Source organism: Neopsephotus bourkii, unplaced genomic scaffold, assembly GCF_033783945.1.
Source record: "Neopsephotus bourkii isolate Nb327-2 ecotype Australia unplaced genomic scaffold, CSIRO-AGI_Nbou_v1 NB_68, whole genome shotgun sequence".
In the NCBI taxonomy this organism is placed as follows: Eukaryota; Metazoa; Chordata; class Aves; order Psittaciformes; family Psittacidae; genus Neopsephotus; species Neopsephotus bourkii.
In genome coordinates this window covers 540,445-612,533 of record NW_026900585.1, presented here as the reverse complement: position 1 = coordinate 612,533, position 72,089 = coordinate 540,445, and the positions used below count along the sequence as shown (strand labels likewise).

The window sequence follows — 72,089 nt, the reverse complement described above, 5'->3', positions numbered from 1 at the left end:
TAGCTTATTAAAATGAATAATTCTCCAAGGACCTATAGTTATTCCAGAAAATTTCATTTGCAAAGTTTAATCAGATGCCTGGTTCTGTTCTTTACATTTATAGCTTTAGAATTTAATTGTCAGAATCTTGAGTGACTGGAAAAAAAACCCACCAGCATTCAGATATTCAAGAAATACCATTACATTTTCAGTTACTTTCTGCTTAAAAAAAAACACCCAACAACCTCAGGTAAAAAGAATTACTTTTTTTAATTAATCTGTGTATAAAGCACATATGTAATAGACTTAAGCATAACAGCATTGTAACTCAGGGTCTGATCCAGTGAGCCCTATTCAGACATATATAAATGATAAATGTTTCTGTTCAAAGAAATCTTCAGAATACTTTTCTAATTTCAGTTATTTCCTGTAAAGTGTGGCTATTTGAAAAAGTTAACTGTGTCTGTGTTTTTTTAATGAGATTTACTAAAAAGGTGAAACAAGGAAATATAGCATTCAAGTATGTGAAAATAGCTGAAATTGCTTTTACTGCACTAAGCTCATTAAATTCACTTGCTTGAATGCTGGCTATTAGAATTATCAGACCAGAGAATTAATAGGTCTAATGCATCTGTTTGGTGAGGTTCACACATCTCCCTACCTGAACAGTATTGAGTAGGCGCAGTCTATTTCTTTTAGAAGTGTCAGCTGTGGTGCTGGCATGTACACTATTGATGTAGTGAAAGAAAGTGCTGTACTAGTGTACAATCTGCCTAGTGCAAAGAAAGCAATTAAGGACAACCTGTATGGACATAATCTTTGGTAAAATTCTGGTGGAGACACATGCCATGGTTCCCAATAGAAAAAACACTCACAGATCAGAATTTCAACTTAAATTCAGTGACTGGTTAAATGGATTTAATGGTCTAGTTCACAAATGTGTCACATAGTTGAGTTTGTGCTACGTTCTCCTTCAACAGTTAAGCCAATTATTTCATTTTAGAACTTGATAAGGAGATTGATTGAGCAGGTGAACTTCACATTCTGATAAGATGATAAAAAAATTCAATGTCTTCTACTGTTTCAGTGCTGCAGGAGTTTCTCCTTCAACCTGGGAGATAGTACTGATTTCTGTTTACCTACAGAGCATATAAGCTTTGCCATGCAATTTTAGAGTGAATGTTGTTATCCAACAGACTTAAAAATTCCAAAAACACTTTCTGCAACCAGAAAAGTTTAGCAATGTTATAGCTTAGAATGATCTGAAAAGGTAATTCCTAGAGACTTACATGTTTATTGAGTTTCAACCTTCTGGGTGCCAAACAGGCCAAACCAGCGCAATGTGTCAGTGTTCAAGCTTGCAGGAATTTCAGGTACACTCTCTTTGTCTGATACCACTCTCGCAGGTTTACAGTGTCTGCAAGAGGCTGATCTTTTCTGGAGCATTCACAGCTGCTTTTAATGTATCAAATAGCTAGAATGCTATGAGAAATTATTAATGATTTCACTAAAAAAAAAAAAAAAGCACTGAATCTGCCAATTCATAGCATGAAAGGAAAAATAAATCAGGAAAAAGATGTCAAGAAAAAATGCAGAAATACTGTAAGGTAGAAACACTATTATACTTCTGCTTAATTTTTCTATTACCTTCATCTCAGACAGCGTTATTTTCTGAGGTACTACCTTCAGCTTAGGCAGCTTTCCTTTTTTCCTGAGGAAGCATGATCAAGGTAAGATGAAATGGAGGAGGGAGAAAAGGAGTTTAGAAGCAGACTAGTAAAGGTGTCATGATCGTGATCCCTAGCCTGCCTTCATTTATTTATTTGTTTATTTGTTTTCCCCAATTATTTTTTTATTTATTCTCCTTCTAGACACTCTGCCCAAGAAACCTCAGAAGGATCAATTTTCTTACTGACTGAGAAGGGAATAAAACAAACAAAAAAGAATCCCCTAGATACTCCATGTGTGTTGACCTTTTTAAGGAAAAAATTCCACTTACTGTGTTATAAGCACCAGCTCTGAAGCTCTGGGATTAATTAGATGGTCCATATGCTCTGATTACAATAAACATTATGCAAAACTTTTGTAAGGAGCAAGGTCACTGTGATCACCTATGTGTAGTCTCATCCAGGAAGTCCATTGTCTAGAGAAACTCGCTGCAAATACATGATTTTCTTCTCTTTTCTTTTTCCTCAAAAATACAACTTGAAGAGCAATATAAATATTCCACAGAATGGTACTTACTAGTCATACATTTTCAATCATCACTCAAGAACAGTTTAAAAAGAAAAATTTGTTCTGCATTGTCAGAGAATAACTACTTTAAAAAAATAAAACCAAAGAAGACTGTATAAATGAATGCTTAACTTTTTTTTTTGCCTTCAGATGTATTCTAAAGGTTAAAAAGCAATTAAAATTGTAAAATAAGTAGGCTAGCTGCTCATTTCATTTATTTTATCTTTCCCTATCCTCCTTTGAATACTTTCTTCTTTAAATTGTATTTTCCAGTTATTGCTGTATTTCATTTGTACTTTCTCTTTTTCTAATATTGTCATTGAAAATATCCCCTTAAAATACCTCTCAAGTATCTGCCAAATGTCACTATTTCTCTACACTGACAGAATGATGTTAATTAGCTTTCCTTTTTAAATGGTTTCAAAATTCAGCTTCCTTAATTAAGAATGTATTTTAAAGAAAGCAGATATTACAGAGAGCATGCTTCCATTTTCTACTTTTGCTTTTCTAGACCACAGTGCAAATGTTTCTCAAAAGAAATGTCTATCACTGTAAATGGAATATTTCTCTGATACTTGCATTTCATATACGAAGGTGTTAGTCCCATTAAATCCTAGTGTGGAACTATTTCTTCAGTAGTAATAGGTGGATCTTTTCTTTCTAAAAAATACCACATAAAGTGAGATACCATCAATCTATAGTTACCATTATACAACTGAGGGGTGGGCATCAATGTGTAGAAAGGGGGACATACAAAAGATTAGTGAAGAATGTACATTGTTCTAAATTTGTGAAGGAAATACATGAGACAGATAAACCAGAGAATTCAGATAAGCTAAAATGGGACATTGTTTAAAAAATAACTGATAAACTGCAGAGGTAAGCATACTCCTGCAGTGGTGAATGTAATCAGAGTTGTAGAGTTTGAACTGTGCCTGATTATTGCCTTGCATCCAATTTTCCAGCAATAACACAGAAGATAATGCAAAGCTGTCTCCAATTCTAGTGTATATTAAAGACTGTAAGCACGAAGATGTCATCTATTGGAAAGAATTCAAAATGTTTGAAACTGGAAGAACAAAATAACTGTAGGGGGTGATCGGTAGCTCAAGTGAAGAAGAGAACAACTGTGGTTTCAGTCAGTGTTCTCTTGGTTATTTCAGTATGAATATGTTGGTAACTAATCTAAATAAATGAATAAAATTACATGAGATCAAGGATATTCTTTTCTTTTCTCCTTTTTTTCAAGTACATTCTTGTCCTTTCTTTTCCTTTCAAAGCCTTAAATAATGCTGCAGAATTTGCGTATTATATGCTTAGCCTTTTAATCTTCCTTATAATTTCTTTGATTGCTTTTTAGGGTGCTTTCTCTTATTTCTATAGAGCTGTTGTTTGCTCACTAGAGTTTTTTTTTCAAATTCCCCTTCCCTTTGCAGTACTCTATCAATTCCTTTTATTATTATTATTATTATTATTATTATTATTCCATAGTTAAAAATATTTAACAAAATAAAAATATATCTTCATAGGATAGAGATATATTTTTTATAGTAACTTTCTGAAAGAAAGAAAAGTTCTTCAGATAAAGTCTGTTAAGTACTCATAATGTGATGATATAGGTGATTGTGATTTTATATAGGCAAAAGATCTCTGCTGAAGGTAGCTTTCGGACAATTATATTGGTTTAAAAAATAGGTAAAAACTGATGAAGTCATTAAATTTTCAAAAGTTACAAATTATCCTGTAAAGCTTCAGTGACTGCAAATTAGCCTTTGCTATAGCCCTCTGCTAACAATCTATAGATCATTTTATTATTCATGAATTTTAGTAATTTCAGGACACCACAGGTCATCTTACACTCATTTATTTTCTAAACACCTTGTGCCGTTATGCCTGTGCTGAAAAATTGCTACTATTTACTTCCCATGAGACACACAAGCAACAAAGTGGTGGATTTGGCCCCAGACATCCACTGTGCCAGGCAGCATATATATCTTGCTGTCAGAGAAATAAATGAGCCCTTAAATTGGCTGCAAAGCTCTAAGAACTGAAATTTATATGTCCAGTTATCAAACAGAAAGTTCAAAACACCTGCCTATATGAAGCATAATTGTGACAAACTGGTACATTTTACCTTTAACTTTTCAGTGTTAACACCACAACTTCATTACAAGAATCTCATCCTTCCTACCCCTCTTTCTTCCTTCCTCCAGATCAGCTCCCCACTGGAAAAACACTCACTACATTTATTTTCAAAAAGTAATTTGAGCAACCTTACATTGCAAACAAAACCAATCCTTGACACATTGGGTCATCTGTCAGCAGACAACAAAAATACTGAACCTGCTACAAATGCTAGATTTTCCTATAAAAAAACCCGCAAACTTTCACAGATAACCACAGAAGGCTAGCTGTATTTAAATATTTCATCTTTATAACCTTCTTGAAAGGCATTCCAGAAAATATATACAACTATGAGAAAGAAACTTATGTGTTCTTAGTTTTGTTTTACCTTAAAAAATCCATTTACCTCTACCTTCTTTCATTGACTAACTTCATTATCCTTCCCTCTGGGTCCCAGAGCAGTCCTAACTGCAATGCAACCTTTTAGTGCCACAAATGCAACAGTTGCTAAACTCTTTACACTTCTGTGTCCCATAAAGTGGAAAAAAACAACAACAAAAAAACCCCACTCTTCTCTTAACCCCCTTTAAAGTGTATTCTATGTGCACTGCAGATAACTAAATATTTTTCCTTTTGTGCATGTATATCTCTGTGTTACCAACCACTAACAGCTGTGAGAAAAATACAATATTTAAAGGTTTATTTTTTTTTTCTTAGCTATCAAGGAAGTAAATATCCATGCTAAAATTCAATTCTACATTAAAAACAAAATAAAAATATAGAGAGCTTAAAAATTATTAAAGACCTTGACCAGCTGCACCTTTCTGGTCAAAGAGAAGAATATGAGCAATCTGAGAAATAAATGTGTGGCACTTAACTCCCTTTATCATTTTGACCATGCTATTTACCTTTTTCCAGTTCCTAGACACTACCTGTTCAGGAAATTTGATTGTTATGAAAATTTGTCTCATTAACCAGCATTTAAGTCAATGTATTAGTGAAAACATCTGTTTTCCTGACCTCTGAACACCTCTGTGTGTCTTCTGTGGGATGTGCTCAGCTTCACTGCTGGTTGAACCTGCAGAGGGGACAGCAGCTGCTGCATCTGTCAGGCTGTGCAGAGACCCTCGGTCCCTGGGCACCAGGATGGGATCCAGTGGCTAGAGAGGAGGAGTCTCCAGGCCTGGAGCTGCTGGAGGTGGTGGCTACTTAGAAAAACCCTTAAAATTATTCTTTTATATTACTGCATTATATGAGAACTTCCCAAACTAACAATTTTTTTCTCACAGTGCCCTTCAAAGTTATGAAAGCATTGTGCTCAGGGAGACACAGACCACAGTGATTAAGAGGAATATTAGAATCACAGAATCATAGAATAGTTAGGGTTGGAAAGGACCTAAAGATCATCTAGTTCCAACCCCTCTGCCATGGGCACGGACACCTTGCTCTAAACCATATCACCCAAGGCTCTGTCCAACCTGGCCTTGAACACTGCCAGGGATGGAGCATTCACAGATACCCTGGGCAACCCATTCCAGTGCCTCACCACCCTTATAGGAAAGAATTTCTTCCTTATATCCAATATAAACTTCCCCTGTTTAAGTTTTAACCCATTACCCCTTGTCCTGTTACTACAGTCCCTGATGAAGAGTCCATCCCCAACTTCCCTATAGGCCCCCTTCAGATACTGGAAGGTTGTTATGAGGTCTCTGCGCAGTCTTCTCAAGGCCGAACAGCCCCAATTTTCTCAGCCTGTCTTCACACAGGAGGTGCTCCAGTCCCCTGATCATCCTCGTGGCCCTCCTCTGGACTTGTTCTAACATTTCCATGTCCTTTTTATGTTGAGGACACCAGAACTGTACACAATACTCCAAGTGAAGTCCAACCAGAGCATTGTAGAGGGGCAGGATCACGTCCTAATATTATCAGTGACTAGTTTCTTTGGATTCCTTCACTTAAAAAAATAATAAAAAAAAGTGCAAACCCAGCTTAAATCACTTTCAGTGAGTTTGAATATTGCTATAATGTAGTTAATAAAGCTAGAGCCTCTCCAGGGCAGATGAGGCACTTAGTGCTCTGTAAATAAGGAATAAAAAACAATGAGGGATGAAAATTTGTTAGGTAATTTTTTTAAATTTGGCTTGTATGTGATTAACATGTACCGTGCCACAGAGGTCACAGCTCACTGCCTGATGTGAGCTAACTAAGCAGAAACCAGGAGGAGAAATTGCTCCCACATATTTCTGTGGAAGCTGAACAAGTTCTGTTCTGTGGGACAAGAGAGCTGAAGGGCATTAGCTGTGATTAAGATGGAGAAATTTATGTCATAGTTTAACCAGCACTTAAAGCTTTAAGGAAAAAAAACAAAAGGGGGGATTGGCTACGTGTTACAGGGTATGAGTACAACCTCATTCTGTGACACTTTAATTGGCTGTCAACATCCAAGCACGGTTGTTCCTATTTCCAGGCTGCTTTTGTTACACGATGGTCACAGGAACATCTGCTGCAGACTTTTTACATGTATGCACATTTTCATTCTTTATCATGCATATTTTTTAGACTTTAAAAGGAGGTTATAGATGAGAAAACACAACTATCTGGATACCCCATATGGCTCAGTTTTTCCCATCCCAAAGCTGACATTTAGATTTTTACTGTTTATAAAACTAGCATAAGATGATTCACTTTGGAGTCATTTAAGACTAGATGAGATAAATTCCGTCAATAAGTTTTATTATTTTTTTAGCAATAATACCAGGAAAAATATGTCTACAACTTTCTGAGGCAACTTAAATGTTTGTTTAGCTGTACAATTATTTTCACAGAGAAAACATATAAGGTGAAGAGCCTATCTATCTGTGTCAGCAGGTAGGTTACTGGTTTAAAAAAACCCAGTAAAATCAGGATGTCTTAAATGCCTGTTATGAATAATTCCTTCAAAGCCATTTTGGATTTTAATCAAGTAAGTATTTATGTACCACTTAAAAGAGGCTTTTCCTTGATATAACAATGAACTAAATGTTCTTTATAATCAGAATTCTTATATAAACTTTTGCATTAGCAGCCTCAGAACTACTCTCATGTATCTAGTTTGCTTACTGATGTCTTCACATTTCTTTGTAATACAGAACATTCTCTGCTCTTCAGTGGCTTAAAACAGCAAATGCTTACATGACAGTGACATCATGTAGGCATAAATAGAAACTCTGGACAGTGATTTTCTCTAACAGACAATATTATGCATTTTTTTCTGCTTATACTTTAGTTTTCCCAAATGTCTGTAGTAGAGATATTTGGGGCTTTTAAGGGGGAACTTGGGTGGAGAGCCAATATATAACATGGATAGATATATAGACAAAAGCTACACCAAATTCAAATTCTGCCTGTTCCAGTTTGGCTATATTTTTTAACGTAGAAAATGTTATACAGAAAGCCATATCTTCACTGTGACCAGATATTTGTTTGGTTTATGACAACATAACTTAAAGTAGACCTTGGAAAGTAGCAACTGCATTTAGACTCATATGTATTCTTATGTACTAAATATATTTGCTTTCTGAATTTCACAGCCTTGTATAAGTTAAAAGTGAATTTTAATGTGATATTTTTAGCTAAATATATTTATCAGATGTTCTATTACTGTGCTGAATAAAACTCCCTTGAATAAATTTGCATTCTGTGAAGTTTCTGGACTAGTCTTATTTGACTTCATATCTCCTGGAAAAATTGCTAGTTAGTGGTTATACACAAGGAACTCATGAAGTCATAGGATAAAATAAATAGAGACAACCAGTTAGGTGTTCAGGTCCAATTTCAAATTATTGTCCATACATGAAAAAAAAGCGATGGGTTACTTTAAAATTCTGTGTAACAGCCTTTTTAGGTCTGCAATGAAAGACCAAAAGCCACACATAGAAAGAGCCATGACTATAGTACAATAGATCAAGAGCACTGAAAGGGTCAACTACCAGAAAGATTATTTGTTAATCAAATTAGCTAAAACTCAAAGAGGATCCTGAAATAATAGCAAACTAGATTATTATTGAATCAAGCCAAGCTTTGAGTGGTAGATTTGAACTGATTTGAATGACAGTTGAATAAAGTAACTCTGTGGAAGTGTCCATGACTTCTTACAAATACTGAAGGAATTAGTAATATAATATATCCAGCTTCTTTAATAAACTATTTGTTTTATGGCTACACAAATAGCTTGAGCAGATATCAAAAGCCCTCAACTGAACTGTGACTGAGTCTCATGAACAATATCAAAGAATATATGCCCTAGTGTATGGGGTCATAGATGAGTAATAACAGTGAAGAGAAAGGAAAGTGACACTTTCCTACCAGCATGATGACTATGCCAGTGATTTAACATGACTGGAAAGCATGGAGGTAGCACTCTCATCAAAGAAAGAAGGATGAGGAATAAATTAGCAAAAGGTAGACTCCTTTTTCACCTTCTACAACAGAATGTCGCATATTATGTCTCCAATCTCCATGGAGATATTCTTCACATCTTTTCCCAGGATCATATATTTAAGGCGTGAAATAGCCTTATGAGTTTACTTTCCATTATCGACCAATGAATACTGCATGAAAGGATCATAAATAAAGAGGCTTACTTGTGGTTTCTGGGGACTACTTTATCAGGGTTTTTGTTTTAGCCCCACATTCTCAGGGTATACAAAAGTGAAAGGGGAAGGGTAATACCTCCGAGTTTCTTTCACTTGATATTTAATCATAGTAGCCTAAATGCTAGAGCTTGGGTTGCTCGGAGGCTTAGCTAAGCCAAACTTGTAGAGGTACTTTTTAAACAAGGTAGGCAAACAGTTGTCATGCGAAAAAACCCATATGTAGTAGGCAAAATAACGGTGTGCATAGCAGCCGTTACATTTCTACATATAGAAATACTGAACAAGAACTTTCAATCTGATGTTTTCATCAACTGTTTTAAGTAATACTTAATGAAATCTTTCACCAATTTTTAAATTCATGATTCATCACATAAACTTTCTAACATGAGTAATGCAGTTATCAAATTAATAAGTGCTGTCCTGTTTTTGAACATCGGCTGTATTATGGTAGTGGCACAGGGACTGGTGCTTTCACTAGAAGTTATCACAGAATCCTAAGAAAAACCTTACATTCAAAACATGTTTTAATTCAACAAACAGTTATTAATCTAGTAATTTTATAAAATGCTATGGGACATTGCGGCTTTTTCACAATTAGCTTCCAAATTAGACATTGAAGGAAACAAAAAATAAAAGAAAAAGGTGTCCACCTAAATTCTACCTAGGAAGCCTGGATGCTTGCATTCCACCAAAATCTCAAATAGCAAGCTAGAAGAATTACTCCACAGTATCATCTGAAACTCAGATGTGATAATCATATCACAAACACATAATATAATCTTACCATATATGTGTTTCAGATGGTACTGAAGGGTAAGTGCATAAAGAACTCTACGTACTTTTGAGATAAAGTTAGATGTAGCTAACCTGTAAGTTGAAATATACATGTTCTTGGTCACATTTTTTAGTAGAAAGATCAGGAAGTCATTTAAATCCTTCCTAAAGCTCTTTATTCAGATATTGCTGGAGAATTTCCAAAACACTCCAGTCTTAGAAGGATATGAAAAGTTAGTATGTGGTGAAATTCTGCCTGTCTTCAGGACTCATTCTATTGTGAATGCAGCCAGAAACTGTTTAATAATAAGCTAACAGTCTCCCAAGGAACTGGACATCTGAGTACTAGACTTTTCCCAGGTTGGCAAAGATAATCACCATAACTCATAAATTCTAAGAGCACTCTAAGCACCAGAGTAAAAACAGTGTTTTAAACTGCACCACTTAAAGCCAAGATTAAGAAAAGGTAAGAGACATCAAGCATTCATCTGGATAAGTGTGTTTCTGAGAATTTCTGACATTATTCCTAGATTTTATCTGGTCTAATAAAAATAAAATTGCATGACTTATTTAGAGCCATGCTGACTAATATAGGCAGTCTGTGTTTAACATAACCATAAACTACATGTTACTATCCCTGAAGGCATTTAAAAGATGTGTAGATGTGGCACTTGGAGTTATGGCTTAGTGGTGGACTTGGCAGTGCTAGGTTACTGGTTGGACTTGATGATCTTACAGGTGTTTGCAAATCTAAACAATTCTGTGATTCTATGACTAGTTATTTCAGTGCTGAGATTAGGTAGCTGATTTGGTCAAAGGTGGTCTTAGTCTTACATCTAAAAAGACTCCGTAGGATATGTAATTCTTTTTGGCTACCAGAATATGTGTAAAACTGGTATGAAAAGATCTAAATAGTCTCCAAAATGAAAAATAAAAAAAAAAAGAAAAGTTTTAAAAAGTACTGTCTGGAACCAACAGAGGGAAACTGCCAAACAATCAGATTCCAACACTGAGCAACTGAAGCTCATCTAATGCAAAACAAAAAAAGAAATGAGAAATCTCTTCAACACATTATACCACAGAGAGCAAAACTATGATCATATGAAAAAAAATGCTAGTAAATACCTCCTAGTGGTTATATTTCTCTCCTTAAGTTTATCACATCAACAGATGACTCAAAATTTGTAGAGCAATGATATAAAAGTAAAAAAATAAAAATCCAGCATATCAGAACCACAGCTTACATAGTTCTGTACAGTATCACCAAGTGAGATGATGTTTTTTGTGGGAATATGTGGCACAGAAATACCCTCTTATCTCACGTTGATTATTAGAAGATTTCAGTGGGAAAAAAAGGAATAGGAAAATGTATGACTAACAATTTGAGATCAAGTCATCAAATAATTTTTGGTGTGAATTAATAAATATATACAAATAAACACATGCATATCTGTTGGATTGAATGCTAGAAGGATATTTGCATGTCTTCATGTTTCATGTAAATTATTGTGTCATTATGTCTAACTATGTTAGTAAATTAATTTTATGTAGTACTAATTTTTGTAAAATTATTTCTTAAAAATATTTTTTTCTTTGTTCCCTGGTTAAATATTTTTCAGATCCATTATTATTACATATATTAGTACAACAGAGAAAGAGAAGACTGGATCTTACAAAAATACAATCTTTTTTGTCCTGGGGAGACTGATGTAAATGAAATCTGTGGTATGTCAATACATCTAGTTAGTTAGTGATATGAATCATGATTTGATTTATTTTGTTTATTTCATGCTTTGCTGACATAAAGGAGAAGCATCAGAAATGAACATTCCTGCTGTGTCACAAAAGCAAATTTTAATAGCAGGGCCTCAAACTTTAAGTGAAACAGGAGCCATGCTGCTTAATTCTAAAAAGAACCCCATTTAATCATATTGGCTTTGGTGGATGTGTGGTACTGCTGAGGAATAGTTCTGAAAAAAAACAAAAACAAAAAACAAAACAACCAAAAAATCTCCAAAAATACAAAACACCCCACTTTCACTAAATATTATACACAAATGTTTTCTAATTTATATACACTTTGGTAACACAAAGATTATTAATAAACATATATATGTAGGCTCACATAAAATCTCATGAAAACTTACAGAAAACATGCTGCCAGCGTAACAGAAAAAATAAAATGCATGAATCTCAAAGGTTTTTTAGCAATATTATCTGTAGTATGTTATCCATTCTGTGACATAAATTCAGAATTAATGTGAAAGATTTGTATAATTTTCCCGCCATAAATAGCTGTTCTAATAGACTGGATTGTCTGGTATACCCAAAACCTAGCATGGAAGCCTAGCTTGGAGCCAGAGGGTCATGATCGGTGGCATAAAGTCTAGTTGGAGGCCAGTAACTATCAGTTTACCCCAAGAGGCAACACTTGGTCCAATTCTGTTTAACATCTTTATTAATGGTCTGGATGATGGGGTAGTGTGCACCCTCAGCAAGTTTGATGATGAAACTAAACTGGGAGGAATGGCTAATATGCCAGAGGGTCATGCTGCCACACAGAGCAACCTTGACAGGCTGGAGAAATGGGCTGACAGGAATCTCATGGAGTTAAACAAGGGGAAGTGCGAAGTCCTGCACCCGGGAAGGAACTCCAGGCACCAGTACAAACTGGGACCACCCATCTTGAGAGCATCTTGTCAGAAAAGGAGCTGGGAGTCCTGCTGGACACTAACTTGAATATGAGTCAGCAAGCTTCTCTGACTGATTATGTCAGAACTCAGTCTTAATTAGGAAGACATTTTTCCAAAAAATTTGCATCAGTTTTTAAGTGTTCTACATATTTAATCCTCAAATTATTATTTTTATTTATTTTTATTATCTTAATTTAATGTGAAAAAGGTAAGTCAGTTCTCCCCCATACTGTCTATTAAAGTGGCAATTATTATTAGACATCATATATTGGTCTTGTTGAAATAAATACCCTAGCTTACATATGCTTATTTATTTCCCTTTTTATAATACTCTTTGTGAACTTCTATTTTCTACATTTTTAGTTCACATGAACTTTAAAGTTCTCGCTATATCCAGAAATAAAAATGCTGAGGTGTTTAGAAACTACAGTCCTCAGAAAACATGACAAAAATCTTCAATGCATTCAACAAGTTATCAATACCAATTGGCCTTCTATAAGGTTTGTATTGCACCTCATAGTAAATAGCATTGGCTATTTATTTCTAGTAGAGCCCATGCTGGCCAGAAATTGTGTTTGGCTTCATAAAATATTCCCAGTGAGTTTGTTTCTCACAGACACTTAAGATACATATTAAATAAATAGCAATAAAGGGTGGTGGGGAGTGAAGGAAACCCTGACCTCTGCTATTGATTGTAGCTGATGTAATACATATTACTGCAAGATTAGAGGCATTTCTACATAGATGAGAAGAGGTGTCATCAATCCATTAAGTCAGGCAGTCTCAGAGTTGTAGAAATGGCAGGAAGAAGAATTAGGTGCCTGTGGTGTGCATTAGTAATCTTCAGTATTTCTTTTCTTTTTCTCAAGAATTCCTAAACCTATAAAAAATAACTTTCACAGCAAAACATGAAAGTGACAATGTTCCCTTCTGTTAAATATATGTTACTGTCTATTTATTTCTGTGAATTGAAATGTCAGTGTTGCAATCAATAAGTTTCTGATTCAAGAAAATAAATAAAATAACTGCTACACTACTACAGCCACTGTTCATGAGCTGCAGAAATGAGTGGACATAACAGAGATATAGTGGTTATGTTATTACTTTTATAACATCATTATACTGTTTTCTGAGATTGTTAAGCATTTTCTGCAAGAAATTTTACTCACACATAAGAGCATACAGTTGAGTTAAGTTACTGAAGGAAAAGCCTAAGAACAAACAGAAAGAAAAATAAATTATCTTTGGCAACCCTAGCAATGTTGATTAATCATGCATTAACTCAATTTTTCTCTTTCTTAACTCTAAACACTGCTTTACCAACCTGAAATAAAAGGTAAAAATGAAACTTATCACTCCCAGCTTTCACCCTTTCAATCTACTGACTCATGCTGGCTGATGCAGAAGTTGAAGCTACAAGAGTAAGAGTGGCTCTTAGGCAGGAGCTGTTAGCAGTAGAATAGATGTGCTTGATCAGTGATCAGTCTCAAATGCTTATGTATGAATTGGGTGCTCTGTGGTAGCTCAGGAACGGCAATACCTATGATGGACCTGGAATGAGAACATACAATCATTCATTTCCCAGGCACAGTACTATAGCCTGTTCCTGTAGACAACTGTCAGTCCCTAGAAGATAGTGGAAAGAGCTTGTCATGACTGGTGATCCAGCTCTGGGAAGGAGTTTCAGTTAATGGCTCTCTAGAACCTTCATTTGAATCCCAAGAGCAGCCGTATGCTATTACTTACACTCAGCCCAGGTTTATCAGTAATCTGCTATTCTTTGCTGGCACTTCCACCCCCCCCCCCCCCTCCCGTTAACACATGTAAATATGACAATATGGCATGAAAATCAGTGTAAGACTTTTCTCTATTTCATGTAAATGTGGAGTTTGTACATAGGAAAAAGGAGGTAGAGAGAGCAAAAGAAGGATGGCAAGCAAGCAGGTCCATACCCAGCAGCAGGACCTTGACTCCATTCAATACAGAACTTACACGCAGATGTAACCCTTACTTTATTAATATGAAAGAGATAACCTATCCACTCATCTGTGGTCTCTTCTACACTTCACCCCCCCCCCCCCCTTTTTTACTAACATTCGAAGATAATTCTATCTCTAGTCAGTCATTTTTACTGCAAGTCTCTTTAAACTGTAATTGGATCATCCCCCGAACCTTTGTCAGAGGAATTCCTGGAGATGTCACTGCTATCTGAAAAAGTTGAGAGTTTCTATGTTAACAAAGGACTGACTGAAATTATGATTCTTCTATTCTTCTTTACAACTCCTGGTTTACCAGCAAGTACTTTTAAGCCCTATAATAAGAATAAGCACACTTGTAAAATCATGTTCATGTTTTCTATTTCCTGTCAAATTAGACTCTGAATTTATGAATGGCATGATATGTGTGTGTCTTTGGCTCTTAGCCTGCACTCTTGCCACCCTCAGCCACAAAGAGCTCAAATGTGTAGGAACCATTTGAGCTAATTTCCACAAATTAGTTTCATTTCTGCAGTCTCCTGACTCTACATGTGGCTCTTAGTTGCATGCAAGCCATACATAACAATTTCAACATTGAGTAATAGCATGCATCAGATTAACTCCATCTTTCCTACATGCTTAACAGAAAAGCAGAACAAAAATCTCAAGACAAAAATAAATAAACCTTTGTCTCTAGTTTCAAGAGTACTCTTTAAAAGTATCTTTCTTTTAACTGTTATCATAAATGATAGGTGCTGACTAAAGAATATATGATAGCAAACATCTTTGCACTCTGCAGCATTCTTGTTATCACCTTTAGTTTAATACATTTACCAGGCAAAGGCACCTAGTCAAGCGACTTGTGGAAAGCCCTTAATTCTGGAACTTGGCAAGAACAATGTGTGTGTATGTTTTTAGGAAGAGGGAGTTTTATCACTAATTGCACTTCTTTAAGGAGCACTGAGTGATGTAGAAACAATCTCAGGGGCCAGCCCTAGCTCACACAGTCACCTTTCAGTAAAGTTGTGTAATGATTTTTAATTGCTCATATTTGCCAATTCTAAAAGAATACTGATAACTAAATTTTTTTTGGAAGGAGGATTATTTTTAAAATGTTTCTGTATAGAAGTGATCAGTGTAAGAATATTCAGGAAACTGTTACAAAGTCCATCAGCAGCAAAAGATGTTTTGATATTTATGGCCTTGTGTATTGGGAAAAGCATGTCCAGCTAGCACTGGCTGGTAGAGGAGGTTGCTGAAAGTGGAATACTTGCACTTGTCACTGAACTGCTGTCTATTCAAATGCTCTGGCAGCTCAGTCCCACCTTCCTTTTTTTTTATATGGGAACTTCCAAAAAAGAATACAGTCAGATTAAACCAGTTTTCATAATGATACCATTGTTATGCATAGAACCTATTTCCACCTGAGTTCCATCTTAAACAAAAACCATAAAGGGAAGGAAGACAATCTTGATAATTATTTTAAGAATTACAATTACATAAATGTTATGTATGGCTCTGGTTCTGCATTAGGATGCATTTTTAATATTTAAATTAATTTACAGCAAAATGTACACACAAAAAAATGCATTGAAAGATTCTAAAATAATTGAAAAAAAAAAGAAAAACCAACAAAACAAACAATTTAAAATCAAGCAATATTACAATTGGGTATCTTCAAGTTCTGAGTAAAACTAAGTAGTACTGATGAACTATTAAGCATAAGGGACCAGAACCTTAAGAAAAATACAAATTGAAATAACTTTATTTGCAAGCATCCTTCCCCTAGAGCCTTTCCAATTTTTTCTCAATTTATTTTTGTCTTGCTCATCTTCATAGTGAATATAAAGAGTAGTAGTGGTTGAGGTTGTTTGCAACAGGAAGAAAAAACACAAAGCATTAAAAGCAGAACAAAGCAATTCAGCACCGAAGCTTAATTTTATTGGCTGCATCATTAGAGTTTCAACATAATTTTGTACAAAATCTACAGTGCATGCCCTATTTATGAGGCATCAAATATTACCTTGGATATAAAGTCCATTCTCTCTGGTAATTTCTGACTGCTTTCATTTTTAATTCTTACAGTCGGCTGTACAGAAGTATCATGACACTTAACAAAACCAACTTCTTTGCCCTCTGCAATTGATAGCTGTAATGAAACAAGTTAATACATTAGCAGGCTTTGATTTTCCTGACCATCCTCACGTGGGACCCCACCTGCAGGTGTAGGGGTCACAATAATAGAATCATGGAATGGTGTGGGTTGGAAGGGACCTTAAAGTTTATTTAGTTCCAACCTCCCTGATGTGGGCAGGGGCACCTTCTGCTAGATCAGGTTGTTCAAAGCCCCATCCAGCCTGGCCTTGAACACTGCCAGGGATGAGTGCCAGAACATTGTGACTTTTGAATACATATTAAAAGTTAAAAAGCAAAAAGATCACAGAATCACAGAATCCCAAGTGTTGGAAGGGACCTCAAGAGATCGTCTGGTCCAACCCCCCTACAAGAGCAGGGTAACCTAGAGTACAACACACAGGAACTTGCCCAGGCGGGCCTTGAATATCTCCAATGTGGGAGACTCCACAACCCCCCTGGGCAACCTGTTCCAGTGCTCTGTCACTCTCACAGTAAAGAAGTTCTTCCTGATGTTAATGTGGAACCTTCTATGCTCCAGTTTACACCAATTGCCCCTTGTCCTATCACTGGATATCACTGAAAAAAAGCCTAGCTCCATCATCCTGACGCCCACTCGTTACATATTTGTAAACACTGATGAGGTCACCCCTCAGTCTCCTCCAAGCTGAAGAGACCCAGCTCCTTCAGCTTCTCCTCATAAGGGAGTTGTTCCACTCCCTTAATCATCTTTGTGGCTCTGCACTGGACTCTTTCAAGCAGTTCCCTGTCCTTCTTGAACTGAGGGGCCCAGAACTGGACACAATATTCCAGATGCGGCCTAACCAAGGCAGAATAGAGGGGGAGGAGAACCTCACTTGACCTACTAACCACACCCTTTCTAATGCACTCCAGAATGCCATTTGCTTTCTTGGCCACAAGGGCACATTGCTGGCTCATGGTCATCCTCCTATCCACCAGGACCTCCAGGTCCCTTTCCCCTTCGCTACTTTCCAGCAGGTCAGTCCCCAACCTGTACTGGTACATGGGGTTGTTCTTCCCCAGATGCAAGACTCTACACTTGCCCTTGTTGAATTTCATCAAATTCCTCCCCGCCCAACTCTCCAGCCTGTCCAGGTCTCGCTGAATGGCAACACAGCCTTCTGGTGTGTCAGCCATTTTGCTTTTAATGACACCAAGAGTTTCACTCAAAATTCTCTGAATTTTTTTTTGTAACTGGGTCTTATTGGTTACTGCATATTAAATTAACAATTCATAAGTGTATTGCAAAGCTCAAATTAAATGAAAAAAAGACCACAAAAAAAAAAAAAAAAACAACAAAGAAAAAGCAAAACACAACAAAACCAACATAATACTTCATTTTAGATAATGAAGCTACTTGGGCAAATAACCAAAGTAATGTATTATGAAAATGCATGGTGTTTAAAAAATAAGATAATTAATAAAGCTTCTGTTTGTATTTATGCTAACAGAAGTGGCTGATGCCAGTAGAGATGAATTTTTTTTATAACTCTAATGCGCATTACCTACCTTCCTTTCATAATTTACCCAATTTTCAGCAGATACATAAGATCTTCTGAAATGGCTTTGCTTCTCTGCCATAATAAATGTTCATAAATCATTTTAGTCCATATTTTTTGTTCAAATTCAACAGAGTGAATTTATTGAACTGTGTATTTTATACTGACAGAAGCCAATGATGTAAAAAAGAAACAGGTATACTTACAAACTGCTAAGATGTATTAACAAGTAAAAAAACCCAACATAAGACTGAGGAACTGCAGCAAAGTGGGCTGAAACCTTCATGATACAATGCAAGTGCTAAATGAATTGTATTCCAAAAGGATATAGATTGCTTCTCTCAGGAAAAAAATCCCTGAAAAGTCAAGTCATTGTTAAAAGCAATTGGAGCTACTTCTTTTTTTGCTACTATCTGGCACAGATTGCAGCCGGCAGACCTTTTTTTAAAACTAGTTAAATTCTGTTAATTCATTGATTAGGATACTGTCAAACCTGAATCAATAGAAGGAAAGTTAATTTCTCCTAACTTCTTATACAGCTTCCTGGAAGCTCCTTCAAGCCAGAATTCTAAAAACCCGTAATGGGAAGGGGAGACAACAGCGTTTAACTTAGACTCATTTAATGCTCAGTATATCTATCTAGCATACTGCAACCAGAATGATTCTAAGATCCCAGCTGTGTTGGGACCTAGCTGGGTACATGCTCTCGTTTTCTATTGCTAGCAAGAAAAATGGAATTCAAATGGCTGGTTTTTCGTTTGATGTGGATTTCTGCACAGCCAAACAATTTTGGCAGTCAGCCCTGCAGGATTCCATGTAACTAAGGAACGTCCCAGAAGGTAAATGAGGAAGCAGCCCATAAGAAAACTACAATAGTAAAATGTCAACATGGGAATATCTTAATGTGTTATTTGCTTGTCTACTTACTATGGAATAAATTAGAATTTCAGGTTACTACAAAATAAGTTTCTTATGGCAAACAATGCATATTGTATCAATTCTAGCTTTCTTCCTCTATATAGAATAATGTGTTAAAATTTATTTCATAAGGTTCCATTGCTTTAGGTGGTACCATAAAAGAAATCAATAGGTCTTCACAGAGATTTAACTGTTAATTTGCCTATCTAATTTAAATTTAACCAATTGTCTTACCCCAAAAATGTAGCAAAACTAAGACTTCAGCAAGGCCTTTCTTTGACTGTTAAAGAAATTTCTACCCTATGAAAAACTTAGCTGAAAAAAAAAAGGTACTGTTCTCCAAGTTATAAATTTTTCAAGTATTTATTAGATGTGAATTTTATCACTGTTATTTTGTATTCAGCACTCAATAAAAACAGGGTAGATGTGTTTGTTTAAACAATTATAGTTTATAGTTACAAATTTAATTAGGCAAAATTATTTGCACAGCAGTTCATTTACATAATGTAATCTATTTTATACCGGTCCAAATTCCCTTGGTATAAAACAGAACAGAAAATACTTATTTTTATTATGGTATTTTTGATCAGTTAATCAAGATGATGTTCCAGTTACAAGAAAGCAAACAAATGCCCTTACAAAACTAATTTTCTAGTGTAACATTGGAAAAAAAAATAAAGTTGACAATATGCAATGGGATTAGCCTTGTCTACAATACTAGCATCATTAATTATAACGTTTATGCCACTATGTTCTGTTACTATGTTAGCTTTCATTCAAAGTCTCTCCTGTGATGTATGTCCCCCCTTACTAGCCCAAGAGACTTTCGTCATTCTTTTTGCAAAACACAGAAATTAAGATACCACACCTCTACATATGTACCTGTAGTTTAATAATTCTGAGAATCACAGAACCACAAAAAAACAAGTATTGTTGAAGTTGGAAGGTACTTTTAGAGGTTGGACCCTGTCCAAGTCCCTTGCTTAAGTAGGACCATCTGCAGCCAGTTGCTCAGGACCATGGCCTGACAGCTTTTGAATAACTGATGGAGAATCCACAACCTACCTGAACAACCTACACCATAGCTTGGTCTCCCTCACAGTAAAAAAGTGTTTCCTGATGTTCAGACAGAGTCTCCTGTGTTTTGGTTTGTGCCCATCACCTCTGGTCCTGTCACTGAACACTTCTGAAAAGACTCTAGCTCTGTCCTCTTTATACTCTTCCATCAGATGTTTATATACTTGGATGACATCCCCTTAAGTTTTCTTCTCTCCAGGCAAAACAGTCCTAGCTCTCTCAGCATTTTCTCATCTGTGAAATACTCCAGAGCCTTTATCATCTCAGTGGCCCTTCATTGGACTGATACCTATGCTGTTACTCAGTAGAAGTAAAATTTGTTAAAGATGCAATCCCAGCGGCTGAAGTCTAACCAAGATGGCAGATAAAAGCTAAATTTCAGTGTATGTCAGGCTAGAAACTAGATTCCTCTCCCAAATCTACAAGCAGTGCCTGAGGCATCCTTTCCAATAGTGTCAGAAAACCCTGCAGCACAGTAATGAAGCAAGACCATGACACAACACTTCACTGTCTTGGGATTTCTATCTCATAGAATGGCTTGGGTTGGAAGGCACCTTAGATCATCTGGTTCCAACCCCCTGGCTGTGGGCAGGGACACCTTTCACCAGACCAGGTTGCTCAAAGCCCTCTCCAAGCTGGCTTTCAGCACTTCCAGGGATGGGGCAGCCACAACTTTCCTGGGCAGCCTGTTCCAGTGCCTCACCACCTTCACAGTGAAGGACTTTTTCCTAACATCTAAATCTAGCCTCATTCATTTTAAAACCATTCTCCCTTGCCCTGTCACTACATGGCCTGTAAAAAGTCCCTCTCCAGATTTCTTGTAAGCCATCTTAAGGAACAGGAAGGCTACTTTAAGGTCTTCCCAGAGACCTTAAAGCATGTAAGCTCTTCAGACTCATACTCAGTGTCTTGCCATTGTCAGTACCTTATGGTGTGGTACAGGTAATTACTGCAAGGTCTACTGCCATAAAAGTGGGGTTATTCTGTCTTCAACTTTTTAATATAAGCATATCATAATTATTGGTTAAGAATTTCAAAGGTTATGTTTCTGAGTGGGGGAATCGTAATACATGCCCAGTAGAGACTAAGATTGGGAGGACATTTCAAAGACTGGCATTTCATATAACAAATGCCTTAATAAATTTGTGAAGTCTAGTAACCAAAAGGAGAACATTTTTTAACCTAGCCTATCAGAAAACCATCCTCCATTTCACTTGGATTATCTTTCTAGCAAGACAGTACACTGAAACACTGTAGTATGTTGTCAGGCAAGGAAAAGAACAGAGGAGACCCAAGTACAAGCCTTGGGGAAGAAGTTATCCTTTATCTGGAACACAGAGTCACTCTGTCAGTTCATCTCATCTCATGTAAGGGTCCCAGAATCTACTTTCCTCCTTACAAAAAAGAGACCATCTTTGAATCTTTTGCCACCAGTGTGATCTGGGGGCCTGCTACTTTCCTTGACTTTTTTTTCACATGTAATTTGATCTTATTTGGCATTTGCAGTTTTGTAGATGAGTATTTTCAACAGGCTTTGACTGGTTTGTCATCACTAGTACTATTAGAACTTCTCTTCTGACTATATGCTAATGTCATACACATCCCATTTACTCCTAACATTTACTTTTGGGTCTTAGCACTTTCAACTGTCCATCTGCATTAGATTAACGCAATAAATAACTACAGATATCTGCATTACTGCTTAACATTAGAGCCCTGTGCTTCTTGGGCCTCTGAAATGGTGTATATGATCCTGTTTACTATGCTTGTTACATTCAGAAGTGTCTTCCTGAAACAGATAAGCATCCTGAAAATGACAAAGAACAATGTTATGAATACAGAGAACTGACTTATAAAAGCTTTAAAAACAATTAGGGATGGAGAGGGCATCACTGTCATGCTCAAATATCAATCCTGTGTTCCACAAAGCCACAGAACATTCCATATCCTACTCCAGAAAGTATATAAGCAAGCAGAAGGAAGAGTTCTGACATAACTGACTATAGTGTCTTTTCTCTCATTCATTCAGTCTCAGAAGTTATCCAGTTGCTCCCTCCTCTCAACATTTTAGTGTTCCTCTAATGTTGTTAAACAAATAGCATCTAAAACAGGAGTGAAAAATGTTCACATTGACGTCTGTATAATGAACCATTATGAAGAATGTAGTGGGCATCTCACCTACTCAGATTCCTGGGATTTAACACTTAACGATATACCACTATTCAGCATTTGCCCACAGTAAGATTTTACTGTAATATTAATTTATCTCTTTGCACTAGGAGGACATCTTACATCATTTTTTTCAGAATAATTGAGTAAAGAAGTACCATGGATTAAGAGTGCCCACTAGCGTCAGTTTCTTTATCTTAAAGCATTTTTTTTCTTTTATAGTAACTGACTATGAAAAAAAATATTGTACTGGTATAGAAAACATTGAAATGAACAGAAGAAGAAAAACTGTCTTCATTAGAGTTTGAGCAAAATATGATTTTAAATTAAAGTCACTGGTATTCCCTTACACAGCAAATGTTAACCTATGGAAGAAGAATATACACTGCAAATAATGAGTATGTCTGTAAGTCTGTTCTCTGCCTAATAATTGCTTTTATGCCTTTTTGGATCTGAAGATAAATTAAGTTTTGATTTATAGCTGATACTTTCTATTTACTGATATCCAAAACGTTGAATCTGGATTAGCTGCATAACAAAAAAAAATCTCAGGATAACTTAAATGGGATATTTTCATATGTACATTAGTTGGTATAATGAGCTTCAGAGAGCAAAGAAATCAGCCATGCACTTCTCTTTATTCTGATTTCCATTTTGTTAACAGGAAATAATGCATGTTGGTGGATACAGTGTATTACTGTAATTTGAAAAGCATCATTTAGTACTTGTGCTACAAAAATGTAATATTTATATAAATTGTGGTGTATGAAGTTAACCTCTAAAGAAGAATGAAATACCATCAAATCAAGTTAAATAAGCATTCCACAGAAACAAATAAAAATGACAGGTTTTTTTTTAAAAAAGGCAAATATTTTCTGTTGAATATGCTTGTCTGAACATATCACCAGACAGTAACATTTTTGCTCTCCTGACTGCAGATTTAAAAGGTAAGGAAATTTCTGCCATACTGAATTACATGTGTGTGCCACTCTCAATTATATCAGCTGTAATGATACCAGAATCTTTAAGTTAGGAATTTGCCCTATGCTGTAGAATTTACCTGACCTGGTTATGCACATTGGAAAAAAGTACTTGTTTAAGAGAAATTCACTTTGGTGGGTGTAGGACTGGGCATAACTAACTTAATTATTTTAAAATGGAGCACTATAGCATATCATTCTAGACAAGTATTGTAGAAATCTAATTAAAAAAAAAAAAAAAGAGCACACTCAATATGCTTTGACATTGATGAGATGTAGCAAGGCAGAGAGTGGGAACTGCATCACAGTTGCAAGAGAGCTATCACTCTCCAGAAAAGACAAGAAATGCAACTATGACTGCCAGATGGCAAGTACTTCTTTATAATTTAACAAATGCTTGACAAGGATCAGGCAATGTTCATCTTCAGATTTTTTAATTTTTTAAAAACTTCTCATCCTTGGAATGAATCAAATTATTTATGTATGCAATAATTGACTGAAAACTGTATATGTGCTAGTTGAAAGTACCTTTTTATCTTCATTTTGTCATTTGCTTAGACCTGATGAGCCCAGGTAATTTTCAGATGCTTTTCATTTGTCTTGGAATTTGTCTTCAGATGCTTGCTCACTTAGCCTTCATCATGGATATTGTCAACAACACATCTTAAAGAGATGTACCTTCTGCCCTGTTTACCTTTAAGAAGGGCAGCAAGAATCTTTTGTAAAATGATTGAAGCCCACAAAAGAAAGAGATGTAGGATGCACATGGTAAACATGACTCAGGTTACTGATCAGTAGTGATCTAATAATCATAGTGTGAGTACTGTGCTCATTAGAAGACTGTTTTCCTGTTATCATCCTTCTCAAAGATAATTCAGTTTAAGTAGACAGATTTAAAGAGAGTGGTTTTTACAATTCATGTGTCAGACAAAATGAAGTCTTTCTGATATATAAGTGAAGATTTTGTTGAATTGATGTGTAAGTTAGTAGTATGATGCAACAGAAATAAAATAACATTGTATCCAGCAAGATCTGTAGAGTGAAAATGGTGATGTTTTGGGCCTCCAAACTATGTAATGTGCATTTCAGGGATTTACTCATTACTGATCACCAGAAGGAGCTCCTCCATCCAATGCATCACCTGCCTGTAATAGGTATCATTCTGGTCCACCTTTTCGCAGGACACACTTTCCCAATGACCTCTAAGCATATTTTAGAAGAAAGGTTCACTAGAAAGTGCCAGGATACTCACTGTGACCACAGAAATAATATAAACCATAGTTAGCTCCACCTAGCTGAGAACTGGGTTATAGAATTGTAGTAAAAGACAGGTGGTTCTTTACATTCTGTATTCAGACCTACTTTGAAGGATAAGAAATGTAAATCCTTCCTCCATTAGAACATGCTATTCTAATTAGTTCCTTTATCTCATTTCTCTCTGTATTCAGGCTGGACCCTACATTTGCTTACTCAGCTTTTGTATGAGGCATATTTGTTTATAGTGTCCAAAGTTCGGTATTTCACTACAGACTCTTACGAGAAGGCAAAATGTAATTATATGAGTGGCTTGCATTGTATAAATAGGGTATTGTGATTCTTAAATAGTATGACAAATATAGATACTATCTGATAACATAAAAAAACCCAACTTTCTCTCTTCATGTAACCTAAAAATATTTTACTCTCATGTTACCATTTATACTGTCCTTTTTATTCTGTGCTGATTCAACCTAACTGAAACAATTTGTAATTTTTTAGGTCCTAGGAGGATGGATGTGGTAAAGGCAGTCAACACATCCTCAAGGACGAGATACCTGAAGCTGTGCTCAAGACAGACAACTCTTTCTTTTACTGTATCAGAATAGGACGAATCCTTTCTTTCAGACTGTCTTCATTTAGGTAGCTTAGAAATCTTTACTTCTGAAGGAAAAAAAAAACTATTGCATTTTAGGCATTTAAAATAATTAAACCTTTTCTATTACTGAATACAATATAAACTTGGATAAAATCCAGAGCATCAGGAAACCTGGGGTTTGTACTTCAAAATGACAGACGCTACTGTGCCTTCCAGCACAAGGCCTGTATCTGTATGTGGTATTTACTTCCTGAGGCAATTTTTTTCTTGTATAGATGGTGATACAAAGTGTAATCAAACAGAAATAAATGTATATTTTAATAAACATCTGGGAGAGAGTGCTGAGTTGATACCCCTGTTTTGTAACATTAGTTGCCTTATTAAAAACAGACTAATGTGGGGGAAAAAATGTTTTCTAAATTGCTACTCAGAATAAATTACAACCATCTTTGGTGAAGAATTTGTCTGTAATTTATTCCTTTCTGTTTTATAACAAATGTGTTATCCTAAATGAGATTTCTGTTATCATCTTAAATAATAATTAAACTATTAACTAGTATTTGAATGGTCAGATAATTGTAGAAGTACTTGATGTAGTGCATACCAGTATTTTAAAAAGACCTAAGCTTATTTTCCCTTCAGGGATAATGGACTATTTCTGAAAATTACACTGTATACAAATAGTTATAATGATTATACATCAAATTGAAGGTATTTATTCCTTACATAATTTTTATTGATCTTTTTTAGTAGCTATGATAGCTTGCTATCAAAATTTAACATCTAAGATATAGATTTAATCTAAGATCTAGATTGAAATCTTAGATTTAACATCTAAGATTTCATTTTAAAGTCTTACTATTTTGACCTATAAAATAAAAATCTTAATTACTGTCAGCTGGTTATAGGCCTTGGCAAATGTGGCAATTGTAGGAGTTAAATACCTTCATTAAAAAAACCACTCAATTTTAGGGGACAGATTCTTAAGAACAAACTGGGTGAAATACATAGCATTACACTGGCAGAGATTGTTATCCAAAGTTCTTTGTTGCATGGCTACTTTTGCTAAAGAACTCCTTTTCTGATCAAGATTTTTGGTCACTGAAAAGTAATTGAAAAAAACTTGGGCATAAAGATGGGATATATCTGAATAAATCTAGGTATGTACACCCAAACTAGTTTCCTTGACTGTATTTTTAGGAAACAAATGCAATTTATGAGCATTTTAAATCTAGTTTATGCTGGACATGTGCTTCACAATAATATGAAATCCATTGTGAAAGGGTCTCTAAAGAGAAAAAAGTGACAAATTCTAATGTGACTAGAGAATAAATATCTTCATTTGGCCAGATAAATCATATCCAAAGACTCACAGCGCTTATTTTTAAAGAACTTAAGCAACTGAGTTGCAAATAAGCTCTTCTGAACTCCCCAGTGAGTATTTATGTCACTTGAATTCATGACAGCAAATTTTAGATATTCAAAGTAGTAATTAAATTGGGAACCTTGTCACTCGTAGGTTTCTTCTGTGCTCAGTGGAAAGATCTTAAAAGGATTCTATTGGTTTCTATTTTCTAATGTATAGACAACATAGAATGAAAAGATGTCGATATTTTGTATCTCATTTAAATGCCTTGTATATTTTGCATCATTTAAATACAGTTAATTACATTTTAAAAATGCTCAAATTTATTTAGGCTTAAGATAAAATTCAGGGAATAAGACTGATTTCACCTAGGAAATAGATGATAGGTAGATGGAGATCTACCTCTGGAGCTGAGCTAAATGTCTAGATTCTTTTTGTAACTATCAGAGAGAAGGTCATCAACAGAGTAAAATTCCATTCTACTTTAGGTAGAAACTAATGACATTCAAAATGTTATCTATCACAGCATCTTAACTACGTGAACCCTCCAAACTATGAATAACTCATCTATCTTGTACTCTTATCTGTATTGTACAAGATGATTCTTTATTAATCAAAGGAAACAAGAAAGAAAAAAACAACAAACAACCAAGAAAAAGAAAAAGAACCCAAAACAAAACAACATGAACAAACACCTACTAGGAAATTGCATATACATTAAACCCAAAAAAAATACAGTAGAAACTTTCTATGTGTGGACTTAAGGAAGTTTTCAATAAGCCTGTTGGAAAGTTACTGTATGCTGCTACTTGCTTTGGTGACGCTAGTAGAGTAGACGTCATTCTTTCCAAGAACATTCTATGGCACTGTTTAACATCCTAATATGGATGTAGATGCTACTTCCCAGCCATTCCCTCTGACACTGTCATGAATTACCCAATGTAAGGTTGTCTTTATGATATATCTATACTGTTCTTGCTCACTCCCAGATACTTTTGCCTTTGCTGCATAAATAATAATTGCCTCTGGACTGTTTTTGGAAGCTGCTCCACTCCAGTGATGACACCTGTTAAGTAGTATGAGTAAGATTGCAACTAGCCTGGCTCCTTCCAGATTACTCAGTGCTGAAGCAGTGTTGAAAGCTTCTTCATGGGTCAAATATCCTTCATGACACAATGTATGTCCCTGTTTTCCAGCAAGCACCATGACTGTCTCTCACTCCAAACACAAAAAAACAAAACCCCAAATAAGATTTTTTTTTATTTAAGCATGGACAATATATGGGGTATCTCAAGTAGCAACATGCAGTCAGTCTGATCTAGAGAGTCTGTGAACAGTGCAGACATACACCATTAGGAAACAATGCAGATGTACTGTTAAAAATGGAGCTGTAGATCCTTATTATATATTGTAAATAGCTGAAGAATTAATAATAGTATTTATAATAACACAGCTTATAAACTAAATATGATTTTCGAGGTACCTGCTTATGAAACTCCAGATCTTAACAGTTTTTCCTTTTTCATATCCAAAATATTGAGCTTGAAACATAAATCAATATTTGTTTTGTTTTGCTTTCTACTATAGTAGATACTGCCGCCCTTGGGAATGGTCTTTCACCTTTCTGAAGATTTTATTACAATATTTAATAAAGCTCTATGATGTATCTTTTTTATTATATTAATTCCTACAAGGAATACTTTTGTACCCTGCAGTTCTTGTTTAGTTGTTTTGAACTGTGCCAGACTTGTTTCAGTAGATCAAAAGATTATAAATTGCTAACTCCTGAGTTGATTGAAACGTAGCAGCACCATAAATCCTTGTGATAGATTTTCTTGCATCAAAATTAGGTCAGCTTTATTACTTACTTTAAGGCTGTTTCTTTTGTATGAAATGGTATTGACAAACAAGTTAGTTTACAGAGTCTAGTATAAAATCCTTATATACTTCATCAAGCTGTGGTACTAGGTATGTTGACATATTCATCGTATTTTATCAGAATGTCTTAGGTGTGTATGACATCATTTTTCAGAAACTAGCCTCTAGGCAAACACATTAATACTAATTTAAATCATAGCACTGAGATTATAAATGTTAACATTAAACAGAGGGCTTTTTTCTTTTTAAGAAGAAAAGTTGGGCTAATGCTCTTAAGGGAAAAAGAAATCCCAAAACCCAAACAAAAGAAAACCCCCCAAAAACACAAAATAAAAACAAAAGCTAACAAAAAACCAACAAACAAACAGAAAACAAACAAAACCCCCCAACTAACCAAAACAAACCACAAATGAGATTAGAAAGAATAAAATTAAATATGGGTTAAATGTGTCTGTGGCCAGAATTAAAAAAAATTGAACTTAGAACTATTTCCAGGTACTTTTTTTTTTCACTAGCTGTCATGGTTTAACCCAACCAAGACAGCTTGTGCACTCACTCCCAGTGAGTGGTTCCGGGATGGAAGCAATCGAAGCCCACGTCCGTCCCCCCCTCCCTAGGGGCTCCCCCCCTTCCCCGCTCCCAGAGGGATGGGGAGGAAAATCGAAAGAATGCAACTCCCACAGGCTGAGATAAGAACAGTCCAGCAACCAATGTACAATACAAATCACCACCGCTACCACCAATGACAACAATGATAAGAGATAATAACAAGGGAAGAGAATACAATACCACCCGCCGAACAATGAGTCCGACCCGGCCAACCCCCTGTCCTTCCGGGTAACTCCCAGTTCCCCCCTCGCCATGACGTGCTGTGGTATGGAATACCTCTTTGGTCAGTTTGGGTCAGGTGTCCTGTCTCTGCTTCCTCCCAGCTTCCCCTCCTTCCTGGCAGAGCATGAGGCTCACAAAGTCCTTGGCCAAACCAAAACATCATTTTTATCAGCTTTGTTCCCAGCCCAAAAGTCAAAACAGAGCACTGCCCCAGCTACCAAGAAAGGGAAAAAATGGCTGCTAGTGCTAAACCCAGGACACTAGCTCAATGGTTACATTCATTTTAATACTACATATGAACTACTCTATCTCAGAACAGAAAATTGGGTATAACTAGCTTCTACCCATCTTTTCCCTCAAACTGACCACTTGTCCCTGATCCTGCACTGTGTATACAAATGTATGTATATCCATATCTAGAAGTGAATAAGAAATTAATTCCCATTGTATGTAATCTGAAAAACCACAACTGTATTTAGAACACACGTTAGGGGAGTACAGATGGGGCAAAAACAGATGTGTTTGATGTGGAATCTGAAACTGCTTTGTCATGCTTTATTAGTGGGGAAATTGTCTGCTGAAATCTTCCTGTGTATCTGTTGGCTCACCCAGGGATAGGGATAGGGTGGTTACCACCTCGGTTTTGAGTTCTGCCTCTTCCTCCTACTTGTTACAGCTCTGCTTTGGAGTAGCCTGCCTCATACACTTCTTCCTCCTTCCCCTTCTTAGTAGGAGTTTCTTCCCTTACTAGATGAACTGACTTTCACATCCCATATTTCCTCTCCTGTATAGGGGCAACTGATACTGCCATAGGTTGATTCTCTGGCTCAGCTACAGTGCCTGTCACTGTGGTTGGGATAGCTACAGTATCTGTTGTTTTTGTTGTCAGACCCACAAACCTTCCCTTCCCCTGAGGGAACACAATAGTCGTGGTGTGCTCCCCCACCCCACCTGACCGTTATTTTGCACAACCCCTCTCAAGTGATAACCACCAGTGGCAGGGTCATAATGGTGGGTCCGGTTGTGATGTTTGTATCTGACTCAAAGTGGATTCAGAGGAGGCAGATAATGATGCAATCGTCAAGGGCTAATTGGAGCAATGCACCCACCTAACTACAGTGCTGGTCAATGTCCAACTCAAACCAAAAGAAACTAGTATCTACAGCTGGTACAAAAATATGTCTATGGATCAATCATCTTACTCCATCATGGACAGGCCAGGGCCTTGTCCTGGGTTTAGCAGCAGCAGTCATTTTTTCTCCTTCTTGGTAGCTGGTGCAGTGCTGTGTTTTGACTTTCGGGCTGGGAACAAAGCTGATAAAAATGATGTTTTGGTTTGGCCAAGGACTTTGTGAGTCTCATGCTCTGCCAGCGAGGAGGGGAAGCCGGGAGGAAGCAGAGACAGGACACCTGACCCAAACTGACCAAAGAGGTATTCCATACCACAGCACGTCATGGCGAGGGGGGAACTGGGAGGTACCCGGAAGGACAGGGGTTCGGCCGGGTCGGACTGGTGGTCGGACTGTACTCCTTTCCTTTGCTATTTTCTCTTATCATTGTTGTCGTTGGTGGTAGCGGTGGTGATTCGTATTGTACATTAGTTGCTAGACTGTTCTTATCTCAGCCCGTGGGAGTTGCATTCCTTCGATTCTCCTCCCCACCCCTCTGGGAGCGGGGAAAGGGGGCGGCAGCCCCTGGGGAAGGGGGGGGGGCGGACTAACGTGGGCCTCGATTGCTTCCAGCCTGGCACCACTCACTGGGAGTAAGTGCACAAGCTGTCTTGGTTGGGTTAAACCACGACAGGCCTGTTGAATTTTGCTGCATGGCAGCAGGCTCTATAACAGGATCTCCCTTTGAGTAGGAATGTATCTCAAGGTTGAGTGACTTCATAATATGCCAGATACTCAATAAGTGAATTGGGAATGAATGCACTGAAACACTGAAATTTTAGCTAAGTGGTATAACAGATGGATTGCACATACATTTTAGACATAAGGTCTTGACCAAGTCTGAAACAAAGACTGGATATAGACTCAACTAAACTCCCCTCTGAGTTTAGAACACAAGGGGATCCTTTCTGAAGCTCATGATTCTCAACTGTAGAATCTCCCTGACAATTTTGTCTGATCCTGTGCTCTATACAGTAAATAACCAAGTGTACTTTGCTGTCAAATATCACTAAATCACCGACACATATGCCATTGAACTTCATTAATTTATTCTGTTATATCAATAAGGTACATTGTTGCTCCTCTCTTGAGTGAATGCATGACTCAGTCCATGACAATAGTGTTGAACAGGGCTTGGTAAGCTTGGGCCAGGCACCAGCATGTTTCACTGATCTATATCTCTCTAGAATCACCAGGGTAATAACTTTTTCCAAATATTTTATGAGTTTTTTCTGGGTTCTGAATTTGTTCAGGGGTGAAGCTCCAAATCACTGAAGGTGCCAGCTGTCTTAGTCACTTGCCCGTACTATACCACACACCCTGCCACTCCATAACTCCCCAGCCTTAGGGCAGATCTCTGGGTCATAAATATTTGTTTAATCTTAAACAAGACCCAAAACACATCCAGGAGAGTTAGCAATAGAAACATGCTAATTCTGACATCCCAAGGCTATTAAAAATCCATAACAGCCATTATAACTAGTGAGAAGAGAAAGGTGAAGGAGCAGGGGAAGGTGTCACTTCCCCTTACGTCCCCCATAGGTGGGATCTCCGAGGAGGAAGAATGGAATTATTTGTAGTTTGTGAGAGATGGTCACCAAACATGGCAGTGATGAGTACAAATACCAGATTAGTCTCACAACCAGTAACTCCGCCATATCATAAACCATAGTTATACAGTAGAGCAAAATTGCAACCTTAATCTAGTTGCCAAAGCTGATAAAGAGCACATCAGAGAACATACACAGCAAGTGCTACGTAACCAACTCTGAGAACAAGCAGAACAACTCTGAGAGCAAATAAACTAGCACTGTGATCAGCAACTATTAAAATAATAAAATGAACACTTACAACAAAGTTGTTTTAATATACTCTGATCATATCTCTTGTTATGTCAATCCTTCATGCCCAATGCCAGATGCCAGAAAGGACTGTAATGGTTTAACTCTGCAGGCAGCTAAACACATTCCCAGAGGGATGGAGGAGAGAACTGGTAAAAAAGTAAAAGCCATGGGTTGAGATAAAGACAGTTTAATAGGACAGAAAAGAAAATCTTAATATTCTGTTCTTTGTAGGCATTTCTACCTGACCCAGAAAGCAACAGGAAAAGACAAACAGGAAGCTTTCCTCTCTGCTGTCCATACCTATTCTTTAAAAAGAACAGAGCACATATTTATTGTGGACAATTAGAACAAATATAATCTATTATACCATTCAAATAAATTAAAAACAGAACCACGACCTCCCAGAGCAAGATAAATCTATTTAACTTGTCCAAAACACCGATGGCTTCCATTACAAGCATGTGTTGATAGAGCAATGTATTAAGCATTGTTCCCCATAGATATATTTGTATTGAATCCTCTGAAAAAATTAATGGTTTGACTTTTTTGTTTGCTCTTTCTCATGGTCCATCTAGTTTCCTTTTTTCTCTTGTTTATTTTTAATTCCCTTCTTTCTCGGATGATGTTCTTAATGGATTGTCTAGGCTACTGTTGCTGTCAGGGTATCTGTCACCTGCCACAGTAAGGATCAGGATGTGCACAGGAATTCATTTTCAGTGGATACAGGGACAGGTTTCTTGGCAGTAATGGCAGGAGGCAGCTAAAATAAGAGGTGTCATCATGCCATAACAAATTGGTTCTAGGTAAGACACCATTTATCGTGTCTTAGGCTTCAGATTGAGAAAGCCAGACTTATTCTTTCCCTTCCTCCCTGTCTCCCTCTCCCTTTCCTGCCTGATTGCCTGCCTTCATCCCTCCCTCATAGCTATATAGTTTAATTCTTTTATGTAAGAAGTTTATTCTTTTACACACACTGCACAATTGTGGTATTGTTTTAGGAACTGGTTTTCCCAGGAATAAAAAGTAAATGATACAAAAAAACACTGTTACCCCAGCAGGCTAGAAATTACCTCAAATGCTTACAAATTGGTATGACAATTCCCAAAATGTTCACCTTTACCTGTTTTTTTCTGCTAGCCCCAAACCTCAGTTTTCTGTTAACACAGAATGCAAATCAATGGTTAGTTTAAAGAAGACTCAGCAAGTGTGTTTAAAACCAGTCTAAAATAACTGTCGGTACATATATAATACAAAAGATCTGTAGACTTCACAGTTCTTTGAAAAATAGTTTGCTATAATGATAAATACGAGTGTCTAGCCTCCATCACATGTATATTCTATTTGTGTCTTCTGCTAGGAATCTAAGCTTCAAGCAGACAACCTAATGAGAGTGCATGCTGTGACAATCTGCTGGGTAAGCTACTATAGGCAGAGCAATTTCATTATTTTTAAATGTATGTAGTCTGCGTATGAGTACTTGATGTTTCCTTTTACGCCTATCTCATCAGATTCTGGTAAAGATCCATGAAAATGCAACTCTGAAGAAAACACCTGAGTGATATAAACTTCTTCTTAGCTTTACGTTTATAAGCCATTTTTTTGTTACTGTAATTGAATTTGCTGATAAGCACCTGGGAATTTTTTCATGCTGTTGTCCTTAGATTAGTAATGCCTTCTCCTAACCTAATATGCAACAGCAATTTTTGTCTGTTCACTGTTCCTTAGATAACAAAATCATATTTCACATAAGATACCTTTCCTGTGGAGTTCATATAGTCGTGATATTTCAAAACAGCAAGAACCAGGATCTGTAAGGAAGAAAAAAAATTACCTTTTCCTACCTGCTGTTCCATTCTGCACAATATATTTCAATGCCACTAGTTTATCATGAGCAACAACATATTATAATTCAGTATCAGTAAAACATCATAACTTAAAGGTAATAAATAATGATTTGAATGTCTGCTCTAATCTAACAAATTCAGTTTGTTATGACTTAGTTGGCATATCTAAACAGGGCAGAAAAAAATATTGAAGATATCCCTACAGTGTCAGAATTGAAACTTCTTACTGCAGCCATGCAGGGGTATAGTGTCTCTTGTACTTCCATGCAGATTATTCCAGACAACTACATTCTGCATGAATGCCTACCTTCTCTCCTACTGAAACTGTAATAGCTATTTTTAATAACTTAATCTGGACAAATATTTTGGTGCAAACATTCTTGTGATCACAACAGCAACTTCAAACACCTGAAGAACAGAAATGCATGCTTGCTGAACATTGTAGTTCTTCACCCAAAGGACTATTTGACCAAAGTTATTTTGTCATCGAACTGGCTTTGTACATGTTCACAATTCAAAATATTTACCTAACTGAATATCTGACTGATTGGAAGACAAAGACTATAACAATTAAAAATATGGCCTTCAATTAAAAAAAAAAACAAACAAAACCAACAGTGTTACTTGCTAACAGCCATCTGAATATGCACTTAGAATCACTTTAAATCATGTTTGCATTTCTGAATTTTTTTGCAGTACAATTTACCTAAACCTTTGATTCAAATTGAAATCAAAAGGAGTCTTCACTTACCTCCTAACAAGAAGTTACTGTTTCCTGTTTTTAGCACTGTTGCTATACCTTTACAGTTCTTTGCTCTGAATTAGCTTTACTATTAATGAAAAGCACCAGAGAAGCAAATCTTATAATTGCCATGCATTCTCTTTAATTTTTAAAGATTTATTTAAGAAGAGTACCATGTTAAAAGTAGTCAAACCAGTGGCCAAAATAATGTCTCAGCTGAAATTTTCCCCAGATACCACGTTTAGAATATTTAATTCAGTATCAGTTCCTCCTGTTCCTTTTTTTTCCTCTTTTGTTAAGGAGATGATTTAAGTTGTTCAGAATGACAAAATCAGGTGAAAATGATTACAGCAAATTGGCACTCCCAAAAGATAGAATTAGATTTTCGAGGATAACTGGCAACTGGAAGTTTCAGAACAAATGAAGCATGCTCTCTCATCATAAATTCTAAAAATATATTTACCTCTTGATAATTTCTGTATAAGCATGAGTAATTGAGCATGCAAAGCACTCCCTGTGCAACGAATGTAGGTAAAATAGAGGAAGTCCAAGCCTGTCATTTAGATAAATCCAGAGCTGTACAATTTCATTTGCATGTAATAAAACCATAAAATCTGTTAACATCTGCACCACAACAGGATTTTTATTTCATTGCCTACAATTACAGCACCACAATTATAGAGAAAGTCAATATGAAAATGTATTGCACCTCATTATGATCTCCAAACCAAATTATGTGGTGTATATTCAGTGTGAATACCTGTGTGCATGCATACATTTATATTTATACATAAATTTATATATAAGTACAAACTCACAATATTTATGGCAATTGTTCAACATATTTTAAAACAGAAGGACATAAACAATATATTTATTTGTAATTCACTTAGAAATAAGGGTGAGCATGCTTAACAAATGTGGATAAGCACACTTAACAATTCTCCCACTATTACAACCACAGAAAATATCACCTAGAAATGCTGATGGTATTTAATACATAGGAAATAGCTTCAAGGAAAGATAAAACATTTGTTTCTTTTTTATTTTCTTTTTCCCCTGTATGAATTTGAATCCAGAGAATAAACAGAAGTATTCAGATGTATTGTGTATGTATTTTGTGTCTGTAGAAGCTCATTGCTACCATAACCATTTTCAGCTATCTGTTTCTGTGGTTAAAATGTCACAAAGAAGTAAGTTCACACATTTGAATAAGAAAAAAATATGAGTTTATCTTTGTGCATATATGTATTTATGTGTTTTCCCATTTCTTTTTTCCTGAAGAAATCATTTAATTTGCAAAAAAGCTAAAAGTAAACTAAATATGATTTACATGCAATGTTAAATTCAGAGTAGGAATTGAAATAAAAATTACCGATATTCAAATCAAGTGGGGTACCATAGAGTTCTAACTTGATACATGTCATGTTTAACATTATTATCAAAGACCTACAGGCAGCAATAGAGTCCAGACAGAAGTTTGCAGATGACAGCAAAATGCAGCCCGTGAGTCAATACATTGAAGGGTAGAGCTGCCACCCAAAGGATCCAAAAAAGGATGGAAAAATGCATCAACAGGAATCTTATGAAAGGACAAATCCAGTGTAGCACCCAGGAAGCATGCTATGGAATAAAATGATGCAATGCAATTAAAAAAATAATAATAATTTGAAACTTTAACACATTTCCTGTCCAAAAAGGCTAATGATTTATAATTCTACATCCGAATGATGTTGCAAGTTCACAAATACCAAAGTCTGTGTGATTGTGGTAAATGCTTTAATGGGGAAAAAAAAGATGTTAGCAGTAAACTAGTGAATTTACAAACAAGATGATGTTAAATATAGTCCACTAACTACCAGAAAAGGCTATTAACTTTTGTACAAGAAAATGGAGAAGTTTCCTTTATGTTAATATGGCGGAAACCTTTATTTTCCGTCAAATGAAGGAAAAAAATCTCTATGAAATGACACAGTATACAATTTTTTTTATTTTTTCTATTTCTTTTAATCTGATTCAGAAGTATTTAATTTTGTAATCTGAGACAGTCTTGAATCCTAAAATGTCTCTAGTAAAGCTGGCCTTAAAATAATGTTTCTGAGTTTCGAGTATTCTAAATACTGATCCACCCCATCTTTAGAAATCTTCATTTTCTCCCAAAGTTCTTTGTCAGGATAAAATAGAACTTATATTCCAGACAACTGCAAAAATAGGTGATAAACTATAATTTAAAGTTGTCCTCTAGGAAAGGTATGATTCTTTTCCTACCTGAGAAAGGTAATAGACATTTTTGTTCCTGAAATCAACTTGGACAGGTCAGCATTCTCTACGACAATATAGTATTTCTGCAATATCACAAATGCCATGTCTTTAATTTTTCAGAGAAAAATATAGACTATGTTTTTCCTCATAAATTAGAGTTCAAAATCACCTACCTTCAAAGCCTTCATGTTACTAAATATTGCAGATAACTGAATCAAAATGCTTATAACATGTACACACGTTTCATGCCTTAAATGTTTATTCCTAACTTCATTAAATTTATCTGCAAGATGGCAGCTTTACCAGGAAGTCTACCTTGAAATAGTTAGCTGAACTGTATCCTAAAAACTTAGCAATGTCAATCCACTGTCACTGGTTTGCATTATCTTTGGAGAATTAATCCTCACCAAACGAATGATAGTGGTTGCTTTATATCTAAATCTTTGTTAATAAGTGTGAACATTAAGATGGATCAGAAGACTGCAGTAATTAGTTGGTTTGCCTATACCAAGATTTATGTTAATTCCAAATATGATCCTGTCGCATAATGCTAGAATTTAATTTCAATAAAGGATTAGACATAGATTAGCTGTCCTATTTAAACGAAAAAGAAAAAACCCACACACATGCACATATTTATGTATGAGCTATCACACTGTGAAATCATTTTTGTTAGCACTGCACAGGGTGTCCTGTAAGATACAAGAATTAGATACGTTGTATTTAAGTATAACTCAAACATGTCTACAAGTAACTGAAGTAATTTATTTTATGGATTACAACAAACTAATAATCTTAGAGCTAGGAATAAATTATGAGAATAATGCGAGGAGAAAAACATGACACGTGTGTTAAGGAACATGTTGACACGGTGAGCATGCTATTTGCTTAGTGATATGAGACTAAAATTATACTAAAGTATAATTTAGCAGGCTCTGTTAAAATGATGGTTCTCACACTCATATAACAAGAAATAACGTTATGTAATTCTGAAGTAGGATTTTAAAGAGGTTGTGGTTTTTTTTGCCTTATTTCCTGTAGTAATTTCCCACTGTACTCATGTATCACTCCACATACACACTCAGGAGTTTCATTTTCACATCTCACTTCTTTAATATTACCTTTCACCTTTCAGTCTGCAGTAACAGACTTTTTCTGCTTTGGTGTTGCAGAAAGCAGTGCTAGAAAGCAAATTACTCTTCAGGTCCAAGTTCCTGCCCCAAATCACAGTACATTTCTTCTGAAAACGTCTGTGAGACTCAAACTCTTTGGGGAAAAATAGCTAAAACTATATGAGATGCCTTTTAATGACTTTTTAAAAAGTTTTTAGCTGAAGTTTATGTTGGAAAAGTAGATTATCCCAAGCACAACTAGAGGCTGGGTGGAGAATAGACTGAGAGCAGCCCTGAGGAGAAGGAATTGGGGGTGTTGAGTGACAAGAAACTCAACATGAACTGGCAGTGTGCACTTCAACCCAAAAAGCCAACCGTATCCCAGGCTGTATCAAAAGTAGTGTAGCCAGCAGGGGCAGCAATTCTGTCAGTCTACTCTGCTCTCGTGAGACCCCCACCTGTAGTACTGCATTTCAGAGGAATGTCGACCTGTTCAAGCAAGTCCAGAGGAGGGCAATGAAGATGATCAGCGGGCTGGAACATCTGTCCTGTGAAGACAGGATGAGATGGCTGGGGTTTCTCATTCTAGAGAAGAGAAGGCTCTGAGGAGACCCTAAAGCTGCCTTCTAGTACCTAAAGGAGGAGGTTAGGGTTACAAGAAATATGGAGAGGGACTTTTTGCAAGGGCATGCACTGATAGGACAAGGGGAAATGGCATTAAACTGGAAGAAGGTAGTAGATTAGACATTAGAAAGAAATTCTTTACTATTAGGGTGGTGAAACACTGGAACAAGTTGCCAGACAAGTTGTGACTGCCCCATCCCTGGAAGAGTTGAAAGCCAGGTTGAATGGGGCTTTAAAGAATCTGGTCTACTGAAAGGTGTTACTGCCATATAATCATATAACTGTGTTGGAAGGGACTTTTAAGGGTCATCTAGTCCAAACCCTCTGCAGTAAGCAGGGGCATCTTCAACTAGATCAGGTTTCTCAGAGCCCTATGCAGCCTGACCTTGAATGTTGTCAGGAATTGGTCATCTATCATGTCTCTGAGCAACACGTTCCAGTGTTTCACCATCCTCATAATAAAAATTTTCTCCCTTATATCTAATCTGCATCTACCCTTTTTTAGTTTAAAATCATTACCTCCTGTCCTATCTCAACAGGCCCTACTGAAAAGTCTGTCCCCATCTTTCTTAGAGGCCCTCTTTAAGTACTGAAAGGTTGTGAGAAGGTTTCCCTGGAGCTTTCTCTTCTCCAGGCTGAGCAACTGCAACTCTCTCAGAATTTTCTCCTAGGAGAGGTGTTCCATCCCTTTGATCATCTTTACTGACCCCATAAAAATGCAATTCTGGAGGAAAAAAAAAAAAAAAAGCCAAAATCCCCATGTTTTCTCACCTATTGCTCATTTCTCCTGTAATGTAAGAAACTTGGGTAGGATCTAATGCCCAAAGTTACAATTCAAGTAGACAATGTATACAGAATAGAAAATTGCTCTGGAATCTCAGTCTTCTTGAACTGAGAAAATAACTGTCCTCAGTCTTGAAAGGTGAAGTGATGCAGACATTACCTGACATAAGCAACCCAAACATGCTGAAATATACTACCTTGCAGACATCAAAGTGCATGAGTTTTAGATGAGAGGAAACCCTAACTAGCTTTCAAGTGCAGAGTGTTTCTAGTTGCACCTTTCCCTCCAAATGAAAATGGGATTGACAGACTGGATCTATTCAGGCTCCATAAAGATCCTTTTGCTTCTTTGGCTTAGGTTTCTACAATGGTTGTCAGTATACATGCTTATGGATAGATTATCTATCTTCCAGGCTGATAGAAAATATGTATTTACTGATGGTAGTCACATTAAGCATCACCAAATAATTAAACACGCATTAAACGTCCTTGTATCTGTAACTACGATTAGGACTTTGTGTGCTGTTTTTCTCCCTGAAAGATAATATAATCAATTAAAAGTGCAGTTTTTCAGAAAACTGCTCTAAAAGTACTAAATTTCAATTATTCATGTGATTAGATAGAACTGGAAAAATAATTTTGTAAGTATTCTTACAAAATTGAATTATAAAAATACAGTTCAGATTTAATGTTATGGATATGTTACAGAGATACATATTAAATGCAACTACTGGTTATTGTTTCAAATTTCAGTTCCATAAACCAATGATTTTGGTGATGAGGTAGGCCCAATTTCAACTCTGTGGTCAAAAGCAGAAGACTGCAGATTTATAAGGAGAGGTTTTTATTTTACATTACAGGAGAGTGCTTTAATCACTGTGTGCAGGATAAAGCTTTCTTTTTAGCTTCTTTGAATATCAGTAATTTTACTTCTAAACTTGAGATTAATGTAGCTACAATTGGAAACCCCCCCACTGTAAATCATATCTAATATTTCATTATGTTCTTTTCCCTCTCAGTTTAAAGAATAGAACAAAAGCAGCAATAATTTTGGGGAAGGTAAAACCATCTTTTCTCTTTTGTTTGCATTTCAGCTGGCTAAATCAAGTAATATTTTTTCCCCAGCTTTAATTTATGGGAAAGCATTGGAAGCATTTGTGTGTTCTAAGAAAAGATTGCAAACACTTTGCTTCAGAGTAATATATGTTTTAGACTCATGCTCTTAAATATTCTGCTGAAGTGAATGTAAATGCAGTATGCATATGAAAGAGAAAATTGGTGCTCACTGGTATACTTACTGTGTTATGGTACTTCAGTAATTCTTAGCTTTGTTGTCTATCTAATGTGCAAGTGAGTCATTCTCTAGTATTTCAATTTTATGAGTTCCACTAGTCAACAAAAGTGAAAAAAAAATAAGGAAAAACTGCATTTGGGATACGATTTTATTTTTAAATTCTTGTCATGTAACAACTGTGGCCTCATACTCATCATGTTTGTGTTGCTTCCAGCCTCAAAGATTTCTCTGAATCTGACAGATTCACAGAGTTTATTTATGTTTCCCCTCAGTGTAATTGGGCTCAACAATACATCTTCATCTTTAGACTTAGTTTGTTGTGTACTGGTTCTTCAGGAAAAAGAATCTTTTCTCCTTAAAGAGGTTTTTATTTCTTATACAGACTTTTATCGACCATATATGAAAGACCGTGTTTCTAATGTCTGATGCAGTAAGTCCCTGGTATTGAAAAATCTATTTTCTTTCTGTAGCTAGCATTATTTGTTATTTGCATGTAAGGGTTTTGGAAAATTTTAAAATATTTATTATCTCTTATTAAGTGACTTAAAAAAAAAGAATAGTCTTTTGTTTCTCTTTCCTTTATGATGTTTAATAGCAAACAGTCTCAGGTTAGACTGATCTCCAGTTTGTGAAAAGAAGTCTTCTCATGAGCTTAGAAAAATTAGGACATTTTACATGCAAAATTTATGTTTCTGCAAAAACGGTATACGTGTTTTAATTTTTTTCCATGAGATTTATCTGTCTCATGTATGCTATAACTGAAGGGCAGAGTTTAAGGTATACTGTTGCTTCACTGAGTAATAACTCATCCTAGTGACTTTCAGTATGTCAAGACAAAAATAAAGTTTGGTAGAGAGGAAAGAGAAGCTGGGAATAGACACTCCAAGGGCAGAATACTTCCGCTTCATTTATGTAAATAGACAAACTATGAAATGAACAAGAAATCACTTATTCTTAAAAAATAATTTTAATAAATAGTTATTTGTAATTTTGATTATATCTAAAAATATTCATGAAAATTCCCTTTGAATTTGCACTAGCAAACATGTTATGGCATCCTAATGACAAAATGGCTACATTTTGCATAGCCATATTTTACATTGCCACATAAGAGAGACATTTATGAATAAAAATTACCTCTGTCTGTAACAAAGATTAAAGACCAAATGTCCTGTATCAGTGACTTCTGATGGCTACTTGAACGATGCTACTATCTCACCTTTTCAAAAGTAATTACTCACTTGTTTTTTTTGGGGAGCTTACTGCTTTTTGCTGGAATAGTATTAATCTTCTTCTTAAAACTTGTATAGTGTTATGCCCTGCCTTTGTTCTGAAAAAAGAAGTGTTGATAAAACAAGGAAATTTTTTGTTATTGCTGAGTAGTGCTTGCAGAACCTCAAAACCTTTTCTGCTTCTCACACTGCACTGCCAGCAAGTAGTCAGGAATGTAGAAGAAGTTGGAACCAGGACAGCTGACCCGACTGACCAGAGTATCCCATTCCATATAATGTTATGTTCAGCAATAAAAGTGGAAATAGTTGAACATCTGCCTGCCAGTGGGAACTGATCAAGAAATTCCTTATTTTGCTTTGTTTCCACATACAGCTTTTTCTTTACCTAGCAAATTGCCTTTATCTCATCCCACAATTTTTCTTCCACTCTTCACATTCCCTCCTCCATCCCCCTGTGGGGCAGTGACTGAGTGGTTGTGTAGGGCGTTGCTTCTAGCCAAGGTTAAACCTTCACAACTATTACGACAAAGGAGACAATATGTCTGGTCAAAAGTTCAAAGGATTTCAGGAATAAAAAATGTGCAAAATGTGAAGGGTAATCAAATATACACTCTTAAAGCTGATATAGGTTAAAAACACTGTGACAACAAAACAGGAGGTGGAGCAGAGCACTCTGCTTCACTACTTAGAAAAATCATCTTACACTTTGAGATGCTGAGAGTGAGAAGATCTGAGTGCTCCAGGCCCAGGGAAGCACTGTCATGTCCATTTGTGGTTCCACTCAAATACCCTCCAAATGATTTTGTCTACATCATGTCGTTTGACCTTTAGAACCACAGCAATGCTAATTACAAAAAATATAATCATATAAACACTAAGAATTTGAAATACTATTGCTCAACATGTTTAAAAAGCAGCCAGTGTGGGAACACAAGATTCTTTAGACACATACAATTGAGACAAGTTTCAGGTCCAGAAATTAAAACCATTTTTAAGCATTAAATCTGTGAAAAAGACGGGCTTCACGATCATACTTCCTTTAATGTCTTCCACTGACTATTTTTAGTGTTTATCCTCTTTATGTTTTAGTTTGATGTATCCTATTCTCTGGCGCATAATACATTCTATACATCCTGCTTAGCAATTACTTTATCTATCTTACTCTAGAAGAACGTTCATAGAGTTGCATCTAGCAAGAAACACTAATAATATACGTGAACCTTTGGCTTGTGTCAAGTTTTTAACTCACAGTGATATTCCGGTTTCTAATGAAACCCTGACTGCCCCTAGTTCTTGTGTGCTGGCTCAGTTTGCAGACATTCTTAGAACGTTGGTTTGTTTAGAGGAAACTACACTGAAATTTCCATTCCAGGTAGGCAGAGAAAGTACACCAGCTGCTCGTGATGGCATCGGGACCTGAACCATGACAACTCCAAAACACATTGCCATGAGACTTTTAGTGCTAGAACCCCAATAAAAATTCATCAGGAATAAAATTATGGGGTTTTGCAAAATATCAATGCCAAGACATCAGCTGTTTGATTTCCTGATCCCTGTTCAGTGCTCTAAATAACTTGTTATTATATTAATACTTTTGTTGACTTTTAGGAATCTTAAACTAAATAATTCTTTTAGTTTTTCCCACAGCTACGGGTTAAAATAGTAAATGGAAAAACAGAACTAATTAGAAGAATACCTAGGAGATTTTGTGAAATCATTTTATCAGTGTAAATGCATGTCGTGGTTTAACCCCAGCCAGACAGCTTTTCGCTCACTCCCCCCCCCCCTTCTTGCCCTCCCCCTATTCCCAGAGGGATGGAGAGGAGAATCAAAAAGAATGCAACTCCCACAGGTTGAGATAAGAACAGGTTAGTAACTAAGGTATAACACAAATCACCACCGCTACCACCAATAATAATAACAACGATAAAGGAAATAACAAGGGAAGAGAATACACCATCTCATCACCAGGCAACCGATAACTCACTCCCCCAGCCGGACCAAGCACCAACCAGTATTTCCTCCAACCCTGCAGTCTCCTAGCCCTTCCGGGTAACTCTCCGTTACCTCTTGGGCATGACATGCTATGGTATGGAATACCTCTTTGGTTACTTTGGGTCAGGTGTCCTGTCTCTGCTTCCTCCTGGCTTCCCCTACTCCCTGGCAGAGCATAAGGCTCACAAAGTCTTTGGCCAAACCAAAACATCATTGTTTTCGGCTCTCTTCCCAGCCCGAAATTCAAAACACAGCACTGCACCAGCTACCAAGAAGAAGAAAGATAACTGCTACTGCTAAACCCAGGACAATGCATATAAAGACATGATGTAGGAATAGTTTCACTCATCTTCCAGTTTATAAATCCTATGGTTAAACTAAGATATGTCCTTAGGCTCTTCTTGTTAGAAAAGAGGGAAGTTTTTAAGATAAAATAATCACATGAAATGGTAGGAACGATTATGTTTTAGAGGTTTATAAATCAATAGTGAGATTTTGTATATTAGAAAGAGTTATAACTTTGCAGTTCCATCTGCAGTCCGGTATCATGGTTAACCTGTAACCAGTGATACAATGGTAGTCTTGGTAGCAAGAGCTTATATAACCATATATGGTGAAGGGTGTATGCGTGAATTTAGAGAAGTATATTGTGAAATTCTATCCAAGCAGAACCTAGAAATCACCAGAGGTAGTCAAGGGAAAATAGAACAATGCTGGCGTCCACATAATGGTTGGGGTATGTCCAGAGGACAAAAAGGTGAAAAGAGCAAGCCGAGGAAGACTTCTTCCTTCATCCGAGGAAGACTCCTTACGTCATCAGGACGACCACCAGAGGGGGGCTGCGCAAGCGCAGAAGAGGCTGATGTCATAATAGACTGATGTAGCAATCCTTAATGCATATGCATTAGTTAATGATGTAATCTGTATTGAATATGTATTAGTTATGTAACTTTCAGTGTATAAATTGCAAACACGATGTGACGAGGTCGAAGCCAGATTTGGGCGCGTGCCCCTGGTTTCCCAGCGCTGCAATAAAGCACCTCATATAACCATTCCGGTGGTTATGTGTCAGTTCTTACGCTAACACTCTCTCATACCATGAGATCTATAGGATTACTGTTTCTGGTGGGTTAGCACTGGCTAGCCACCAGGTGACCACCAAGCTGCTCTCTCAATCCTCCTACTCAGCATTACACAGGGAGAAAATAAGATGATAAAAACCCCAAACCCAAATGCATACACACAGAAAAAAAAAAACCAAAACAAGCAAACTCAAACACCCTTTACACCCATTCCCCTCCTCTCCCCCCCCCCCCCCAAAAAAAAAGAATTAAAAAGAAAAGAGAGGAAAGCAAAGGCTACATGCAGAAGCAGATAAAAATCAAAGGAGATTTATTCCCTATTTCCCATCAGCATATGAAGTCCAGCACTCTCTGGAAAGTGGGACCTCAGTACACACACTGGTTACTTTGGAATATAAACATCTTTATAGGAAATACCCACCATCATGTTCTCTTAGCTTTTATTGCTGTGCATGATGTCATATGATATGGAATATCCCCCTGGTCAGTTGGGGTCTGCTGCCTCAGCTGTGTCCCCTCCCAACTTCTTGTTCCCAGCCTTTGCAGGACCGTTGAAAAGACAAAAAACATTGATGTACCAACACCACCATACTAGTGACAAGTGTGAAATACACCCCTACATGTCATGGTATGAGGAAAGTTAATTCCATCCCAGCCAGACCTTAACCAGAAGATACTTGGTTATATCACAAATTCCTAATTAAGATTACAGATATTTTTCTGTTCAGCATAATTATGGCATATAATAACAGATTTTTTCAAATTATTTCAAAATTTATTGGTGGCAATGTGTTGTAATTTAAGCCCAGTCGGCAACTCAGCCACGAAGTGCGCTCTCTCACTCCCCTCCCACCTTTCCTCCCCCCTGCTCCTGGAGTGTGGAGCAGTTGTTATTCTCATGAGGGCCTGCACAACCCAGGATTAGAGCCGAGTGAGACAGCCTTGAACTCTCTCTGACTCAGCTGAGCTGAGGAGGCCTGGAGTCGAAGAAATGTAAGCAGAATGCTGAAACAGGAGCTTGCTGGCCACAAGGAATGCACCGCTTATCGCAAGGTATGCACCCTGCTGTTGCAGAGATATGTGTGTAAAACTTAGCTTAGCCAATAGCAATGTATAGACAGGCGCGTGGACAGGTTTATGTAGCCAATGACAGATGTACAGCTGTCATGTAAACTATCACCGATGGTATAAATTAGGTGAGCCTGTGCAATAAATTGAACAAGAAGCATAACTCATATTGAGATTGTCTTCTTGATTCGGGTCACTCCTCCGGCACTGGAGGGATGGGGAGGAGAATTGAAAGAATGTAACTCCCATGGGTTGAGATAAGAAGCAGTCCAGTAACTAAGGTATAACACAAACCCACTGGTGCTACCACCAATAATAATAATGATAAGGAAAATAACAAGGGAAGAGAATACAACTGCTCACCACTCGCCAACTGATACCCAGCCCGACTGAGCAGTGATCTAACCCTTCCGGCAACTGCCCCAGTTTACATCCTGGACATGATGTGCTGTGGTATGGATTACCTCTTTGGCTAGTTCAGGTCAGGTGTCCTGTCTCTGCTTCCTCCCAGCTTCCCCTCCTCCTTGGCAGAGCCTGAGACTCAGAAAGTCCTTGATCAGATTAAACATTATTTTGCAAAAACAAAAAACATCGGCGTTATCAGTGCTGTTCCCAGGCTGAAAGTCAAAAACAGCACTGCACCACCTACTAAGAAGGTGGAAAAACGATTGCTACTGCTGAACCCAGGACGTAATGTTGAGCAACTATTGTTTCCATGCATTTAGAAAACTTTTGCTTTAGCAGCCATTTAATCAAATTTGATCATATTAATTCCCTCATATAATCTCTACATGGTAACTACTGGGGCAGACCATTACTGCTGTATTGATTGGGGGCATACATCCTTTACAGTGTAATTTCTGCATCTGTAAGTATATACAATATTTGATGTTAGAAGGATTTTCTCTAGCATTGGTATACTCTCCAGTTTGTGCAAACTGCGTGTAGCTGTACAGGTGTTCAAAGCAGGCATTTCAGACAGTTGGCCTGAATATCCTGGAGGGAGAACTGTGCATTAAAACAAAAACAATGGAAAACTATAAGAATACTCAGCTCTGCAGAAATGGGAGATGGTCAGTAAGCTTCCTGTATAATCATAAATTTCTGGAATTTCTTGGCAGTTTTCTGGGTTTGGTGGGAACTAATTCTCTCAGTAGGGCAGATCTAAGAATGTTTTTGTCTACTTCAAGTAGTTTAACTGCATGAAGTTTTGAATTCTGTTTTTTTTCCCTCGACTTCTGAAAATTGAAAGCACCTTTTGCTCAAAACCACAATAGGGAATCCCCTGCAATGTCTGTATTTAATATAGCTCTATCTTTCAATTATTTTTTACTGGTTTAGAGGAGCCTATTTAATAAATAATGTTTCTTTTTTGGGGGGTACTCTGTCTTATGTTCTTACTGTCCAAATACATGCAAGGCAGAACTCTCCTGTCTGGACAAAATAACTATTCTCAATGGAGGATAGTCTCTTCAAGTCTGACCTCCTGTCTGAATGTACTTCAAATATAGTGCCTTCCATTTTTCTCTCCCCACATTTTTATTCTTACATTATAGTGTCCAAAGTAAAGTAAGGTATTTTCCCCTCTAACACACTGGTCTTTTTTTTTTTCGCTAAAATTCATCCCATTAGTATTTCAGACTGTCAGTCTGCCGAATTCAGAAATAACTGCAATATTAAAGGAATGAGGGAAATTACACTGCATACTTTCAAAATGCATGAGAACTCTGAAGTTCTTTATCTGAAAAAGGCAGATCAATCTTACTTTATCTTATCTGATAACAGCAAAGGTAAATTACAAAGCATGTGGCAAAGACACATAAATTAGCAGTATCCAAAAATTTAGCACTACAATAACTGTGTCAATCACATTAAAATTTCTAAAGTAGTAAGAACAGTTTTAGGTAGACTTCTTGTGGAATTACAGTTTACAATATAATTTATTCTTCCATTCAAAAAGTGTATTTGTTTGGTTTCATTTTAAGTACATGAATACTTAACAATATTGCTTTAGTAAAAGTAAGAACAAGCTTAATAAATTAGATCATTAGGTCATGCAGTCATTTATCTTGCTTATGACAGCCACACATACTTTACTCGTATGAAACAGACAAAATGTATACTGTCAAGCAAAAAGTATGTTGGAGTCAATAGGTTAAAAAAAAACAACCTATAATTTTAAAAATTAAAAGCTAAAAAAAAAAAAAAAAGAAGAATCATAGAATGGTTTGGGTTGGAAAGGACCTTAACATCATCAAGTTCCAACCCCCCTGCGGTGGGCAAGGACACCTTCCACTAGACCAGCTTGCTTTTAAGCCCCATCCAAACTGACTTCAAACATTTCCAGTGGTGGTGCAACCATTTCCAGCATTTTGCAATTCTCATCACATTTTTTTTCCTTATTTCCAATCCAAGTCTACCCTTTTTCAATGGTTTAAAATTGCTGCCCCTTTTCCTGCCACTACTGACCATGGTAAAATGTCTATCTCCATCTTTCTTACAATCTCACTTTATATATGGGTGATTCTGACTTTCCCTTAATATCTTATTTCAGACCTTGTGGGAGACATTGCCATGGACTAGGATAGCTTTTGATGAATGATGAATCCATATTATTAAAAGCCTGGCTGCACAGTACATGTTGATTTCTTTTGGATTTTAATATTGCTATAAATTTGCTGTTTACAGCTATATCCTGTCTTATCTTCAGCGCTTTTCAAAGTAACATGAGTAGCCAGTTTTCAAAGTTCAATATTCAGAATGTTTACCCTGGGATCCAGAAAAATGGACTTAAATGTGCTTTGCAGAGAAAGAACTTTGATCTGATCTCGCATTTCCCAAGAATTATCATCTCCATTCATGGTTGATTAGAAAGAGAACACTGAAGTTTGTTTGTCATTTTGTCCTAAAGGAAACTATGCAAATCAAACATATGAATTCCACAAGGTAGTGCATTGCATTCAGCACATGGGATATGCTAAACTGACATGATTCTGAAATTTCTGGTGATTCTAAGTATGAACAGAAACAATTGGATGTACTAAGTAAATTGTACAACTTCATGTTAGGAAAATGAATTTCTCATAACAAATTTATCTTAGTGTGAAATTATATTCTTCCACAGGAGAGGCAAAATGTTTAAAACATAAAGGAAAATCTGAAGAATTAATTTTAATAGTTTAAAGCTTTACTTTGGTTACACTGATGTCCTAAAATGCTTAGCCAATTTTGAGATTACTTTGCATTGCCAAGTAAACTTTTATCTAGACCATTAGAATGCTTTTTATAATGATCAGTGACCTCTAGGAAGCATTTCAATTTACTGATTTTACAAGGTATTGGATTGCCTTCTGTCATAGGTGAAAAAAGAGAAAAGCTTGAATTGTGAGTGTTAACAGGTTAAAAATAACAGTGGGGATGTGTAATGGTTGTGTAGAATGTTGAATATTTGATCTCTGAAGCAGAAGATTCCTACAGTTGGTACAGTCTGATTGTAAATTTTGCAACAATTTGATTAAACAATACTGTTATGTCCTGAATCCTCCATTTAATGAAGAAAGAGACAAAGGAGAGAAGCAGAAACTAACAGACTGATTATGTACTGTTCTTCTGCATATGCAGTTTTGTAGACTCTGGAAGCCAGGGGCCACAACTCCTGAAGAAGAGCTGGTGCCAAAACCTAGCATTTCTGTAAAGAAGAAAAGGTATTGGAGAAAAGAAAGGAGCCTGTAAAGAAGATGACTTTCCTGGCTGGAGGAAAGATCTTGGAAAAGAGAAATGCATGGAGAAAAAAACCAGGGAAAACCCAGGGAGAGATCTTTGTCAGTGACACTCAAGAGTGGTAACTATGGGCAGCAGCACAGCATGAACTGAAAAGACTTTCTGCCCAGCCTTCCCAGACCAGCAGAGACCTCCATGTTGGGAAACACAGTGCTGTGGGCTAGTGAGCAAGCAAGCATATAAGCAAGCTTCTGAGGTAATAATCAGACTAGATACTCCACTCTCATTGCTTTTTTGTCTAGGTCCATCCTTAAGAATCTACAATTTGATATGCATTATCCAGCCTCACTATTATTTGTCATTTATTCAGTTTTGCCTATTAACAGTGCTTGTGATTCTTACCTTCCTCCCACACTCCAATGATTAGCATGTGCAGTAAGACAGCATGCAATAGCTATGACCTCTTCTGAAGCTTTGACTTCCAACCCTCAAACATTAAATTCTTCTGTTACAAGCACACCAAGGACCCCGTTGATTAGAGAGACCACAGCCATCTGTCACACAACACTACAGGTTGTCATTTATTGTGCCTTGCCTGTGATACCCTCTACAAATTAATACTTTCTCTTTTTTTTTTTTTTCTTAATTAAACAGTATGTCTACGATGGGTTACAATCTGAGTAGTATCAGATAATTTAGAGCATGTCATTGGTCAGATAAACCAAAGGTCATTTTTCTCCTTGCACTGCATTTACTTGAATTTATTAATATTCAGTTTTATCTTTAATTGGATTAATTTCTTTTGTGTAGTCCTTAACCAGTTCTTCACAGTTTTAGCTTTCATTGCTGGAACAGTCATGTATCATCAACAAACGTTGTTTGCCATGTTTTTCCAGGTCGTTGATTAGCACAGGTCACAGTATTGAACCCTGCAGTAATCTCCTGTTATTTTATTTCCACTGTGAAAACTTATAAACTCTTCCTATCCATCTTGTATTTTCAATACAAGTGGTTATCATCAGCTTTAAAGAAATCTTTGCTCTTATATTATTACAGCTTAATTTGGGCAAGGGACTCTAAGAAGGGCTGACAAGAACTTCTTTGAAATACAAGAACATTTACATAGTAAACTACTCTTTTTTATATGCTTAGGTTTCCTTCAAGGAACTCTATTACTTTCTAAGATATTTCTTTCTACTTTTGCTATTATAGTTACCACTGCTAATTCTATTCTCTGCTATAATATCTTCAAAGTAGTGAAACCAACATTTTTTTGTTCAGAATTCTCCATATTTTCCTAGATACCTTTTTAAGCTATAATTTCAGTTGACATGTAAGAAGCTATGCTTAGTTGTACTTTTGTAACTTGCCCACTCCTAGTGAAGAGTTTCCCAGTTAAGTTCCTGCAGGATTCATAGGTATATGATACCTGTTTCTCCCAAATTGTTAACAAATGGTTATAAACCTGCTAAACAAGACAATATGCGTACTATACATCGACCTATCTATTTGAAATATCTTCTGATGGTATTCTCCTGTAAGACATCTCTCAGGTGTATGAACTTTCCTATTTGTTTTTCCATTAATTGTTACTGAATTACCTAGTTGCAGTTCAGACTCCCTGTGAGATTCTTGCTTCTGTTGTGATAAATACAGTTTTACTTAGTAGATTTTATTCTCACAGAAGTTCCCTCGCCAATTCTTTTTTCTGGCATATCTCATATCAGGTACTTGGTTTTGTTTATTTGTTCCTGGTTTCCTTTTACAATTTTGTAAGATTCAGAGGACAAAAAATGACTTTACAAAGAAATATTTACAAATTCAAAAATAAGACAATGATAGTTAGTCATTAACACACTTCCAGGGACTCTAGATTTCTTCTTTGATAATTTTTACGTAATAACTGTTGAGACTCAGTTTTACTTAGATTAAGATTTGGTGTTATTAAAGGGGCATAAGGAAAAGCATTAGCAAAGTGAATGTTTGATACCTAAAGGGAAGATAATAGAAATACTTGAAGGAAATAAAACCATTTCTTAAAAGAAGACCTGGATGCTTTATGATTAAATTTTATGCTTGACACTGTTCAATTCTTTGAAAGCTAGTGATAATAAGAAAAATTACTTAGTCTGAGCAGCAGCATAAATGAAACCAATAAAACCTAAATAATCTAACTTCTGTATATTAGTTAAATGTAGTTTTATCCCTTAGAGCTAAACTGGATAATGAAACTTGTTACTTAAGGGACTTATCAGTGGAACTGGAAATTTTGATAATTTTAGGTTGCATGTCTAGGGTGCCAGAATTACATACGATTAAAACGTTAGCTACCATGGCTAAGAGGGAGTCCTATGGGTTACGAATTAATACTGTCAAAGGGAACAAAAACGGAGCTAATAGATATTCTTTTTTCTCTTCTTTTCAATTAGAGATAAAAGTGAATTTCCTTTTCTGTTCCTAAGGTTTTTAAAACACATTTTAAATAATCTGAGAAGAAGTACAGATAATTTCTTAACTTTGTAGTCTGTTTAGATAAGCAAAAATAGTTACTGTTGGATAATACAGACAGATCCTGATGGAGGCCTTAGGATTAGACACTGATTATTACAGACAGCTTGTTTTTCAAGTGATGGAAGATTCAAAAGAGATTTTAAGCAGATTTATATGAAAACTTGAGTGGCGGGAACAGAATAACTTTTGGTGTCATTTGGCTTAAAAGAGGTGGGAAATCTTACAGTCAGAAGATAACTATAAAGGAACACCAGGCAGAAAAGTTGAACATTTTTCTGCAAGGTAGAACATGGAGTTCAGACTGTGCCTGAAGCTTTCTAAACACACATAAAAATGTCTCTTTCCTAAAGGGCTCTGAACTTAACGGAACAGTTAAAAAAGTGCAGATAAGATAAAAAAGTGAGAAGTAACTTCTACTCTCTTACACACAGAATATAGTGACAAAAAGAAATGACAAGCATAGGTGGTCCTCAGGCCTAGTTCAGTAAGATGATTACTGAAATGCACTGTCTTTAAAACTGTTGGTCCTGAAATTAGATTTGTATGCTTTTATTCATCTATCTAGGTAAAAATATCTGCAGCTCTAAAATAGATCACCCTTCTTTAATATTCTGGAACGGCTCTGGGTACTGAATACTAGATATTTAAATGTGTTATCTTTGAAAAGTTAAACTTTTAGATTCATTCTGTGTCTTTGCAGATTTCAGTGTCTCCAGCAGTCTGATAAGCATATATTATATTGATATATTTGCTAACGCCAACTTAGACACTGGAAGGTGATCTGAAGTGATTAGTTTTAATTAATAGAGGAGCAAAAAGAAGAAAAGTTTCATACAGCCTGCCACTTTGATGTCGCCAAGTGTATAAATCCTAGAAACACATTTTTTTTAGGATTTTTTGTGTCTGACCGGAAACCAACCAAGCAAACAAAAATGATACTGAAACCAAGAGAAAAGTGATAAAAAGTAATAAATATTAAAACATAAATATAAAAAATGATAAAAACTAATTATTATTAAAATATTGAAAGTATTAAAAGTAATGAAATGTTATGAGTAATACTGATACACAGAATTGGAGAGAAACTTACATTTCAGACTTGAAACTATTTGACATTTATCATGAATTGCTGAAAGCACCAATGATAGCCTGCTGCTTGAGAATGACTTTCATTTCATTTTACCCAAGTTCTTTGTTAGGGAGCATAGTATCAGTTTGGTGCAGGTTTCAGTGTTTGGCATATGTTTACTGCAATGTGACAGCTTAAACTAATTTACAAAAAGAAAAAAAAAAAAATCAGTAATGAACACTGGAATCAACGTGGTATCTCATGTTTATACTGATATTAAAGTCAATATCAATCTGAGCTCTGTATACTATTCCATTCTGTAAAGTCAACTACATACATAATTTTATGTTGACTGCTAGAACAGTGTTGTAAAAGGTGCCTGCAGGGATGGGTGAACTGATGACTGTAGCGAGTATGTAGCTTTTCTTTTTGTGCTATACATGCAAGAGATAACTGAAGATTCAATCTTCTGTTTCCCATCTCATTATGAGGAGGGGAAGAGGTGATGTGTGTATTTCTGGCCTTTGGACTCCCTTTCTCTGCCTCAGAAACACTTGAGAGCAGGTATCTGCCTGCGGCCATAAAAGCTATTAAAAATTACAAAAGCTCAGATCAGCAATTGCATTTTGCAGTTCAGCCAGGGTTTGCAGCTTGAGTACTGCAAATATCTTGGGTCTGCCAGTGAGAAGTAGTGCCTTTGGGAAGACATTCTAAAAATTGTGTGGGGGTGAAGACATGCAGACAAGGAAATAGAGGCTTATGATAAGAATTCTTAGGTGCGTTTTAGTATTTTTCAGAAGTGACCTAAGCATTTAGATGCCTGAACTCTAAGTGCTAAAACCACTTTTCAAAGCACACAAACTCCTAACCCACTTAGAAGACCTCTGCATCAGCATTTTACTTCAAATAAGAGTGCACTTTGAAGTAAAACTCCCAGCTGCAAACACGTTGCCCCTTACTGTGTTTCACATTACAGAGCACAAACTCACCTGCTCAGGATTGTAAGGACTTATCCAGCTTCACCTTGATCTGAGCCAACTGTAGCTTGTTGCAACAGTCCTAGATTTCAAGTGCCTGATGCCTGCCCTGCTGTAGTAGCATACCTTGTTAAGCTTTTGCCCTCCTCAGCTGTCATATAGTTAACACATAATCACCCTTTATATTGGGATCTATGCAACTTTCCAGCTTAAGCTGGGACCCAGTGAGAGGAATGCAGATAGTAAGAGAAAAACCCAAGTAGCCCCCACATCTGTGAAGAAACTCCACTCCTAGACATGATGTCATGATGCAACTCATTCACCCTAAGCCTCTCATTCTTGAAGAAAACTGCATCCATTTAGCTTAGGACCCAGGGGAATATTGGAAGAGTGAGAACTGCACCACAGAAAAGATGTAGATAACAGGAAGGGGGTTATGCAGAGCAATTTGAGCTGTTTCACCTCTTATTAAGGGTTTTTTACTTAATTAGATAATGTGGACTGTTAGGTGGTTAACACATTAATAAGACAAGTAATAAATTTCTGCTGTCATATACAGAGTGTGATCCTTTGTGATCACAGCAAAAAAACAAGGCCTGTGGAACAGATTTCAGGGCCTCAGCACAGTTTTGCCTTTTAAATGCTTGTTCCTTGTGGAATGTGCTTCTTGCTATTGTACCATTAGCATGTGCTTCTTGATATTCCTTTGGCACTAGAATAAGACCAATGACAGTTTTATCTTTCTTTATGCAAAATTGATATCCAAAATATCTTCAGTCAACAGCTGTGAGGCTGCATGGTAACAAGCTCATTCTGTACTTTATCTCAAAGAGGATTTATCCGAAAAGGAACCTCTCTATTGAAATAGGTTCCTTCACTGACCATCGTGTAGCAATTTCTTTCATATTATTTCACAACCAATAATATTTTAGTTTCTAATCCATATAGAATACCTATCCTTAACACTTTCCCCTGTCTTTTCTGCAAGCCCATTCTCAGACTGCCTGTCGACACTGACTACCTGTAATTTGGGACAAAAGGTCAGCATGTATGTTTTTAAAAACCCTGCCATAATAGCCAGGTCTAAAAGAAAGCTTTAAGCTGACAGTTTTTAAGACCTGCATGATTTTTTTGTCTACCAATGGGCAGTTCACATGCTCCACATGTTGTGATTTTAGGTACTTAGTAGGTTTACCAGTAGGCAAGCATAAGTTTGCTTAAACTGTAGTTATATCTGTATGGCTTCTGGTTTTGGGGGGCATTTTTTGTTGTTGTTTAGCCCTTATGCAACAAAATATTTAAATATAAACTTAGAAAGTAAAGGAGTAATTGGAAGTGTCATATTTGTCAGCATCTAGGTCCTTGTCCTTTTTTGCATAGTTTAATTTGTTTCAAATTTCTGTAAGGGTTATTAATTCATGTTGCCCATAGTGGGTGGCAAAAGGAGGTGCAAGTTTATTGGAATTTCAATCACAGTTCCGATGAGTGACATATCCAGTAAGACCCTATTTAACTACGGTTACTTGGTTCATGGGGTTTTGTATGGATGTTTTTCTATGTTTTTGTTTGTTTATTTGTTTGGGGTTTTTTAGGGTCTATTGACAAACTGGGTTAATTCTAGCGAGCTGTCTTAGGTAAGATTTTAATAGGTTGGAACCTATTTCGCAGTCTAAAACATATACATATGCAAAGCTACCACAGGGACACATTCTGCATTTACAAATAGAAAAGCAATTGTCAGATTCACTGGGTTTCAGTACGGTCTTGGCAGATTTTCTGTTTATTCCTGGCAGCATTGAATGTATTCCAGTTAATTTTTTTTTCAGTATGTACTAGGCCCAAAGCCAATACATACACCCACATATGGGGAAAGCTTGGTACGACCAGATGTTAAGAGATGAATTCTTCTAGTGTTGGCATCTGGGCCTGGGTCTGCTCCCTTGGCACAATCCTCTCTCTGACTCCTTGACTGGTTCTGCTGCTGGCTGCTGTGACATCTGCTCAGCTGTCTGCAGACTTGGTAAAATGCTGCTGTGCTTCTTTATCTTCCTGGATGTCAGATTTCTTTGATACTCTCGGAAGCACATATAATTTAAATTTTATTCCATTGTGCTACTTAATAAGGCAAAGTATGGATTTGCTAAATGATCCATATCAAGACACAAGGCCCTCATGTATATGGAGGGAAAGAACTTGATCCCCATGTCTCTATTTGTTCATTGTGAAGCTGTAGAAACTTGTTTATGCATTTATCTTTTCTTACATAATTTACATGTTTTTGGGTTTTTTTTAACAATGAGTAACCATAATCTGCTTTGAAGAAAAGCAGGCACTAATTAGACTGTGTCTATAAAGTCCATCTTTTAAAACAGGACCCCCTGTGATCACCAGTTCATTACTTAAATAACTTCTCTATAAGCAAAATGGAATTATATTTAATGTTGCAATATTTGCTGGCATGATTTAATATTTGAATAGTTTTAGTAGTTAAAAAAAAATAAAAAGGAAAAGAGACTTGGGGTGGGGGACGGGTGTGATGAAACATCCAACAATTTCAAGTGTTCTGCTGCTAAACCTATCTGTGATTAACCTGTGACCCTCAAAATCCCTTCTTGTGACCATCAAAAGTCTTAGAACATGTGTGAGGTTTTTATAGGCTTGAAGTGCACAAGCAAGTTAATATACCTTTTTCAAATCAAAAGATTAGCTGGATCCTGACTTCTTTTGGCTACTTCTTTCAAATTCCACACTCATTCAGTTCTCAGACTGAAATCCCTTCCCTTTTCACATGAGATCGCAGCCTCTTTTGCTGCCCAATTCACTACACACCAGAGACCAAGACTTTACTCTTACAGACCTTCTTCCTTTTGGAATCTGGGAGCACTTGAAAGATGCAGTGACTCAAATCAGCTACTTCAAAGCAAATGTTATTTAACTGCGCACAAGATCAGAGCAATCAGAAAGACAAAGGTTAAAACAATTCTTTTTAATTCCTTTAAGCTCAGTAATTCCTTTAAGATTTAGGTAGAGTTAATTTATGTTGAAAGTTTGAACTCCTCTGAGAGCAGAGTTAGTGTTTTCTTCTCCTTGCTTTCTCAGTTACTGAAATTAAATATTTTGTTTCATTTTGTTTAATAAAGGGGCTTTTTTGTGTTTATTTACTCTTCATTACTGTTTATCTATGGTTGTGCTTTTCTTCTTTTAGTAAAAAGTATGTGTCCTTTCAAAACCAATTTTGAATATATTGTCTCTGTACTTTATTACTTACATAATATCTTGAGAGAGGCAGTTACAAGCCAGACTGGTTACCCTTAAAACAAGAGAATCATTTCCACAGAAAGACTGTTTGGCCTATTCACTTTCTTTTCAGTTTTGTGCATAAATTGGTCGAGTAGAAATAATGGTCATGTTTAACCTAACCCAGAAACCTAAGCAATGGCATACAAAACAAAACAGAACACTTCATTACTCCCATAGTAATAAATATACAATGACTCATAATTCTGGGAGTCTGTTTCAGAAGATAATTTTAGTAACACTTTAGCCTAAGTATCCCTGGACATAACAAAGCTTGCGTATTTACCTACCTGATAGTCAAAAAGCTCATGAAAAAAGATTGCATTATACTCAGCATTGATAAGCAATGAAGACCTTGTGATGAAGTAGTTGTAGAAAGGAACTTTGACTCAGCTGATGCTTATATGATCCTCTTGAATTAAATGTAAGGATTCTGATTTAAAAAAGAAGACTTTAGATCAACGTTGCCATGTAGTCAACTTCCCTGTGTTCCATGCAGTCTAACATGATCACAGATTCAAAGCATAGTATAAATAAAACTTAAATGCTCACAAAACCAAATATTAAAAGTCTGCAACTGAAAAGTTAATCACTCAGGTGTTATCACCCCAATGTCCATGTGTAACCCCAACCTGGTGTTATATATAAATACGAATAGCTGATTTTATCTGTGTGAGCAGGTAGGGCTGTTTCCTAGCTGAATCCTCTTCCAGTACAAAAAGTTATTAAAAGGTCTAGTTCCTCCTACGTGAACCATGTTATGAGGGTTTGACTGATAATAGTTATAAAGAAGGCTTTTACATACCAGTTGCCTTTCACATTTGACACGCATAGAATGTGGCAGTTAACCTATTTATTTTTGTTCTACTTGCTCTATCATTACTTTACATTACATTAACCACGCACCACCCACCCTGCACACTTAATCAGGTATGGGTCCTCTAAACCCCTGCATCATTAACTATGTACCAAAAAGTCATTATTATCTGATTGCTGTTCAGCAGACTTTGTAAAATGAATTGGTGGTCTCAGGCAAATGTCCACAACTCAAAGAATTAGTGCTGCAATTGGTATAACTTTACTTCATTATTGAAAGAGTAAGCAAATAGCACACAGAGTGGTACATCACCCACTGAATTATACAGTGAGTTGTAAAGGTGCTGCAGCTAAACTCTATAAACCCACATGAAAACTTTATAAAGCCAAATGAGTCAATGTGGGCTTTTTGCGACAATATGTGTCTAAAAGCTCAGATTTTTTTTTCTGCCCATAACTATAATTTACATTAGAGAATTAAATTAGGTGAAGACATAGGTAAAATATTTATGCTTTATTCTAAGAAGTCTAAAGGTAAAGAATGCCAAAACTCAAAATGAGTCCTTGAACATTGTTAGTGGAATGTCAAAGCACTTTTGTGACAGGTAAGCAATAATAAAAACTGAGAAGAAAACAGAAAATCTAATCTGGTCTGCAGTAGATATGCTTCCATCTCCAGCTCCTTAGGTGCAATAGTTAAATGAGTTACTGTCTGAATAATTCATTCACAGATCTATTTTCTTTGGTCCTAGTTCAGATTTCTATAAAGAAAGTAAATGTGTATAACATGTACGTGAACTCATACATATTACTGGGAATACACATATATTTCCCAGAGAGCTACACAATTTGTTATTTGTTACAGAAATATGAAATTTTGTTCCTACAGAAAAACATATACTATGGTCTAAGGGTAAGAATTATGAAGTACACTTAAAGTTTATATTTCAGTGAAGGAAATCTCTCTGTGCTAAATTTGAGTTAGATTGGGAAGCCTTTGCACATGTTGGAGAACTGTAATTCAGACTAGTATTTTCAGTATCAGTAGGACGATTCACATTTAAAAGATCATTACTCATTAAAATGTGGATAAAAAATAAAATCCGTAAGTCATATATTTAAGAACAAAATTAAAATAAAAACAAAAACCTATTGATTGTTTTCTGTATATTATGCTTAGTTTTGCAATCCACATAAATTAAATTTGAAACAGAAAAAAAATTCATATGGGAGTATACAATAAGTATTCAAAAATTAGGTGAAAAAATTCCCCCCAAACAGTTGGCATTTCACAAATGATTATGTCACAAGTTATGAGGACATTCATATGAAATATCATCAGAGATATTGCTATAATATTTGATATTATGTCAACACAAAATCATAGTCTAGTATGACACTAAAGAATTAGTAAGCTTTTAGAAACTAATACGTACACTGTCCCTTTCTGTGCCTACAAATTTCATCTACTTGTGCAATTGGGAATGTCATACTAGGAAAGCTGTGAAGGAATCAGACAGAAGTAAGATCTTTTATTTATTTCTTGCCTGATTCTTGATTTTGTCATTAAAAAGGGAAAAAAGATATCTCTAGGCAGAACACTGTGACAGGCAGTTCTGGCATAACCACAGCCAGCAGCTAAGTACCACAGAGCCACTTGCTCAGTCTTCCCCAGCTCAGTGGGAGAAGAATCAGAAAAAGGGAAAACATTTGCTTTGAGATAAGAACAGTTTAATAATTGTTCTAAAGTTGTTTATGTTGTTTATTTTTTATAATTGTTAGTGTTGTTATTATTGTAATGAAAAGGAAAAAGAAAGGAATAAAACTCAGTAAAAAACAGCGATGCACAATACAGTTGATCACTGACCAATTACGCAGCCTGACCTGAGCAGCTATCTGGGCCTTCCAAGTGACTCCCCCCAGTTTATATATTGGGCATGACATGCTGTGGTATGGAATGCCCCTCTGGTTAGTTTGGTCTGGTGTCCTGTCTCTGCTTCCTCCTGGCTTCTTCTGCCCCTCCTCACTGGCAGAGCATGAGAGACTGAAAAGCCCTTAATCAGGTTAAGTGCTACTGAGCAACAACTAAAATATTGGTGTGCTATCAGCATTGTTCTCAGACTAAAGTCAAAACACAGCACTGCACCAGCTACTAGGAAAAAACCTAATGCTATCCAGCCTAAACTTTACAGACAAGTGTGCCTGAGATGGTGCTGTAAACAATCACGTATTCAAGAAACATGTATTTTCTCTTGTAACAAATATTAGCAAGGGTTAATTTCATTGCTAAATATTTGGTACCTGTTCTTTCAAACCATAGGATTCGGGTACACTCTTTGGGATTCCCTATTGTTCTCTTAAAGACCCGGACACTAGCATCCATAAGGCTCTGGTGAGGACTGAAATATGTTTTATACTTTAGATTGAATGCATCTTTTGTTCTTTCTCTTGTACTTCTGTACAGTACCAGGATATATTTTTCACTGCATCAATGCAGCTAATTGCAGCTTCAATATCCAGTTCACATTATTTGGAAGCAGGTTCAATGCAGCACCTCTTGCAGATCTGCAAATGGTGATAGATATGAGCTTTTATGTACTGATAAGATAAGAATCTCAGCATATGAAGCAAGTGATAATATTCTTTTTAGCACTACTCGGATACTTGTTTGTCGAGGGCAGATATCTTCTGATAAAAAAGAAATAAAATACAAAGAACACAAAGAAGACATTAAATGCAACATCAGAGAATGAAACTGTTTCTGCTTAAGAAGAAGTACCTATGATGAATGTGGCAATTACGGTGAACAGACAAGGCAACAAATGAAGGACTTGGAGAATGGTGCAGATAGACATTCATGACAGATGTTATGAAGGTGCCAATGGACAGATTGCCAGACAACGAAGTCAGGGAAGACACTGACAGATATACTACAAATAATAACTTTTCAAAGAAGGTCAGAAAAGAAGACAAACAAGCTTACACAATGTAAATCTGTAACTTGTATGCTTAGCATATTTAACAATTACAAAGGAGTATACAGAATGATAAAGTTATTATGTCGAATAAAACCCCCAGTACTTTGAAGGTGTTTCTTTGTCCCAGATAATTTCCCCATCTGCTAAACTCCACCCTGCAAAATCACATTTACAGAAGTGCCAGAGGAATCAGTGCCTCAGCAGGCATAACAGCACATGGAGAGAACTATGTATCTTACAATGGGGTTCAAAGTATCCACTGCGAAGCAACCCAAAACAACCAGAAAAGACACATTTAAAAGGTGGTTGGGCATAAAGAACAGCATAGGAAAAGATATTCATACATTTCATCTATACCACAAAACCACAAGGATCTGTGCTAAATTTTTCAGAGCTGGACATTCTTGGAGCAATTAATGCTAGTTATAGCTCTTCATTCCTCTGTCTTCCTCCCCCTCTACATACATGCTTATCAGCTGTTATGTCACACATATAGAATCATAGAATGGTTAGGGTTGGAAAGGACCTTAAGATCAAGTTCCAACCCCCCTGCCATGGGCAGGGACATCTCGCACTAAACCATGCCACCCAAGGCCTTGTCCGACCTGGCCTTGAAGACTGCCAGGGATGGAGCATTCACAGCCTCCTTGGGCAACCCATTCCAGTGCCTCACCACCCTAACAGGAAAGAATTTCCTCCTTATATCCAATCTAAACTTCCCCTCTTTAAGTTTTAACCCATTACCCCTTGTTTTATCACTACATTTCCTAATGAAGAGTCCATCCCCAGCATCCTCATAGGCCCCCTCCAGATACTGTAAGGCTGCTATGAGGTCTCCACGCAGCCTTCTCTTCTCCAGGCTGAACAGCCCCAACTTTCTCAGCCTATCTTCATACAGGAGGTGCTCCAGTCCCCTGATCATCCTCATGGCCCTCCTCTGGACTTGTTCCAAAAGTTCCATGTCCTTTTTATGTTGAGGACACCAGGACTGCACACAATACTCTAACTGAGGTCTCATGAGAGCGGAATAAAGAGGCAGGATCACCTCCTTCGACCTGCTGGTCATGCTCCTTTTGATGCAGCCCAGGATACGGTGGGCTTTCTGGGCTGCAAGCGGACACTGCCGGCTCATGTTCATTTTCTCATCGACCAGCACCCCCAAGTCCTTCTCCGCAGGGCTGCCCTGAATCTCTTCTTTGCCCAACCTGTGCCTGTGCCTGGGATTGCTATATATATATATATATATATTGCTATATGCATATATAGAAATACAGAGTCCCACATAAATGTAGAAATCTATGCCAGTCACCTGGGTAAAAAGTTGTCCTGTGTTCAGAAATTCAGTTTAACTCATTTAGGTGAGGAATTTGAACCAACTCATCACATCCCAGGGAGAAGTTCTAATCAGGGGACATTGGATCATATGGGGGAAGATATAAGTCTCTTTAAAGCAAAAGGTCTCCTTCCTAGGTTTTTTTTAGGACAAAGAAGTAAAGATCAGTGAAATTGAAGGTTGCCATGCTATGTCTCACCATACCTAACAATCTAGGCAGCTTTATTTTGTTACTTGGTTGATCTATATTAAAAATAAGTGTATTGGAAACTCTTATTTACATGCTCTAATAATGAACTTATAACTGGTGGTTTCATTAGTGATGAAAAGAAAAATATTCAATATTAATAAGCACAGAATATTTTTAATATAAGAATATGCAGCAACTGATTAATTTTATAAGAATGTTCTAAATTTTGGCTTCTTATATTGGCAAGCAAATTTATTGGACTGCATGTCCAGTGATTTGGTTACTTTTTGTTTTGTTCTCTTCTTGGTTCCTGTAAAAATAAGAGATGTTGCATTACATAGATGATTTCTCAGATCTGATTAGACGTTTCTGTCATACAAGGAAAAATATCAAGTTCAGGAAGTTAATCCAACAAAATCAATTATGGATGTTTAATTATTCAGCAGCATGCTAGCAATTAAAGAGTTTGCTTTTCATTTTAGTAAGGAATACAAATATTTTTCATTACATCGATTTCCCCCACTAAATAGAATCACATTATGTCACCTATGTTCCTTTTTATAGAAGTTGAGACAAAAAAGATATTGTTAGTAGTCCATATTAAATTTATTAACACTTCTATTATGTGATAATAAATTATACCCACCTAGGAAAACAAAAGGTTTTAATATCTGGTGCTTAAATCGTACTTTACGAGGGCCCTCAATGCAACCTTGCCCTTTCCAGAGGATTTGGATGCCTGAGTTGAAAAGCAGCTTGGATCAGACTTCTGTAAGAAAGAGCTGTGGGAAGTGGAGCCCTCCACTTCACCTTCACTTGGAAGCTCTATTAAAGCTCCAGACCTGTCTCTTGCCTGTGTGACTGTGCAGTCCTGACCAGACACTTCACTGATGCAGATCCTGACTCTGACCCACCCTCATGGAGATGTCCACTCTTGCTGTTCTGTGACACGTTGCAGTGAAATCCCTTTTATTTACTACAGAGGGAAAACCGGCTAAACAGATGGGGGGGAAAGGAAGAGATGGCTGTGTATTGAAATGAACGTACCCAGATCACATAAACCAGTCTAGTTTGTTGCTTATCTGTGATATGAACAAAACTAAACTTTGTTCTTTTAAAGATGAGGAATGAAAGAGTGAGAGAAAACCAAAATTTTTTTTGCATCCTAATGTATTTTTTCACATTGCTATATAAAAACATTGATTTCCTACATGAGAACTGTGGTTAACAAAGGCCCTTCAACTCATGGAAATAATTTAGTGAATATTTATGATGTATTTGGACATTATAGAATTAAAGACTGAAATGTAGTGCATCAAGATTAAGATCAAGAAGGAAATTGCAATACTGATACTTATTAGCTTGTCAATGCTTTACTTTGCAATATTCACGCTTTGCCATTTTAATTTCCAGTTCAGTTCTCATTTTGTATGAGTTATGTGTATTAGTATCTTTATATATCTACATTTGTATTCATGTTCTGTAAGTCTGCAACATGAGAAGAATCCCAAGAAATCCCTAAGAAGTAAACAGAATACAGAAAGAGGAAAAAAAGAAAAAGAGGGAAAGCTAGAATCTCAAATATTTTTTTTTCTTCAGTGCCTATTTACAAGCTTCAGCTGCTTGAGCTGGGGAATTAAAAACATCATTCCTAAGAAAATCTAGACTAAAGAACACATTTCCCTTCCTTCCTTCCTTCCTTCCTTCCTTCCTTCCTTCCTTCCTTCCTTCCTTCCTTCCTTCCTTCCCTCCTTCCTTCCTTCCTCCCTCCCTCCCCTCCCTCCCCTCCCTCCTTCTCTCCTACCCTCCCTCCCTCCCTTCCTCCCTTCCCTCCTTCCTTCCTTCATTCCTTCCTTCCCTCCTTCTCTCCTACCCTCCCTCCCTCCCTCCCTCCCTTGCAGTAAACCAGCATATATAATGCCCTACATGAAGAGTAATGTGCTGTTCCTGTGCAGCAAATGACTTCTTTTGATTCCTAAAGGTATTACATGAGATGTGCTTTTCCTGTAAATCTTTTACTAGGTCAGAGATAGCAAACCATTGTCTTTTTTATTATTATAGAATCACAGATTCATAGAATCATAGAGTATCTCAAGTTGGAAGAGGCCCATAGGAATCACCAAGTTCAACTTCTTTCTCCTTGAAGGACTATCTAAAACTAAATCTTATAATTAAGAGCAGCATCCTCAATATATTAATATCAAGTCAATCTATCCAAGGATAATATTTTTTCTATATATTAGTTTATATTTGTAAATGCATAATCTGTGCTGAAATAAAAATAAGAAATCTGAATGAGTAGCTTGTATTTCTTACCATTAGCTGGTTTGGCAAATCATTTATAAATTAATAAGTAGAAAAGTAGCAGCATTGATTATCTGCTGGTTGATATATTTAACAATGACAAAATAACTTCTGAAATATATTCAAAACCAGAACATTATTTTTAACTTCATTCAGGTCTAGAGTTTTCATGATGCAGTTACCACAAGCACGGAACTGGCAGGTTTGGGGTTTTGGTGTTTTATTTTTAGCTACAGAAAAAGTCAGAAAAAAGCTCTCAGATAAAATTGCCATATAACAGAGGGCAAAAAAATGGTTTTTTTTTTTTTTTTTTTTTTGAGCAGAAGTGATCTTGCAGGTATTAAAAACAAATATTTAGTTAGTAGATAAAATGTCAGTCTGAACAGAAGAGACGGGGAAAACACATTTCTCTGATAAAAAAATCATAAAAGAAACAATTAGAAAATGTCATCATTGTCTTGTGCCTATACAAGACAAACGTGGAAAGGTTTTTAATTACAGTCTCGGTAAGTCAGTGAAATGAATGTGACTAAAATGAAACTACATGTGCCAGTATAATATTTAGCAATTTTCATTGAAAATCTCAAAGTAAATATCAAAGCAGGTCAAGAAATCAAGGAACAGTGTCTTCATTCTTGAAAAAGAAATGTTAACATATCAGCATTTCTTTGACTACTATCAATCTTGTTTAACAGACCTGTTTTTTTTTTTTTTTTTTTTTTTTTTTTTAACTGAGAGCTGCAGTGCAGAAGTCTGGTTTTTATTTCTTTTGATTTGGAATATTCTTCAGAAGCAGTCATTCAGAAGCCAGATAATTCTTCAAAATGAACTGCCTCATTTCTCCTCCTCTGTCTTGATCACAGCTTCCCTAAATTTATGAAAACTTGATATATTTTTAAAGATATGTTATAATACTTAACTAGTCAGTCTGACCATTGGTAGATATTAAAATCAAATAGTCTATTTGCTTGGTTGAGACAGAAAATCCTTCTCTTCTGACCAATCAAAAGTCCTCATTCTTTTAATTATTATTCATGATATATTTTTAGAAATTCAAACTGCAATACACTTGAGAGCAATTTAAAGTAATGAATTCTGATATATGCTTTCCAGGATGACTTCTACTGATAAAATGATATCACAAGTTTTTTTAAGTTTGGAAGACCCTTGCTGTTAACCCATTAATGATGGTAATAGTGATAAGGATCAGGTCTTTAGACTGATCATGCGAATGTTTCTCTAAATCACCCTCTATTTATTGTTTGGTTTTGTTTGTTAGGACCTTTTTCCAAACTCTGAGGTTAAAGCTTTCAAAAGCTTGACTTCGAAATGCTGGTTTGTATATGCTAACTGTATTAATCATGTTAAAAGTGATCTCTTCCACAGGTCCTTGGAATTGTAACTCAGTTTTTCTCCATTTAAAATCCTGAAGTTGCCCAAAGGTGTCCTGGCCTTTTTTCATCCTGCTGTGTCTTATTACAGGCTGTAACCAGCAAGCTTGCTTAAAGTCAAATATTCACATTGATCTTCAAACTTACCAACCTTTATCTACATAATTTTATCTATATAGTATCTGTTAGCATCTATATAGTATCTGTTAGTACACAGATATTATTCAGGGAGATTGACGCCCTCCAAGAAGTGAGTTTGTGAAGAAAAATTGAGAAATACTAATATAAACAAACTTTATAGGTGGTGGTGGCAAATTGTTAAAGTAGCTGGTCCAAAGCTTAATTAACATTTTATAAGAAGCATCTTTCTCTCTTAATCTTTGTTACAACAATGCACAGGCATCTTCCCACATAACTCTGACTGCAACATTAAAATGTTTTTCTGGATATGTTTGAGACTTGAATCAAGGAGAGCACCAGTTCAGAACATGGTTCAATCTTTATTGAACAGTAAGGTAATAATTGAGTTAAAATTGGCTTAATGTTCTGATCTGGATCTATCCCACCTAGCTGTAGGCACCAATAGCTGCATAGTCTAAGTAGCTGCCTCTTATATAGCCAGTAAAATTAAGAGAGGTGCTGCTATGGGGTATACCCTGTCCTCTGTCAGTGGAAGTGCAGCCTGAAATGAGTGATATCCTCTGGTCCTGGGAGGTCAGGGCAATGTTAGGTAGGGTAGCAGAATGGCAATGGATCTTCTGAATAAAACAGTTGATCCTGCATATGAGATGCCCAGAGAACATGTATTTCAGTGATCGAACCAGTGAACAGCCTGAGCTGAGGCCAGCGGACTGAATGTCTATCAGCAAATGGAGCACCATAGCTCTGTTTTGAGACTGCAGCTCTCCCTTTAGTTTTAGACAGCAGGAATTTCAGCTGCTCTAATACCACTCTGTAAAGTCAGTCAGAGCTCAGTACATGGAGATGACTGGGAGACTTGCATCAGAAGTGCATCATGATCCAAATTAGAACACAAATGTGTTATTAGGCACCTTGAAGTGACAACAGGTACCTGCTAAATGCAGATGCAAATCATCTTGCTTTTCTAATTTTGCTTTCCAGAGGTGGAAAGAAGGAATGAAGGCAAAAAAGAAAAAAATCTCAGGTGAGGGTGAAGCTCTGAAAACTGTGGAGTGCTACCAATATCCATCAGATTATAACTGCAGTTCTATTTCCCTGAGCAGGCAATATTAAAAATGTTTTTATCTTTCAGTTTTATTTCAAGATTTATGAACCATAGATGTTAATTAAAAAGAACTGAGATCATTTCAATTTACCCTGCCTTCATTTTAGTTACAAAATTAACAAAAGCCCAGTAGATATAAGAACACACTCTTTTATTCTTCAAAGAAAATTGTTTCTATTTAATGCAGTAAAATGCTACTTTATTAAAATATGCAAGGATAAAAAGCAAAATTTTCTAAAGAATCAAGTTTTACTACATAGCTCAGAAAACAAAACAGTTTCTTTTGCAACTAAAACATCGGAGAAAATCTGAGGGTACTTCCTTCACACCGGTATTGGCAATAACGAGGCCTCTGAGGACTCAGCTCCTTGCAATCACTATTTTATTAAATGTCGGAAAGTGTAATTTTGAAGGCGTACACTGAAGGCTCATGTAATGTAGCTTGCGTTACACACATACCTTTCACCAATACATCTTCCAAACCCACTTGCTAAAAGATTTATGTCATCATGCAAGTTTTACACCAGCGAGTGCACTAATGGCTTTCCCTGATGGATTCCACAGGAGTCATACTGCCTGGATAAAAGCCAAAGTATAGAGCAGCACTTAAGCATCACAACTATAGGCTGGTTGGTAAAAAAAGTTCTAGGGCATAGAAGATGGAATATTAAAATATATGAAAGTCTTAAGTCTAAAAGTTTCAGAACCTTTTACATTTTCTGGTACTTAACAACCATTAAATTTTACATATTAGGGGTCTTAGGAGTGGTATATGTCTCACTTGTAACTCAGTTCTGTACATTTCCATAGTTTCATATGTTTCTTAGCAAAGGAAACCATATATTTTAAAAAGTACAACTTAATTATTATAAAGCAATTTAAAATAAAGTTATTTTTGAAGCACCTAAAAGAATTAGGGTCTCATATCTTCACTGAATTAGGGTTCCTTCACTGATGTTCAGGAACAGTAGAGTGTCTATCTTATTCTAGAGACTTCCAAGCTATATTCCCAAATATATTCTATAGAATTCCTTGCTATAATTACCAAGTTCATTGCTAGGAGACCATCAAAAGGAAGTTGTTGTTTTCATTTAATTTGGATAAAAGTACTACAGTAGAAAAGATAAAATAAATCACAAGGATGATGAGGCTTGTCAGAGGTGCAAAATTTCTTATAATTACTAAAAGAAAATGCCATAGAATTTCCTGACTTCAGTGTCACAAAATAATTTTCAGCTCAAAGAATGAACAAAATATACACACATGATATTGCTGTAAAGATAAATATTAACCACAATGCTATTTGAAAGGAAACATTCAAAAATAATTATTCAGTAGTTCATTGACTTAAAATTAAGAAAATGGTGTTTAGATTAAACTTGATATTACAAATTGAACACAGGCCTTAACATTAATACTTTTTGCTTTAAAATACGTACGCATAGTCTGTGTAACTAATTGCCAAGATGCAACACCAAGGTCTGTGTTAGAATAATTAAAATGATATATGAGAAATACAAAAGACTATTAGGAACCTAAACCGTGTGTTCGGTTGAAAAATGCAAGTAACCCCTGCTCTTGTGGCCACAACATAAACATATCCCTAAAATTTCTTTGTAGATGCCTCACCTTAGACTTCTGCTCATGCACATTTACATAACTCTGTTGTCATCAGGAAGCTTCTGCCTGTTTGCTAACCATAGGAAAAGTGGGACAATGAACATATCCTGGTGCCTAATCTCTGCTCCAGGGAAGTGGCACGACTAGCTGACTGCAAATTTCTTAAGAGACCTTTTCCATCTGTTGCACGGTACCTGGGGTGGTGACCTGCTTTTAAGAGTGAAAACATTCTAGCACAGACTTTAAAGAGCGATTCAAAATTGGCTCAAAAAAACATTTCAAAAACATAATAAGGAACAAAAATAGACTGAGCAGTAAGTAAGGTACAGCATAATTCTTCAAGACAGCTTGGTAACACAGACAATTGCTTTGAGCTTCATCAGTGTTAGACCCATGTTAATTTTCCTTAAATAAAACATTGTTTAACACTTTTGAACAGACAGGTCCTTCTTGGACTGACCTTAAATTTAGAGGTCTTAAAACACAAAAATACTAAGTCAAGTTAAATCTCTGGACAAAATAATTTGCATCTCAAAGTAACTAATGTGTTTTTCAACCTGGCAATAATTTAAATGGGTATTTCATATGCTAATAGACTAAAACTGTGGCTTAGTTTACTCTAAATTGCAGTGGTGTATTGCTAAAGTTACTATGATAACACAAATTGGTCTTAAAAATCCTGCTAGCTCAGTTCAGGTTTAGTGGAAGGCTTATTGAGTTTTATACCTCCATGGATATGCAAATACTCATGGTTATGCCATGCAAGAATACCTCTGGTACTACCTTTGGGTTCATCTGAAGGAGCAGTGCCATTATTCCAAAGCCACTGCATACAATTTATGTGGTAGAAGAACAGCAATAACCAGCTCCTACCAGTTGCTCACCCCCTTCTGCTGCATCTTGCTTGCTTGCTTCCAGGACCAAGGTACTTCTGAACTATTATAATTTGTTCCCAGTTTCATATATTTCTTTGTTAGAGATAGATAAAAGAAATGCTAGGACAATGGAGTGGTTGAAAGGTTTAATTTCTGACCTGGCCAGATTTAAGAAACAAATACCTTTTTTAACAAGGCAAGTCTGTTACCTTGGGATTTCAGCACCGTTTCCATGTTCAAGAGCTTTGCGTAAAAATCAGTTAAGGATGAAAACTTATATGAGTCTAGAAACAGCTTTGATGTTCACCCTGGAATAACCCTGAGGTGAGTACGTTACAGTGCTCTGGCAATTAAACACAGGAGGCTCTTCTGCGTAATGCTAGCTTGAAATATTTTAGCTCTTTACCATTAGAACAAACTATGGTTCTTACCATACTGTTCATAGCTGTGAATGCTGAAAATAGTTAAATGTATGTGTAATAAGAAGCTAAATATTTTCAACCTCTGAGCTAAACTTCATGTTGTCGATCCGATAATGTTATTCCAAGGTGAAAAACCTCCTACCTACAACAGTGGAAATACTGGAAAAATATCTCTTTAATGTTAAGGATTAAATATTAAATGTATCTTATAAGAATATTTTAAACTATGAAGATAATTTAAATGGTTTTGTGCTATGTTCTGAGGGGGTTTTATGAAATATTTTGAATATACATAGAAACACACACAAAGGTGCATGTGTATATGCATGTAGGATAAGTCCAAAAGCTGTGATCACACATGGTTATAAAAAAATGGAATGGCAATATACATAACAAAATATAAATAACATTAATAATGATAAAAAAGATACCTATTCATAAATTTGGGTTTGGTTGGGGTTTTTTTTGGCCATTGAGTCTCATGATAAAAATGCAGTAGCAAGTATAATATTTTATTTAGATTATAGATTTTCTGCAGATCCTTTTGGGTTATATACAGATTTCTGTCTGCAGACCCACCATTCAAATAGATCATACCACACTTAATTCATACAGACCATAGACAAAGAATAGGCTCTCATAGCCTTCCCTAAGGCTAAGTATCTGCCCCAGACTCAGTAAACTCTGAATCTTACTGAGCTGGTTGAATACGACCTGACTTTCCACACAGTTTTTCAGTGTAGCAACTGAGGTTAGAAAAACAGAAATGAGGAAGGAGTGGACTGTGAGAGAAATGGGCAGGTTGGAGCAGCTGGGCATTTAACTGTGGCTGTACACCAGCAGTACACAGTTTCTTTTCTTCCATGTCCCCATGAATTCAAAGGTAATGCTATAGCCAGCTTGAAAGCTTGTGTGTACTGGGTGCATATGTCCAGGTGTTGGCAGTGGGAGGCTGCAGGGTTGGCCTCTGTAGGTAAATTTGGGGGCTGTCCATTCCAAAAAGTTCCAGACAGCTCCAACAGACCCACTGCAGTACAAAGCTGAGCCAGGCAGGTAAGCTGGTAGACCATCTGGGAAAAAGTAAACAAGAAAGGACAAAATGTTGCACAGGAGAAGAGGAGAAACGGAAGTGAGAAGCAGAAGCACA

The 72,089-nt window shown here is 36.4% G+C and overlaps 1 long non-coding RNA gene across 1 annotated transcript; it reads right to left on the bottom strand.

Annotated features, from left to right (window-relative positions):
* Positions 1 to 38,595: 38,595 nt before the first annotated feature.
* Positions 38,596 to 50,401, bottom strand: LOC133212278 (uncharacterized). The gene is made up of 3 exons (XR_009725443.1): positions 50,316 to 50,401; positions 48,962 to 49,098; positions 38,596 to 38,748 (listed from the first exon to the last, which is right to left on the bottom strand). It is a non-coding gene; the product is annotated as an uncharacterized LOC133212278 (long non-coding RNA).
* Between the last annotated feature and the right edge of the window lie 21,688 nt (positions 50,402 to 72,089).